The following is a 72,089-nucleotide window of genomic DNA, read 5'->3' as shown; positions in this document are numbered from 1 at the left end:
ATAAAAAGCCCCAAGATTTGAGTGGAGAAAAGGAAAATATATATAGACCTGGGAATTAGACTCAGAGAGGCCAGCGGACAAGATTAAGGGGAACTGACAAGAGGTTGGAGAGGAATGGACAGAAAGGGGCTACAAGGAGGCCAGAAGATTAAGAAGAAAGTTAGAAAAAAGTAGTTGAAAGGACAACTAGGTGGTGCAGTGGACAGAGCACTGGCCCTGGAGTCAGGAGTACCTGAGTTCAAATCCGGCCTCAGACACTTAACACTTACTAGCTGTGTGACCCTGGGCAAGTCACTTAACCCCAATTGCCTCACAAAAAAAGAAGAAGAAGAAGAAGAAGAAGAAGAAGAAGAAGAAGAAGAAGAAGAAGAAGAAGAAGAAGAAGAAGAAGAAGAAGAAGAAGAAGAAGAAGAAGAAGAAGAAGAAGAAGAAGAAGAAGAAGAAGAAGAAAGTAGTTGAGAAGGGAAAGTGGAACATACCCTAAGGCAAGAGGCGGCAACAGCCCTTATTGTATTGAAAAAGTACCAGTGCTTAAAGGTGGGAAGGTTGTATATTTTATTTCCCTGTATTCTTAATTTAAAATTGTATCTCATAAATAAACTCTGCTTTGATTATTTACTTAAGAGGCTTCTTAATCTTTTGCTTATCAATTTGGGAACAGTGTGGTGGAACTTTATAAATGGCCCATATTAAATTAATAGCAGTCAGATAGCCAGTGAATCAACAGTCCTAGATTAAGTACCCCAACAAATTAGGCCCCCCAAATTAGCCCCAGTCATTTAAAATATTTCCACATTTGAATGGTGACCACGGCAGGACTTATGGCCCAATTATAATTTTTCTAAACCTATAATTTTTCATAAACATAATTTTCATAAGTACAATTATGTAATTTTTAGACTAATTTTTCTAGCTAATAATTAATTTTTTACAATATGAAGTTTTCAGATGAAATAATCAAAGCTGTCTATAGTCATATAACAAATTCTGTAACTCACTATTGATTGGAGAATTGTGGATCGAAGCAATTCTGGGATACTATCTCATACCGATTAGATTGGATAATAGGAAAATGACAAATGTTGTAGGGGATTTGGGGAAAATGAGACATTAATGCACTCTTGGTGAAGTTGTAACTGATTCAAACATCCTGTAGTGCAATTTAGAACTATGGTAAAGGGGCTATAAGGCCATCTATACTTTTTGACCTAGTAATGCCACTCGCTAGGGCAGTATCCAAAAAGAGATAAGAAAAAAAGTTGAATTCTAAATTGAGGAGATACCCTTCAATTGGGAAATGGCTGAACAAATTATGGTGTGAGATTATGATGGAACACTATTGTGCTATAAGAAATGATGAGCAGGATGCTATCAGAAAAACCTGGAAAGACTTACATGAGCTAAAGCAAAGTGAAAAGTACTATATAAAAATAACAGCAATATTGTAAGATTATCAGTGGTGAATGACAGTTATTTTCAGCAATACAATGATCCAAGACAATTCTGAAGGACTTATGAAAAATGTGATCCATCTCCAGAGAAAGAACTTATGGTGTCTGAATACAAATTGAAGGATAATGGGTTTTTTTAGTTATTTTTTCTTAAGGCCTTTTTTGTGTGTTTTTTGTTTTTTCACAATCTGACTAATGTGGAATTGTTTTGCATTGCTACACATGTAAAACTTATATTGAATTGCTTATGTTCTTAAGAGGGGGTAGGGAGGGAGGGAGGAAGAGAATTTGGAACACAAAGTTTAAAAAATTGACATTAAAAATTTTTTTTACATGCAATTTGGGAAAAATTCTAAATAAAAGGGGAAAAGTGTTTTGCAGCTATATTTACATAAATCTTTGTTCAACTTGGCAGACTAACTATGACCTTTGATGGTATTTTGAGTGGAATTTCTCTTATTATCTTTTTTTCTATATATTTTTTTCATATAGAAATACTCATGATACTCATAGATTTATTTTACACTCTTCTACCTAGCTAAAGCTATTGCTTTTCTCACTGTTTCTTTGCTGGTACTTAGGTTTTTTCTATTATCTCATCTCTAAACAAACATAGTTTGCTAATATTTATATACTTAATTTTGTTCTTTTGCCTTATTTCTTTAGCTATATTTCTAAAATACTATAAAATAGTGATAGAAATGGAGGTGATCATTGTTTTATCTCTGATTGTGCTTTGAAATATTCTAGTCTTTTTCCATTGGGGGGGAGGGGAAACAAAATGCTACCTCTTGGTTTTAAATATGTTTTGATCACATAAAAAATAGGAATTCCTATGTCTGTGCTTTTTAGTGTTTTTTTTTATCTTTTACATAAATAAGTACTTTCTATCAATATGTTTTCAACATTTATTTAAATAAATATGGGGGGTTGGTTAACTTTAATACTTATGTGATTAATTACAATAAATGTATTTTTCATATTGAACTATCCTGTCATCCCTGGTGTAAATCCAATTTGGTGATAGTGTGTTTTTTGGGGTTTAGTGTTCCCATTTGAATGTTTTTTTAAATGTTTGTATTAATATTCATTAGTGAGATTAGTCTATAGCTATTTTTCTCTGCTTTGTCTTTCCCTCATTCAAATACCAAGATCATATTTGCCTCATAAAAGGAGTTTGGTAGAATGCCTTCTATCTCTGTTTTTGAGAATAATTTTGTAGCATAGGTATTAATTACTCTTTAAATGTTTTATGGAATTCACTCGTAAATGCATCTGGCTTGGTGCCTGTTTTTTTCTCCCTTCTCATACTTTGGCTATTCATTTATTGCTTTCTTAATTCCTTTTCCCATTATTATGTTATCTAAGGTTACATAGCATTGGGTAGTTCATATCATTATAGATTCTCATCAATGTCCATTGATTCTTCAGATTCTGGCAAATAATTGTGATAATCCTAAATGTTCATTATTATTTCCTTCCAATTAGATGTGAATGCTCCTTCATGTTGGAGCAAGGGTGATTTTTTTCAATATGAAGTTTCCAGATGAAATAATCAAAGCTGCCTATAGATTTTTTTCTCTCTCTCTTTTTCATGATGAACAAAATTATTAGTTTATTGATTTGTTGTCTTTTAAAAAACACTTTTTAGTTTTGTTATGTTCTCTTGATTTTTTTCATCTTCTGTATAATTCATCTTTTGTTTCTTTTCCCTTCATTTTCAAGTTTTCTTGCTTTTTAAAAATACGTTTTAGGTCTTCTAATTCCCTTATTTTCTAGTATTTTAATTAAATGTTCATTTTCTTACATTTTTTTGTTTTATGTTTGTTCATGTAAATCTTCCCCTGAGTATTTCTTTAGCTATATCCTCAGATGTTGTTTCATTGTTGTAATTGTCTTTATAATAATTATTTTTTATTCTCTGATTTAGTTATAGTATAGAAGGATATGTCTAACACAACTGCATTTTAACATTTGTTTATAATTTTTTGACCTAGCATATTATCAATTTTTGTAAAAGTACCATGGGATGCTAACAAACATGAATGTTTTTTATATTCCCTTATAGAAGTTTATATGAGTCAAACTGTATTTCATTCAAAAATTTGTTCAGTTCTATAATGCCCTTGTTTATTTTTGTGTTGGATTTACTTTAGTTCTAAAAAAGGAATATTGTTTTCTCTTATTATCTTACTAAAATATCTTTTTGAAGGTTACCTAGCTTTTCATTTAAGAAATTAGTCATTATGTCATTTGATCCACATGTATAATTTATTATTTCTCATTGCCTATGGGGCTTTTAAGAATAATGTAACATTCCTGTTTTTCTATCTTATCATTTTTTATTGCTTTCTATGGGATCATTATCACAACTCTTGCTTTGTTAAAGTCACTTGAAGCAGAATAGATTTTATTTCCACTCCACATTTTCATTATATATGTCTATAAGTCTTAATTGTATTTCTTATATGCAGTAAAATGTATTTTGCTTCCTTACCTATCCATCTATTCTTATTCTTTTCACTGATAAATTTAATCAGATAATATCTAATTTTAAATATTGGCCAAACTACTCATTTTTCCTGTTATTCTGCTAAATAACAAGCACTTTAAATTTACCTTTACTGTCATTTCTTGTCCTTTATTCATTTTACCTTTTCTTTTCCCAACCCGTAATTCTAATTCTTGATGCAGGATAGAGACAGTGGGATAGAATAGGGATTTCCTTAACCTTAGCCCAGGGTTTCTCCAATTTCTGTAGGGTTGTATCACCTTGCATCTAAATCATTTCCATTTTGTTTATTGCTCTCCTCACCCAGTTTTTCCTTTGTGATCTGTGCTGCTGTCAGCTTTCTTTATTTTGCTTTCCTTCTTCTCTCACCATCCCATAAAAGGAAGAAGATATTGAAAAGCTCTCATCCATTTCTCCTCTTGAATCCAAACCAATCTTTACTTTCCACCCCCCACACACTTTCTAATCTTTTCTCTCACCATCTAAAAGTTATACCTCTCTATTTAAAATAATAATTTATCAAGGAATATGATACTTCATCTGAAATATAATACATTTATTATGTCTATTATCCTTTTGATTCTTCCTGATTTAATTTTTTAACTTATTGACATGTTTTTGCCTTTTACTACCTCTCAGGCAACAAATAATCAAGCATTTATTATACTTTTATTTTGTGCCGATCACTATTATAAGCACTAGGGCTAAGCATCGCCTGCTCTCAAGGAGCTCACAACTTAATGGAATGAGACAATATGTAAAAATCAGTACAAAGAGGATATATAAAAGATAAAGTAGAAACAAGTTCAGAGGGAAGACATTAACATTAAGGAGGATTGGGAAAAGCTTCCTTGCAAAGGTCAGACTTTAGCTGATACTTAAAGGTAGTCAGAGAAGACAGGAGGCAGAAGTAAGGAGAACATTCTATGTAGGGGAATAGCCAGGAAAAATATACAAAATATAGAGATATAGGATCTTGTGTTAGGAACAGCAAAGAGGCCTGTATCACAGATATCAAGTACTTAGAAAAGAGGATAAGGACACAGGAAAGGTAAGAAAGGGATAGGTTATGAAGGGCTTTAAAGGTCAAACAGTCCATTTTATATGTGACCATGAAGGCAATTTGAAGCCAGTGAAATTTACTGAATAAGAGAATGACATGATAAAAACCTGTGTTTTAGGTAGATCACTGATAGCTCAACACAAGATGGACTGGAGTGGGTAGATCCGGAGGCCAAAAGGCCAAACAAAAGGCTTTTACAATAGTATAGGTGTGATGTAAGGAGCAACTGCACCAAGGTGGTAGCAAAAGGGGACATATTAGAGAGATTACAAAAAGAGGAATAAAAAAGACTTGGCAGCTGAATGCATATAGGGGAGGAAGAAGAGTGGGGAATTGAAGATTATAGCTAGGTTTTTAGCCTTGGTAACTGAGAACATGGTGGTGTCCTCAACAGTAACAGGTTATTCTCCCTGTTCAATTAAAAGGAGTGGATTTTGAGGGAAAATGATAAGTTTTGTGGAGTTAGTTAACCAATTATCTAAGAGACATCCAGTTTGAGATGGGAAGCTCCTTGAAGGCAAAGACTGCCTTTTGTCTTTTTTTTTTTAAATCTCCAATGCTTAGGTCAGTAATTTCATGCAATTTTCTTTTATTTTTCTTGGAATTTTAGAGTGGGTGTTCATTGCTACCTGCAAAAAAAATGTTCTTTGATGATGTAGGCCTGGAATTGATAACATAATTTCTTATAAAATTAAGCTTGGGGTTTATTTCTGTTGTTATTCTATAGATTTTGTCCCATTTAACTTTGTCCTTGGACTCTAATATTTCTGAGCAATTTTTCTATGTATTTTTTAAAGGTATTCATACTGTCTTACTCATAATGTTCTTTTATCCATGGAAAGCTTGATCCTCAAAATATATTTTTGCATCCTAGGTATAAGTTTTGTATTTTTATTTTGTAGAATTTTCATGAGCTCTTATAAACACAGAGTTTTGAGGATTATAGGGGCTAAAACATTTTTAAAAATAAAATAAAATATTAAATTAATATAAAAGAAATTTTTTTCTTCTTTTTCAATGGAACAATTTCCTGATCATAGTCGAGAAAGGAATCAATTACTTCTTGAGGCTTAGGCAGGAAGTGGACAACTGTGTTCGTGAGGGGTTAAATTAACATTGCCTTGAAATACTGGCTTTTAGAGACTTCATTCTTCCATTAAACAAATGATTATTAAGCACATTCCATGCTCTAGCTCAGTGGTATCACACTTAAATGGAAAAAGAGGGCACTAAATCATACATAAGAATCTCAGAAGGTACACATAACTTGGAAAACCACATATTAGCATTATAACATGTTAATCTGGTTTAGGCTACACTCAGGAGTGTTATGTACTTTGTGATTGATGACTCTGCTTTAGGTCCTATTTTTGGCACCAAGGAGAAAAAAGTGACCAATCAGAAACCAATCAACAAACCTTTATTAAACACTTTCTATATACTAGGCATTATGGTAAGTCCTTGGTATTCTATTACAAATCATGAAATAGTATCTATTCCTTTGAAGTTCTTCTAATAAGAAAGTAAGCATGTATGCATACTAGATACTATATAAAACAAAGTAAATAAATAGAAATATATGCAATGTATGTTATTGAAAAGGGGGTTAAGTGACTTGCCCAGGGTCACACAGCTAGTAAGTGTCAAGTGTCTGAGGCTGGATTTGAACTCAGGTCCTCCTGAATCCAGGGCCACTGCTTTATCCACTGAGCCATCTAGCTGCCCTGAAAAAGTAATTTTTGATTTGAGTCTTGGGGGATTACTAGGAGCTCAATAATTAGAGATGGTAGGAGAATGTAGAGATATAGAAGCAACAAAGTAAAAACTTACTTCATATGTGAGCTAAAATAATAGATTGTGAAGGGAATTTTGAAGGATAAAACCAAAAAACATCATAACTAGAAGGAACTCTAAAATCTTATAATCATAGAATACAAAAGCAATAAAAACCTCAGAATGCCAGAGCTGAAATCTGAGCCACTATGTAATACAAACTTGTCAATTTATGGTTTAGGAAGCTGGGAACCAGAGAGGGCAGATAAACTGCTCAAGAATTAGCAGTCAAGAAGTGGTAAACTCACATATCTTGAATTCTAGTCTTCCTCTCAGTATGATCTAAAATGAGAATTAAAGGTATTAAGTGCTTAAATCTTTCAGAAATTAGAGGCAACAGTCTGAGCTGATAGAGGTCACTGCAGTCCATTATAAAGACCAATCTCTTTTCTTTGAGGTCACTCAAAATATGAATAGTTCTTTCAAAATAGAAGAGAGATAGTTGAATCAATTTGATATAGTTTAGAGATGGCTATACTTAAAGAGATCTCCAAAGCAACTAGACAAATTTTGGGGTTCCATTATATTTTGTCTTGACAGCATCTTGGGCTATTAATATGGAAAAGGCTTTAAGTTATAAAACAATGTTACCTACAAACACTAAAAACACACAACCTTGGGCTGTTGTCAAATAGTAACATACATCCTGATATGTTTTGCTTTTGTGCTTCAGCTAAAATAGCATTCTAGGAATTTCTCTCCATGCCAAGTGGAAACTGATCCTATGGATATCACAATATACAGTAGGAATTAACTTTTTTTATTCAGACATTTTTTTTTACTTTTCTTTACACAGGTCAGGGCCTTTAACCTCTTGTTTATTTCTTTCTACCTTGACCTTTCCCTGAAGCACAAGGCTAATTTTGTGCTCCAGTGACCAAGATTGGAATTTGTCACTTTATTCAAAAAGGAATGAATACAGGTATATGTGATATTCTCAACAGTTCTTAACCAATTCTTTGCTAAAAGTGATAGACACCAGATAATTTCTTATGGACATGACATAACCTCTCTCTGTGTGTACACAATAATAATAGATGACATTTATATAGCACTTTAAGGTTTGCAATGTGCATTATAGTCATTGAATTTGAGCTTCATAACAATCTATGAAGTAGATATTTTGGCTATTGTCCCTATTGTCTAGGGGTGGAAATTTAGTATTTAAAGGTTAGGGGAAATGTCAGGATCACACAAGCAAAATATAATATTTCTGAGACAGTATTTAAACTCAGGTCTTTCTGACTCTGGGTCAAGAACTCTATGAGAGAGAGAAATAGAGAGAGAGAGAGAGAGAGAGAGAGAGAGAGAGAGAGAGAGAGAGAGAGAGAGATTTTATTGTCCATTCCCCTGATTTTACAGAGGAGGAAATGGAAAGCCAGAACAGAGATAAGATGGAATTTGCCAAAAATTAAAAAACAAAAAGATATTACAGAATATCCTCATTAACAGGGCACTTGTAATATCTGAGTAGTAGAACATCAATTGGAAGGGGCCTAATAATATAGGATGTCAGAACTGGACAGCTCCTTGGGATCACAATGCATAGACAATTTGAACTATTAGAGACTTTATTGTGCATAGTGTCCAGGGTTGTTTAAGACTTCAAACTGTCAGAAACTATAAAATATTATTTTATGTGACAAAGAAGAACAACTTCCCCAAGGACCTAAAGTTGATTAGGGGCAAAGATGAGAGGAGAACCTAACCCAGGAGTATACTAGTAAATGTTTAACAGACATCACAGGCATATTCTCATTTCCCAGCCCTGGCATTCACTTTGTATTTCTTTGACTTCTCCATCATGCCTTTGAGTGGTGATACAACTCCTACCCTCTGACTTTCTCAGATTTTTTTGCTGTGTAGTATTTCTTCATTATTTTGTAAGTTCCTTGAGGACAAGGATTATCTTTCTTTTTCATATTTTTATCTTCAGAGCATAGTGCTTGGCACATAGTAGGCACTTAATAAATGTCTATTGATTATTAACAACAAGCTTTCTGTGGAAAATTTATACAAAATATATTTTACACTTTTAAGTTTAAACTACATTATTGACATTTTCCCATCACTCTCTTGTGTTGAGAAAATCAAAACAATAAATCAACCTCTAATCTACAATGTTTGCCAATTCCTACTGTTAGTGCTCACACTGAAAATGTTATGATAGGCTACCATGAACAAGTTTGAACTGGCTCCACCACAGCACTGACCTTACCCTTATTCCTTTTAACCATCTTTCCACCACATCATTAGAGTTTTAGAAAAATGATTCTTTTGAAACTGACTAGTTTAGCTTAGGTATATAAAGTTGATCTACATGAATTTCAGTCCTAAACTATGGATTCATTGAAAATTCTGTTTTTGTAATCCTAAATCAAAGGAACAGAGTAAAACCTATACAATTTCACTTTAATCATATAGTGTCTATGAAATGCTTCATTTCTCTGAGATTTGGTTTCTATAAAATGAATGAGTTGGACTAGATCAGGGTTCTTTACCTGGAATCTAAGACTATATCTCCATATATATTTTTAGATATCTATATCTCTAGATAAATGGAAATATATATATATATACATATGCATATATGTATAAATATGTTACTAACTGTATTTCAATATAATTTATTTCCTTTATAATAATGTGGATGCTATTTTATGCATTTAAAATATTATTCTGCATTTTAAAGTTGTTCATTTAAAAGTTTTAATCGATAGGATTCACCAGAATACAAAAGCGTTCTATAACCCAGAAAAAATGTTAAGAACCCCTGGACTAGATCTCCAAAGTTCCTTCTAGCTCAAAGACCTGTGTGTGTACATGTATGTGTATGACTTCTTTGAATCACCCTAACTTTTCTTACCCCTTATATTCAATCACTTGCCAATTCTTGTTGATTCTACCTCCACAATAATTTCCACATCTACCACCTTCCCTCACTTCACAGGGCCTTGCACTTGGACTATTGCAGGAGCCTCCTAATTCATCTCCCTGCCTCTAGTTCTTCTCCTCTCCAGTGTTTCATACAATTGCCAAACTAACATTCTTCATATTCATATTCTGTCCAGGCAATTTCTTACCTAAGAAGCTCAATTGGCTTCCTCTTGCTTCAAAGATAAAATACAAAGTCCTCTGTTTGGTGTTAAAGCTCATTCTTATCTCATCCCTATCTTTCTTCCCTTATTGCCTTCACATGCTCTACATTCTTGACAAAGGCCTATTTGTTCTTCACCTTATTTAGCATTCGCTCTCAGACCTCCATGACTTCACACAGATTGTCTCCAATGCCTGGGATGCCTTTTTCATTTCAATTTAATGCAACAGATTAATTGAAAAGTATTAAGAACTTACAAAATCGAGATAGTTCCTGTCCTAAGGACATTACATTTTAATAGGGAGTACAACAATACAAATAGGAGAATGGTAGCCAGGGAGGGGTGTTGTGAAGTTCAGCTCAAATGCCTTTAATCAGATCAAATAATCAAATGCTTATCCCAATTCTGCCAGATATTTACTAACTATGTGACCCTAAGGTAGTTGTTTAATCCCTCTCAGTCTTAGTTTCCTCATTCGTAAAATGGGTATAATAATAATAACACCTATGTCACAACATTGTTGTGATCAATTGAGCTAATATATGTAAAGCACTTTGTGAACATTAAAAAGCTATCTAGATGCTTTGTAATGATGTTGTTTTGGTTATCATTATTGTTTGGTTTGAATCAATGATTTGCGTTTTTTAAAACAAATGATTCACAGCATTAGAATTATTTGGCTAGTACTGAGAAAACCATTTAACTATCTTTATATAAAACAATAATCTCAAGCTTGCAGTTTTTATGGTATATCACTTTCTCTAGGACATGCCTCATCTCTCCCATTTCCTTACCGTCTTGATAGATATTTTTCTCTTCTTTTTCTTCAATAAATTATGTTGAAATTTCCAGATTTTGGAAAGGAATCCCCATTTCATTTTATTATTCTCTGCTTTTTCTCTTATGTAGAATCACATAATTTTAAGGATGGAAGTAAACTTAAATTCATAAAACTTAGAATATCAGAACAGAGAATGTCTTTCATTGCTTATTCAATATGGTTTTTCCCCTAGACTCTTTCCTGGGTGGTCTACTCTGTTTTCTCTAAATTAATCAGGCCCCATATATTAAATTTTCATATTCAGGTCAATGACTCACAAATATAAACATTTTGCCCTAATTTCTCCCCTGAGTTCTAATCCTATCTTAGCAACCACATACTAGATGTCTCTACCTGTATATCCCGTAGGAATGGCAAACTCAACATGCTAAAAAATTATTTTAGCACAAAACACAAAAGAGGCAAAAAAAATACTTCCTCCTCTAAAATTCCTGATTTTGTGAAGCATATTACCATTATTCCAGTCACTTAGGTTCACAAGGTCAAAGTCATCTTCCCTCTCCTCCCACCATATTCAATCTGTTTCTAAATCGCATAATGCATTCTAACTCTACATCTCTTATAGCTATACCTTATTAGAGGCAGCTACGTGACTCAGTCAATAGAACAGTGGGCCTGGGGTCAGGGAGGTCTGGGTTCATATCTGGCCTTGGACACTCACTATGGGTGACCATGGGTAAGTTACTTAACCTCTGTTTTTCTCAGTTTCTTCATCTGTAAAATGAGCATAATAATTACATGTACTTTCCAGGATTGTTGTGAAGATCAAGCAAGATAATAATTGTTAAGCACTTACAATAGTGTGTTTCACATAGTAAGAGTTTGTATTCTTATTCTCCTTCCCACTTAAGGAGCCACTATCCAAGTTCAGGCCCTTATTTAGACTATTTCACTGGTAGTTTAGTAAACTAACATCCAGTCTCTTCTCTCACTAATCTGTCCTGCACACAGCTGAATAATTGATAGATACTCCTACTTTGTCCTTTAAAACCCTTTATAATATGGCTCCTTATTTACCTTTGCAATATTATTACATATATATTATTCCACTTTATACATTTTCTATTAGTCAAAGTGATGGAGCGACCACTCTAGGGGGATTCCCACTTGAGGAACTCTTAATTTGTGGTATCCAGTGGGTTAGTTGACTGCTACTCCATAGAGTTTTAGGGGTGAATCTCAGTGTCTGAGTTTCATGATTCTTCTTCATGAACCCCACTAGAATACTTCCTATAGACAACCTTTCAGTTAGACTTACTTTTTAGAAACCATATTTACTAGAAAAGATATAATGGGGGCATCTAGGTGGCGCAGTGGATAGAGCACCGGCCCTGGAGTCAGGAGGACCTGAGTTCAAATCCGGCCTCAGACACTTGACTTACTAGCTGTGTGACCCTGGGCAAGTCACTTAACCCCCATTGCCCAGCAAAAAAAAAAAAGATATAATGAAAATAAGAGTTATAAAAGCATTCTCTCCAAACTAGGGTCATGCTCTCTCATTGCAAAAAAAGGTTCAAGGTTCAAGGAGAGAATAAGAATAAGTTCAAAGCATGAAGATAATAAGGTATATGCAAAATATAACATGTAACAACAGGGTAGTTCACAACCTGGGTTTCTAGAGTCCTCATATATGCCCCTCCCCTTTTTTGAGCTGTGAAACATGATATCTCTGCAAAGTCCATAGCTGGAAACTCTTGTCTAACAGATATCATGAAATATAATCCCTACATAGTCATTGAAACTTTTTTCTTCTCCAGTTGTATTTCTATATCTGTCCACATATGTGAAAACTGTGGCCTAGGAAAGACCCTAGCTTAAAAAGGCCAAGGTGTCCCACTGCATCTTTGGCCATCTCCAGTTGTCCTGATCTGTATCTTGTGACTGAACCCAGATGGTTCTGGAGGATAGTGTGAGACTGGCACCATTTCATAGCCCTTCTTTTCTTCAATCCAACTCACTTGCAAGTCATGATATCACTTTCCTGATGTCATAATCCTTTTCAAGAATGAAGGACAAACAATGAAAGATATATGTTGTCCATGTTTGGTCTTAGTGTGTTTTTCTTCATTCACACAGATTTATTATATGCCACTTCTCCAGTCCCCAAAAAGCATGGTGGGTAGGGAGGTGGGGCAAAGTGCAACAGTCACTCTGGGTGAACTTCCACTCCCAACTTCTCCAACTCTGCTGTCTTTTCATACATATACATCAGTCTGACTCTTCAACATACCCCTGGGACTCAAGTCCTCGAGAGGTTAACTACTAATGAACTGCTGAATTTTCTCCTAGTACAGTATAGCTGGGTCTGGAGTCAAGATGACTCATCTTCTTGAGTTCAAATCTGACCTCATAAACTTACTAGCTTGTGTGACTTTGGGCAAGTCACTTAACCCTCTTTGTTTCCATTTTCTCATCTGTAAAATGAACTGGAGAAGGAAATGGCAAACCATTTTAGTATCTTTGCCAAGATTACCCCCAAAAAAAGGTCACAAAGAGGAGGACAGGACTGACATATTAAACAACAAGAGCAGCAAAAGCAACAGCAACAACAACAAAATTTAAACCCTTCGGATGATAGTTAGCTTATTTGCTTACTCAGTCGTATTATTCCCTTCTTATCCAAATTAAAGTGAAGATTAAAACTGTTAAAGGGATTAAAAGGTATAGCTGGTCTGTATATTTTTAGACTTAATCAAATCTGTTGATTGATTAAATTGGGTGCTTAACCCTCTTTTACATTGCCTAAAAGTGATTTCCCATATTCAGAATTTAACATCTTTGGGCTTTTGCATAGCCTGTTCTCAACTCCTCCGCCCCCATTTCTGGAATATTCCAACCTTACTTAAAGCTCAGCTGAGGAATCAACTCTTATGTAAGGTCTTTCCTGATATTCCTTATTTATTTTTCCTATTCCTCACTCCCTCTTGTATTTATTTGTGTATATTATATTCCCTTCCCCCATCCTTAACTATTACATAAACTCCTTGAGGGCAGGAACTGTTTTTTGTTTGCTTATTTTTGGTCTTCCTATCCCTAGCAGCTAGCTCAGTGCTTGAAACATAAAAGGACACTTAAAATTTAAGTAACTGAATCATAGATTCACAGCATGGAGAAGATGATAGAATCTCAGAAGCATAGAACATTAACACTAGAAAGGGCCTTAGAAATTAACTAATTCAATCCCTAAATTTTATAGAGGAAGTCACGAGATTCAGAAAGAAAGTGATTTGATCGAGGTCACACAGTGATTTAGTAGCAAAGCCAGGACCAGAAAACCTCTCAGAAATATATCTATGGTTGCTCCTGATATGAGAAATGGCCTCCTATGAATACAATTACAAAACACTTTTGACACAAATAAAATCAGATCTATGTAATTGGAAAAATATCAATTGCTCATGGATAGGCCAAGCTAATACAATAAAAATGACAATTTTACCTGAATTAATTTATTTATTCAGTGCCATATCAATCAGACTACCTAAAAATCATTTTATGGTGTTAGAAAAAATAATAACAAAATTCAACTGGAAGAACAAATATTCAAGAATATCAAGGGAATTAATTTTTTAAATGCACAGGAAGGTGGGCCAGCCATACCAAATTTGAAAGTATACCATAAAGAGGCAGTCATCAAAACTATTTGCTACTGGCTAAGAAATAGATTGGTGGATCAATGGAATAAGCTAGGCACAGAAGACACAGTAATAAATGACTATAGTAATCTACTATTTGATAAACCCAAAGACTCCAGCTTCTGGGATAGGAACTCAGTATTTGACAAAAACTGCTGGGAAAACTGGAAGATAATATGGCAGAAACTAGGCATAGACCAACATCTTGCACCTTATAGAAAAATAAGGTCACAATGGGTTCAAGATTTAGACATAAAGGATGATACCATAGATAAATGAGGAGAAGAAGGAATAGTTCACCTCTCAGATCTATGGAGAGGAAAACAATGTAAGTCCAAATAGGAGATAGAGATTATTATGAAATTTAAGATGAAATCCTTTGATTCCATTAAATTAAAAAGGTTTTGTACAAACACAAGCAATGCAGCCACAATTCGAAGGGAGGCAGAAAATTGGGAAACAATTTTTACAGCCAGTATTTCTGATAAAGGTCTCATTTCTAAAATATATAAGGAACTAATTCAAATTTATAAGAATGTAAGTCATTCCCCAATTGAGAAATGGTCAAAGGATATGAACAGGCAGTTTTCTTATAAAGAAATCAAAGCTATCTATTGCCATATGAAAAAAAAAGTTCTCTAAATCACAATTGATCAGAGAAATGCAAATTAAAACAACTCTGAGGTGTCACCTGACACCTATCAGAATGGTTAATATGACAAAAAAGGAAAATTATAAATATTGGAGAAGCTGTGGAAAAATTGGAACACTAATGCATTTTTGATGGAGCTGTGAACTGATCCAACCATTCTAGAGAGCAATTTGGAACTATGCCCAAAAGGCTATGGGACTGTTCATACCCTTTTACCCAGTGGTTGCACTGCTAGATCTGTATCCCAAAGAGATCATAGAAGAGGGAAAAGGACCCACATGTACAAAAATATTTATAACAGTTCTCTTTGTGGTGGCAAAGAATTGGAAATCGAGGGAATGCCCATCAATTGGGGAATAGCTAAAATGTTCTGGTATATGTGTGTAATGTAATACTATTGTGCTGTAAGAAAAGATGAGCAGGAGGAGTTCAGAGAAACCTGGAAGGACTTACATGAACTAATGCTGAGTGAGAGCAGCAGACCCAGGAGAATATTGTACACAGGAACAGCCACATTGTGACAGACTTGGCTCTTCTCAGCAGTGCAATGATCTAAAACAGTTTCAAAGAACTCATGATAGAAAATGTTCTCAACATCCAGAGAAAAAGAACTGTGGATTATGAATGCAGATTGAACCATACTGTTTCTACTTTTGAGCTGTTTTTTTTTTCCTTCTTTTGTTCATGTTTTTCCCTTGTGCTCTGATTTTTCTTTCACAAGATGACTAATGTAGAAAAAAAAAAAGAAATGGCTTCTTCTATGTAGACAAATGAACATCAATTCAAGATCCACTGAATACTTTATCTATTGTTATATTTAAGTCTTTCAACTTTAAATATATTTGAAATTCCTTTAAAGTTGTGGGAGGAACTTCATTGGCCTCAAATAATTTACTTAACTCAATGAAAGGGTCTTCCCACTTGACAGCATGCTGGGATGACTATCTTAACTTCATTATTAGTAGTAGTCATTTTCACATTGGGACCTAGATAAAGAGCTACCCATGATCCTCCATCAGATTTCTCCCTGATTATCTATACATCTCAGCAAATACATAAAAGATAAAAACACAGCCAAGTGGAATAGTACCATTCCTTGCTGAAGCAATAAGCATTTGTTTATATGAGTTTCCTTCTGTTCCCTGTGCATGCTCCCAATTTGATCTCTCTAGATTTTGCCTTCCCTAGAGCTCTTTTTTTCAACTCTAGACTTATTCTAATCATGGAGGATTAATATGGATGTATGGATGTATGGGTATCCTGTTGGTGTTCCAGATGAAACTAGAAGTGAGATAGTAGAATGAGAGTCACTGCTGAGAACACATTTTGTTTATTCCTTTCTACCATCACACCACCTCAAGAACAGTGACTAACAGACAAAATTTGGGGAAAACAGATAAAAATAATTGGGCAATATTGATCAAGTGATATCCCTATCTGAATCATGGTTCCCTTCTATAACATCCCCAACAAGTGGTCCTTCAGCTTCCCTCTCCAATGAAAAGAAGCTCTTTACCTCCCCAATCAATTCTTTACATTGTGGGATAGCTCTAGCTGTTAGCTTGAAATGGTAAACTTATTTAGAAGAGCATACCCTAAGAATCTGGGATTATGTGATCTGTGGCTAACAAATCCTTTGGCAAAAATATGTATCTGTATTCTTCACAGATAACAAGATTTTTCTGACTTCCATCAAATTAACTTAAGGAGCCCTCAAGTGTATTTTTAAAGGAGGTTGGACAGTGTTATATATAGGGATATGTGAAGAATTCAGTATATAGTAAGCAATTAGATAAATTTTGTGTTGATTCAATCAAAGAATGATATATTATACTTCCTTAGATTAAGTATTGAAATCAAGTATTTTTTTTACATGATTGACCTTTTGTCAGTTCCATGTAAGTGGAACTGATGATGAGTCACTGAGCTAGCAAATTAGTTTCAGAGAGTTGTTGACAGGGTCAGTAAGAAATGAAACCCAATTTTCACAAAGATGAGCCATTCTCTTAGGTAAATGACTCACTAGGTGTTTGCAGACTTCAGCCATCATGATGTTCAGAAGCATTTGACAAGAATATAAGGGAATACAGAGGTTTATGCTTTTTATGTTGCTGCTTTTAATACTTTCTTTTTCTTATTTTCATTTATGAACTGTGAGCATTTCAAAGGCCTTTTGCTTTTTAGTGAGTAGATGACCTATCTCTATCTATCTATCTATCTATCTATCTATCTATCTATCTATCTATCTATCTATCTATCTATCTATCATGTCTTTCTTTCTCTTTCTACCTGTCAATCTGTCATCTAGGCAGATATAACAATAGGTTATTTTAATAAAGCTATACTTATAGACAGACAATAGATAGATAGATAATTGTATTTTCACAAAGCCTTGAGATAACACACAGTAGATGGTGAGAGTAGTGCTAACAATAAAACCCTAGATGCACAATGGAAAGCCCACAAATTATGCTATCTTGATGGAAATGCTGCAAGGCAGGGGGGATAGCAGAGGAATTGAGGCAGGAGTGGCAGGAGCAACTGACCAAGAGATAGGACTTCAAAATCTATTAGTAGCCACCACTTTGACTTCTTAGATGATTCCTGGACAAATTTATTATTATGAGGGGACAGATGAAATTCTCGTATGTACCATATATATTCAAGCATTATAGAACCATAGGATCTCAGAGTTGGAAGTAAACCTTGAGGTCACCAAACACTGTTACGAAGTTTTCTGCTTTAATGGGTTGAAACCTGTCTCTCTTTAACCTTGCTGAGCCACCTGGTGGTACAGTGGATAGAGTGCTGGGCCCGGAGTCAGAAAAACCTGGTTTCAAATCCAGCCTTAGACACTTACTAACTAAGTGACTCTGGACAAATCATAATTGCAGTTTCCTCAACTGTAAAATAGGATTAATTGTACCTCTTTTGTACATTGTTTTAAGGATCCAATTAGATAATATTTGCAAAAAATGTTTAGCACAGTTCCTGGCACATAATTTTAAAGATGTCCCTATCCCTGTCCCCGTCCCATGCATCGCTTCTGATCCTATATTTTAGGGGCAAGAAAAATAATTGTAATCCCTCTTTCACAGGGTGGCCCTTGAAACACTGAAATATAGCTATCATGTACTCCTGAAGTCTTCTCTTCCTTAGGCTAAATACGCCCAGTTCCTTCAAATGATCCTTGTATGGCATGATTTCTTTTCCTTCTAGCATCCTCGAAAAACATCAAAGAGGCAGTGTGGCAAAGGGGAAGAAAGCAATGAATACAGAGTTGGAGCACAGTGGTTTAAATCTCAATCTCTCCCTTACAACCTGTGTGACCTTGGGGAAATTATTTAACTTCTTTAGTCCCCAGTTTTCTCATCTATGAAATTAGGAAGTTTAATTAAATGACCTACAAGGTCCCTTCCAGCTCCAAATCTGAAATGTTGTTTAAGATTGTAATGTCTTTCCTAAGATATATCCAGAAGGAAACGATATTCCAAAAGTGTTCTGACCAGTACAGGCAAGACAAAATGTTTATTTATATTTTGTTTCAATAAATTTAAAATGTGTATATAAGCTTAGGTTAAAAAGTGTGAAGTCTTTGTAGGATATGAGAAGTATCTCTTTACCTTTGGAATGGTTTTTCTTATAATGTTGAATATGGAATCATGGAAGGCTTTTATCTCAGAGTGGTTATTTTTACATGGTGATTACACCAGTGGGAAGATGTGTCCAAAGCCTCCAAAAGCATCTTACTTGTTTGGCTAAAAATAAACCTGTGTGGGGTGGCTAGGTGGCGCAGTGGATAAAGCACTGGCTCTGGATTCAGGAGTACCTGAGTTCAAATCCGGCCTCAGACACTTACTAGCTGTGTGACCCTGGGCAAGTCACTTAACCCCCATTGCCCTGCAAAAATAAATAAATAAATAAATAAATAAATAAATAAATAAATAAATAAACCTGTGTTTGCAAAATGAATAAGTTATCCAGAGCACACCCCTCTTCCCATGGTCAATGTAATATCAGCAGTGGAGTTTACAAGGTAAAAATGCACCCTTCTCTTTTGAAGTCAAAGATGAGAAAGAGGAACTGGGTACCTTGGAAGAATTATGGCCAAAAGATGGAAAAGGGGAAATATTAGCAATATGGGATATTTTATGATACTCATGAACCATCCAGTTGGGGTAGAATTATTGTTCCTCATCATGTGAACTTTACTATTGGTGTTTCTATATTGCTTCTTTTCCCTTACAAATAAATAACCTGCATATACCAAAAGGAAATCATTGAAAAAAAATAGGCCCAATATATACTGAAATATTTTCAGCAACACTCTTTGTGGCAGAAAAAAACCTGGAAAGTAAATATCCATCAAATGGAGAATGACTAAACAAATTGGATTACAATAATATAACAGAATAGTACTGTGCTGTGAGAAACTATGAATTTGATGGATGCAGTGAAACATGAAAAGACATTTGAACGGATGCAAATTGAAGCAAGTGGAAGCAAAAAACCAACAATATACACAATTATAACAATGTACAACAAAAACAGAAGCAGCAACAAAAACAACAATTAAGCAAGTAAAACCGAATGCTTTGAAATTAATTATAGTGACCAAGTTTGGTTCCAAAGAACAAATATGTTGTTTCTTTGCAGAGATAGAATATCACAGGAATGAATACTAAATATGTTGTCTACCATATGTTGGTTCATTTTAACTTTTTTTTTCCCCATTTTTATTCTTTATTTTAAGGGATGGCTTTCTGGAGAGTGGGTAGCAGAAAAGATACATTGGGAAAAGAAATGCAGTCAATACAAAGACAAGAGATATCAACAAAACATTTTAAATAAATAAATCTTCTGGAAACAACACACTGAAGTGTCCTGCAGGAGGTTAAGGAGGTCCCCAAGATACCAGAGCAATGGGTACCTTTTACTGGACCAGTGCCAACTATGATGAGGTAAGGCAGGATACTGATCCTTAAATTGGATCACTGACAAGCTAGGGATAGTGGATTTTTATACAAAACAAAAAGTCAAAAAGGCCAAGGCCAAAAGGTCAGGGTTTCCCTGGGGCAGTTCTTAGAAGGAACTGATCCCAGAGAAAAGGAGGATTGAGGGCCCATGACCTTAGGCAGAATCCTTTACAGATAATTCTTCTGCTAGGAGGCCTAGCAATAATTTATTACAAAGTACTCTGGTCCAGTGACTAACTCTCCAGACTGTATTAGTCACTGGGAGCTCAGTTCTTGGAGGTGGAACTACATTTCAGATAAGGACTCTTGCAAATTTATAAGTTCCCTATGGCAAAGTGAGGAAAAACTCTAAGGTAGGGGTTAGATCTTTTTTCAACCCTTTGAATCAACCTTTTGTTTATTCCTCACATTCATATTTAGTAGATGGCAATTAATTAAGCAGACACTGAGCCATGGTCGTTATTGTCAGATAGGTGAAGTATGTGATGTAAATTCTTTGTTGGAAAGACCCCATCTCACCATCATCATTTTACATCAACTTTTACCTTTCCTGCTGGTGTCACTGAATTCTGAGTTATCCTGACCAACACTAGTTCATAGAATCATAGGATTTAAAACTGGAAGGGATTTTTTAAATTATTGTGTTTTGTTTTGTTTTATTTTGTTTTAAATTAGAATCATCAACAAATGAACATTTCCATACACAAAGGAAATTTGCCCTGTACGTGAAGCTATGACTCTACCACATTTAGCTTATTGCTTTTAATAGTCATTTAATTTACTTTTCTGGTACCCACATTGCTTTGCTTGTCCATGTCCAAACTTATCACTACCCTCATCCCCACCCCCACCATCCCCTCCCAACAGAGCCCTTTTTTCTAGAAAAAATATAGACAAGCAAACCTAATTTGTATTCTTGCCTGGAAATGCATGTTTTCTTTTGTACCTAGAATCTATCCCCTCTCTCACAAGAATAGGAGACAGACTTTAAATATTATCTAGGTTACTCAGTGACAAAGCTAACATTTCCATACCCACCAATATCCTGTTTGGCTGAAAAGACATATAACAAGGATAATAGGAGACAACAACTATTTTGTAAAGAACACTGTTCCTCAGATTGCCAGTCAAATATAGAAATTATGTGGGAAGTAAGTTTAATTGATCAAATTGATTGTGAATTACAAGACTCAGTGACTCAATTTCTCAAGTTTTATTACAATGCTGTGAGTGACCACAGGGAGACCACCAGGGAGGTGGCTCAAATAGGGAGATGGAAATGATTATATTTATAGTGAGAAAAAGTAGGTTAAGTCCTTATTATCTTTTTTTGGCAGGGGCAGGGCAATGAGAGTTAAGTGACTTGCCCAGGGTCACACAGCTAGTAAGTGTAAAGTGTCTGATTGAACTCAGGTCCTCCTGACTCCAGGGCTGGTACTCTATCCACTGCACCACCTAGCTGACCCCTACTCTTTATCTTAATCCCCTCCTTGTGGGAGGTTAATGGGAGGTCTTATCCTAAATTGGACTTCCTGGGGTCCTAAGACAACCCACAAGGTGGGTACCTTTTTCCCTGGAAGTGTATTTTTAGGGTTTACACATTATAAGGTGAACCTAAGGATACATTTGGTCTTTTCTGCACATAATCATAAAAACATGCTTAAACTTTTCAGACCCAGAGGGTCTCTGTTTATGATATCTCTTTACTTAAGACCTGGTTTCTAGGTGTCCTGTCATCTAGAAATATTAATGCCTATTAATGGTTAATGGTCCCTGGTTGCTGTCTGTTGATGGTGGGGGTTGATAGGGACAAACCATCTCGGTTACTGTAAGAACACAAACCTTAGTTTCTTTGTTAAACCTTTTAGGTACTATTGATCTTATGTTATCTGTTAACCCCTTTTAGCTACACCATAAGAACCAGAGAGAAATCTGGGACCTTGTAAGGGAAAGGCAGTCATAGTGAGATCACAAATATATGTAATCCATTCTTCTAGACTTGGAGTCAGAGAAACTGGTTTCAATTTTTGGCTCTACCAATGAATTATCTAAGGCAAATCACTTCCCCTCTATTAGCCTCGGTTTCCTTCTATGTAAAATGGCAGAGATTGTTAGATGATCTCTAATGTCCATTGCCACTCTAAATTTTGAGATTCTAGAAACTGGCTGGTCCCCTCCTACCCTTAATGAGCAGGAAATAAAAGGGTAACTATGGCTGGGGTTAAGTACTGGGAAGCTGAGCTGACCCTTGCTCACTCTTGAGGCAGGGAGCTGGGATGGGGAATATTATTGTTGAAAAAGACATAGTGGACCACAGAATTTCTTGATGACTTAGAGACTCAGAGAGCAACATGCCCATGGCATTAGGAGACTGGTTTCCTTATGCAATTGTTGGAATGAATCAGCATTGTCTCTACAGTTCCTGCCCTGGTAAAGTTGAAATCCTGAGGTTTAGAATCATGTCTTAGCATTTCCTATGGATTTCAGAGCTATTAAATAAAGACTAAATTTATTTACTTTCTGTGCATCAACAGAAGGAGTACAGAAGCTGTCTTCAGTCACAAGAATGGAAGAAGGAATTTCCAGGAATTAGATTGTTTGTTCCTTCCCAGGTACCTCCTTTAAGTGTCTATTATGAGACTAGTAAAATTTTTGAAGAGATGATAAGAAGGGAGTGGAGAGAGCAATGAATTTATAGTCAGGTGACTTGAATTCAGATACACTTACCAGATGTGTGACCTTAGGCAATTTCTCTGGGCCTGAATTTCCTCTTCTGTAATATGAGGCTACTAGATAAGACCTAAGGGCCCTTCCCACTCTCATATATTTTGATCCTAATTTCCACTTTTAAGTTTATGATGTCCTTTAAACCATGCTTTTTCTATGCTCCTGCAGTTAGACAGTGCAGGGGTTGTTATTCTTATAATAAATTGAAGTTCAGGCAAGTAAAATTACTCACTGATGTTTACTCAGCCCTTAAGTGACACACCAGGAGAATTCTACCCAGGACTTCTGTGACTTTAAGCATAGAGCTCTCTGAGCAACTCTACCATTACACTCTGTTGATGACCATTTTGTTTCTTTGGTGATATGTTGTCCAACTTGGCATTTCCTTCTAGTATTTGGCTCTTGTATTTGATTCATGTTCACCCATCTGTTATTTGTCCTTCTGGTGATGTTTTCTGACCATTTTTCTTTGTTCTTTTTGGCTAATTTTTTCTCCTCCTACCCCCACCACCCCCACTGTCAAGTAATCCCAAAATTTTACATTGAAACACTGAAGTCATCCCTCAACTCTGAGGACCCTAGAACCCCAGAATCTAATCAGTGGAAGGAAATTCAGAAGTCATCCAGTCTAAATCCCATCTGATCAAAAAATCACCTGATTTGTTGTCAAATGGTCATCTTGGCCTCTGCTTAAAGATTTGCAATGAAATACACTATCTCAGGAGGAAAATCATTCTACTTTTGGACAGCTTTTATTGTTAGGAAGTTTTGTCTTTACTTTGGATTAAAATCTCTGCCTCTGCAATGTGTACCCTTTTCTCCAAATAGGTTTTAGGGTCCAAGGTAAGTATAGTTTGTGTTTTGTATGGTAATTCTTCAAATACTTGACAAGATTGAAAGAATTATTTCAGGGAAGAATTTGATAAACTAGAGAGAATCCAAAATCGTAAAGGCTTTTTAGCTGGTTCTGAGAAAAGATTGCCATATAATCAGAACTCTAGCTGGCTAAAACTGCCTCTACATTATTATTGACAAATCATACCTCAGCTTCTGTTCAAAGATGTACAGTAAAGGGGAAGCCACTCCCTCCTAAAGCATGCTATTTCAATTTAGATTATTCTATTTATTTATTTATTTATTTTTAGTGAGGCAATTGGGGTTAAGTGACTTGCCCAGGGTCACACAGCTAGTAAGTATTAAGTTGATGTTCACTTCTCTGCCCTTCCCTTCCCTTCCCTTCCCTTCCCTTCCCTTCCCTTCCCTTCCCTTCTCTTCTCTTCTGTATGAGTGAGTGATGATTTGTATTCTATGAGCTAAGTGAAGGTGAATACAGTTTTGTCCTTGTCCTTTAAAATACTGGGAAGGACTAGCAGACATGTTTTAGGGAACAACTTCATAAACTGGAGAGGATCCAGAAGAGAACAATAAGAATGGTGAAACTCCTCTAGGTCAAGTTGAACAAGGATTAGTTAAAGGACCAGAGAGATGTTTAATCTGGAAACTTAGTATGCCTAGTTCTAGAGAAAATTTGCAGAGAAGTGAACATCAACTCAACATGAGGAAACACTTCCTAACAATTAGAATAATCTAAAGCGGGGACAGCTAGGTGGTGCAAGGGGCAGCTAGGTGGCGCAGTGAATAGAGCACCAGCCCTGGATTCAGGAGGACCGGAGTTCAAATCCGGCCTCAGACACTTAATACTTACTAGCTGTGTGACCCTGGCAAGTCACTTAACCCCAATTGCCTCACTAAAAATAAATAAATAAATAAATAGAAGAGAAGAGAAGAGAAGAGAAGGGAAGGGAAGGGAAGGGAAGGGAAGGGAAGGGAAGGGAAGGGAAGGGAAGGGAAGGGAAGGGAAGGGAAGGGAAGGGAAGGGAAGGGAAGGGAAGGGAAGGGAAGGGAAGGGAAGGGAAGGGAAGGGAAGGGAAGGGAAGGGAAGGGAAGGGAAGGGAAGAGAAGAGAAGAGAAGAGAAGAGAAGAGAAGAGAAGAGAAGAGAAGAGAAGAGAAGAGAAGAGAAGAGAAGAGAAGAGAAGAGAAGAGAAGAGAAGAGAAGAGAAGAGAAGAGAAGAGAAGAGAAGAGAAGAGAGAAGAGAACAGATATGTGCTGCATATCCATCCTAGGTCCCACCTTTCTTCTAACTCTGGGAAATAAAGTCATTCACAACTGCAACTCAAGCAATCTGCTCTATCTAAACAATAAACAGATTTCATGACTGCTTTAATTCTAGTTTCAAAAACCTACTAGTTGTGAGACCCAGTCCAGGTCACTTAACCTCTATATGCCTCACTTTCCTCAACTATAAAATGATTTGCCTCCCAGGGTTGTTATGACGATCAAATGAGATAATATTTGTGAAATGCACAGTACCTGGCACATAGTAGGTGCTTAAGAAGTGCTTGTTCTGTCTTTATCTGCTTCCCACCATACCCCCTGCTTCCAATAAATAATAGGGGTTTAATAGTGGGTAAAGAAAAAGAGCTATATTTTTTTCTCTTTAAACAAGTGCATCTATCTTCAATAAGTCATAAGACATTCAAGAGTATATCAGATAAGGTTAATCACAAGGTTTGGTAGGGGTGTATGTGTGTGTGTGTGTGTGTGTGTCTACGTGTGATGGACTTCACTTAATAGATTCATTAATTACTTTGTTGTTTTTATATTTCTTTCCCTTCCCTGCTTATTTTTTTGGAGGTCTAAAACAGGCCTCTATTACTCGGATTCCTAGAATTGAATATAGTATTCTATGATTAGACTAGAATACACAGAACTCTCACCTCCTTTATTCTGAAAATTGCCCCTCTCAAGAAATGTAACACAAATGCCAAAAACCAGACACGGAACTTTCTTTTTATTGGTGAAGATCAATGTCCTGCCTGTGTGTGAAACAAGATGGAGTTGGTGAATGAGAATAGCACTTCAGTCTCTTCAGTCATTTTATGCCTTACAGTCATGTCAGGTGCTTTTGATTTCCAACTATAAGAGAGAAGAGAGATGAAGCCAACTCCATTTTGGGTTGCTGAAGGGAAAATAAGTCTCTGGAAAGAAGCTGACCTTGAGAGGATCCAGAAGGCTCTACTATGCCCCTATCCCCACCTTGCTTCCCTAGAGACTTCAGGGAATTTTCCCTAGGGTCGGATATGGGCTTGTCGCTTCCTCAGCTGAGTCCAGTTACCTCACTCTCAATGGGAGAGCTCCTTCATTTGTATTGTCCAGTATATATTTTCCTATATATTTTCTTTGGTGTTTTGCTGTTGACTTAAATAAATACATTTCTTTGCTATTTCCTGTTTTATCATTATAGAACTAGTATTTCTTGGGGTCAAGACTTGGAAATAAAACTTGGGTCCTCTTTTCCCCTTTAATGAGTAGCTATTATTAGATTAATAATCTCTAGATTAATAATATTTAAGGGAGCAAATAGATTCTAGCCCAGTATGTCCTCTCTCTCAGAAAAGCAGAATGGCCAGCCTCTGCCCAGTAGCTCCTGTTTCTCCTCCTAGTAGAAGTCAAAGTCTCCCTTGGGAAAGGAAGGAGAAGCAAAAGAGTAGAAATGTCTATTCTGCCTCCTTTTGAGTCACACAATAGCATCTCATGCTACATGTGGAGCATTCTTGCTACATAAGATTTCATATTAGCTTTTCTGACTGAAATATAATAGTGTTGACTTTCATTGAGTTTTTAGTACACCAAAGTGCCAGTTCTCCACAGTAACTGTTACATAGTTATGTCTTTTTGTGAAGTTTGTATTTTTAATCCAAGTCAAGATCTTTGGACCTGATTGCCTCATTAAGCATATTAGCTGTTTGTTCTTCACAGATTTGTGTCAAGTACAATTTGTTAAGCATGTTAGCTTTCTTTTTACTGATTCTTTGGTAACTGTAATATGTCACAAGGCCAAGTAGAGATCTCTGGTCACTCTACTCCTTTCTCCAACTTGACATTGATCCATTGATGATGATTATTTAGATCTGGCTATTTAACTAGTTCTGAGTTCTCCTATCTCTACCTATTATCTGGTCAGTATCTTCAATCTTGTTTATAAGTATAAAATTAATCTTTGTTAAATGCTTTGTTAAAATCTTAGATAAACTATATCTAGTATTAACATAATCTACTAGGCTACTAATCTGCCAAAACAAAAAAAATGAAATTAGTCTGGCACAATTTATTCTTATTATGTTTGTTTGTTGTTTCGGTGGGGCAATGAAGGTTAAGTGACTTGCCAGGGTCACACAGCTAGTAAATGTCAAGTGTCTGAGACTGGATTTGAACTCAGGTCCTCCTGAATCCTGGACTGGTTCACTGCACCACCTAGCTGCCCTCTGACATAAGGTATTTTTGATGAAGTATTGCCTATTTCAACATGATCACTGTTTCACTTTCTATATGATCACAGACTATCTCTTTAGTAATGTCTTCAAGAATGTTGCCATGATAAAAATCAAATTCACTGGCCTATACTTTATAGACTCTACCCTCTACGTTTTTTTTTTAAAAGTAGAACATTTGCCCTTCTTCAGTCCTGAAACACATCTCCCATTCTTTAGGATCTTTCAAAAATCTATAATAATGGCTCATTAATCACATGTACAATGTTTAGTTTTGTTTTACTAAAGTAGAATGTACTTTATTTAGGCACTGAGGAGAGCCAGATGCTACCTTATTAAGTCTTCACTTAAACACTTTTAACTATTTTTGCTTTGTTGTTCTCAATCCAAAGATCACCTCTTCACAGAGAATACTCACTCATATGAATATATGACTTTATTGACTTGGATTTTTTCCCCACCAATCTAAGTTGTAGCCTATTCACACATCTCTGTATTATTATTGTGAGAAAATAATTATCAATGATGAATTTCTGGAGAAGACCAAGAGATCAGTTTTATTGCTCTCTCCCTCACCCCAGAAAATTCAACTTTTCTCTGGGATGAGCCCTAGGGAACAAAGGAAATGGAGACTGATTCTTTTGTTTAGCTAAGTTGAAGAAGCATACCTAAACACTGGAATTCACCCTTTTGCATACTCTCTAGACTACCCTCAAGTCATGTCAATCAATGGAACTGAGTAATGCTATAACCAATTGGCTTAGATCAATGGGTAGTGACTCACCTCTATCTAAGGAGGATAAAACTGTTGGCCACACCAGGGTCAGCCTCTCATTTTGCCCTCTCCTGCCCCTTTCTCTGGCCTCACTCCAGCTTGGTGACCACTCTTCCTTTTTACCCTATAGATATCAGAGGCCTGAGACTAGTGAGGAATTTAGGGAGACACGTGGTCAATTCTTTACTTATATATGTAATATTAATTCATAATAATTTCTTATTGCCAAAATGGTTGCAAAAGCCATTAAAATATAAATAACAATTAATTTATAAAGTACAGTAGTCACAATAATTAAAAAAAAAACACATTATTGGGGGCAGCTAGGTGGCACAGTGGATAAAGCACCGGCCCTGGATTCAAAAGGACCTGAGGTCAAATCCGGCTTCAGACACTTGACACTTACTAGCTATGTGACCCTAGGCAAGTCACTTAATTCCCATTGCCCCGAAAAAACAAAACAAAACAAAAAAACCCAACACATTATCTTTAGACTTCCACAAGTATTCCACAAGTGCTCACTCAACATGCTGAGGGTCTTTCTTATTTACTGCTGACATCACAGTGATATCAGTATTGTACATTCACTATCTATACTCACTGGCAGCTAAGTGGTACAGAAGATAAAATGCTTGTCATAGAGTCAAGAATACCTGAGTTTAAATCTGACCTCAATCGACAGCCCTGTCACTCTGGGCAAATTACTTAACCTCTGTCTACCTCAGTTTACTCAACTATTAAATGAGGATAATAGTAACACCTACCTCACAGGGGACGATCAAATAAGATATTTGTGACTCACTTAGCAAAGTTTCTGTCACATAGTAGGTAATTTATGAATGTTTCTTTCCTCCCACATATTATCCCTTATTCTTGCCATGTGAGCATCCCAAATCCTTTTGTTTGGCTTTTGCATGCTTGGATGATATCCTTTACTCCAGTTGAAGTTTCTTAATTTTCCATATTGTCGTCCTCCAAATCCACCTCTGCATTGCCTTCTGTATGATACTCTTTTGCAAACTTTCAGAGATTGTAGTGTTTCATGATTCATTGCCATAAAACAACCCTAGTAGAATATTATTATTTAAAAAGCTAGGTCTTTATTTTGGGGAGAAGTTTGGGGTCATTAAAAAAAAACAACTCTGCACCTTCCTAAAGGGAATTGAACGTACTTTCTTCATCTAATTTGCCTTTGGTTCCAACTCACTGTCCATTTGTCCATTTATAGTATTCTTCTATTTATATATATACACACACATATATATATACATATATATGTGTGTGTGTGTATAAATACACATGTCCATATGTATGTGTGTATGCACAGACACATGTATACATATACATATAAACATGTGTTATGCATATATGTATGTCATTGATAAGTATACAGATGAGATAGAAATGGTACTAAGAACAAAGATGGGAAAATTAGCTCAATTAAATCAAATCTACGTGGGAGAGATCTAAAAGGAGGTAATAAGGTAATATATATCAAGGATCAGTTCACCTAAGAACTTTCCCTTTTTGAAGGAAGAAGAGATGCTGATGTCATAGAAAATGTTAAACATTATTAATACTGAAAAAAGTGACCAAGAAAACACCAACAATATCAAAAGAATCTTATAGTGGCTAAGAAATTGATTGGTGGATCAACAGAAGAGAATAGGTACACAATATGTTATAGTATATGATAAACCCAAAATATCCACACTTTAGGGAAAAGAACTCACCATTTGACAAAAAATGTTTGGAAAATTGGAAAGCAGTTTAGCAAAAACTATGCATAGACCAATAACTCACAACTTATATCAAGGTAAGGTCAAAATAGGTTCATCATTTAGACATAAAGGGTGGTATCATAAATGATTTAAGGGAAAATAGAAAAATTTAACTGTCAGAACTATTCATAGGAGGTTTTGTGACTAAACAAGAGATAGAAAGGTGACAGGAAGAAATATTGATAATTTTGATTACATGAAACTTTTTTGTTGCACAAACAAAATCAGTGAAGTCAAAATTAGAAGGAAAGCAGAAAACTAGGGGCAAGGAAGGGAATTACAGCAAATTCTCTATTAAAGGCCACATTTATCAAATATATATATGAAACTGAGCTAAATTTATAAAAACAAGAGCCCTTCTCTAGTTTATCAATGATTAAATGATATGAACAGGCAATTTTCAGAAGAAAAAAAAGGAAAAAATGTAAAGAATTAATTGTTATTTGAAGTTTTTATGACCCTATCTTTTGGCTAAAATTTAAAAAACCCCAGCGCATGCAATGGCCTGGAGCTCAAGCGCAGCGGCTCCGTAAACAGCATGGTGCTCCACCCACTGGTTTTAGCCACCACTATGGTGCTGGCACCTCACATTGTCACCATTCACCTATGCCTACATGAGCCTGGCAAAATTATAATGACTGGAAGCCCAGCGAGGGCAGTCATGTGATTGTCAGTCAAGGCTGCCAGCCAATTGGCTTGGAGCTGTGTGTGGTCAGCCTGGGGTCTGCTGGGAAGAAGAAGGAGGAGATTCGTTATTCTAGCCTGAATCTGGAAGGTGACAGGATGCAGCAGTGCGTTCTCAGATGCTTCATTGCTGGTGGTGTTATTCAGGTTATATCATATCCCTTCCCCTATTTTATTTCCTTTCCCTTAATTATACTGATCTTGCTTGTGTTTTTAAGTTTGTTCTTGTTAATAAATCCTGTTCTGTTTTTTGAGGGAGGCTGTCGGTCTCCTTCCTTTCCCCAATATTGGGGTGAGCCGCATAGCTAACACTTCCCAATTAAAAATTAGTCCCTACAAAAGGAAAACTATCAATAATGGGGGGGGTGCTCTAAATCACTATTGATTAAAGAAATGCAAATTTAAAAAAAAACCTCTGAGATATCACCCCATACCTATCATTATAGCTAACATGACAGAAAAAGAAAATGTTAAATGCTAAAGGGGATGTGGAAAGAAATAGATATAATAAAGCCCTATTGGTAGAGTTATGAACTGGTCCAATAAACAATTCTACAGAACACTTTGGAGCTATGCCTAGAGGGTTATAAAACTGCTTACCCTTTGTCTCAGTAATTTCACTCTTAAGTTTGTATCCCAAAAAGACCAAAGCAAAAGAAAAATATTTATAACAGCTCTTTTTATGGTGGCAAAGAATTGAGCCCATCAATTAAGGAATGGCTGAACAAGTTGTGGTCCATTATTGTAATGGAATGCTATTGTGCTATAAGAAATGATATGGGTCGTGGTTTGAGAAAAACCTGGGAAGGCTTATGTGGAAATTTATTTTGATTTGGGGACCCTACCTTTAGGCTGATATTAGAAAGCCTTAGGCCTTCAGGGTCTCTTCTGTGTGGGAGGTGCTAGTGCCCCCTCCCCCTCTGCTTCAGCTGAGCCAAAAAGCCCCATGGGCTATACAAGATGCCAGGTCAGACAGCTGGGGGGAGGGATCCCCAGCTCCCTCCACCCTGAGCAGAGCTATCCCAGAGATCCCAGGCTCATCCAGGCCAGGGCTCTGGTGTAGCCTGTGCTGAGTCACGGGATGCTCAAGCATCCCCCCAGCCCCAGCCACAGCCCTGACTGGCAGATTAACTTGGTGTGTGGGTGCAAAAAGCCCAGAGATTTGAGTGGAGAAAAGAAAGATATATATAGACCTGGGGGTTAGACTCAGGAGATGGGGCGGACAAGAGGACTGGGGGCTGGCAGACGAGAAGGAATGGGAACAGAGAAAAGAGAGGCTGAAGGACAAGACTGACGGAGCAGACAGACAGAACAGGAGGCAGCGGAGAGCGCAGAAGCGGTCAGCACAGGGTAAAGTGAAGATTAAGAGAACAGTAAGGAGAAGAAAGTTAGAAGCAGGGAGATTTACAAAGTGAAAGGGGCTCAGAGTTAGAAAGAAAGGACCTGAGTAGTGAAAGTGGAACATACCCTCAGGCAAGAGGTGGCTAAGGCCCTTATTGTGTTAAAAAAAAGTTCCAGGCCCAGCAGGTGGAAAGAGACACAGTGGAAAGTGACTCACTGCAATGTGGTCAGGTTGTACATTTTATATCCCTGTATTCTTAATTTTAAATAGTATCTCATAAATAAACTCTGCTTTGATTATTTAGTTAATAGGCTTCTTAATCTTTTGCTTATCAATTTTGGGAGTAGAGCAGTGTGGTGGAACTTTATAAACAGCCCATGCTAAGTTAATAGCAGTCAGATAACCAGTGAGTCAAAAGTCCCCAGATTAGTCCTCCAGTCAGTTTTAGCCCCCAAATTAGGCTAGTCAGTAAAAAATATTCCACATTTGAATGGTGACCCAGATGAGATTTATGGCCCAATTATAATTTTTCTAAACTTATCATTTTTCATATAATCATAATTTTTCATAAATCCAAGTATATAATTTTTCCAGATTAGCTAAATAGCTAATAATTAAATTTTTTACACTTATGTGGACTGATGCAATGCGAAGTGAGCAGAAGCAGGAGATCATTGAACATGGTAAAAACAACATTTTAATAATGATGAACTGGGGGGCAGCTAGGTGGCGCAGTGGATAAAAGCACTGGCCTTGGATTCAGGAGGACCTGAGTTCAAATCCAGCCTCAGACACTTGACAGTAGCTGTGTGACCCTGGGCAAGTCACTTAACCCTCATTGCCCCACAAAACAAAAAACAAAAAACAAACAAACAAAAAAAAATAATGATGAACTGTGAAAGACTTACCAAATCTGATCAATACAATGTTCCAAGACAATTCCAAAGAACTCATGATGAAAAATGCTATCCTGTTCTAAAAAGAGAACTAACTGATAAACCCCTGCTGCATATTGAAACATATTTTTTTCACTTTATTTTTCTTGCTTCTTTTGCCTTTTGAGGCTAGTATGGAAAATGTCTTGCATGACTTCATATGCATTATTATTATCATATTACTTACCTTCTCCATAGGTGGCAGAGGGGCTAGAAGGAGGTGGTGAATATGGAAATTGACATTTAAAAAATCAGTGTTAAAACAAATGAATAAATAATGAAAAATTTTAAAGAAATAATAAAAAAGAAAATCAACAACTAAGTTATAGATTTCATATCAATCACTATATAAATATCAATGTCATTCTTTTTTTTTTCATGGCAATGAGGGGTAAGTGACTTGCCCTGGGTCACACAGCTAGTAAGTGTCAAGCTTCTGAGGCCGGATTTGAACTCAGGTCCTCCTGAATCCAGGGCCAGTGCTTTATCCACTGCGCCACCTAACTGCCCCTCAATGTCATTCTTTTTTTCTTTTTTTTTGTGGGGCAATGGGGGTTAAGTGACTTGCCCAGGGTCACACAGCTAGTAAGTGTCAAGTGTCTGAGGCTGGCTTTGAACTCAGGTCCTTCTGAATCCAGGACCAGTGCTTTATCCACTGTTCCACCTAGCTGCCCCCTCAATGTCATTCTTTATGAGGGAATCACTAAGAAAGAGGCAAGATTTTGCCAATGATATTCTTTAATAGACCACATCTTTACCATCACACAATTGACTCAAGGAAGAAGAAAATTTAAAAATCCTGCTTAAGGATTTTTTTCTACTTCAGCAATGGGGTAGCTAGCTGGCATAGCGGATAGAGCATTGGCCCTGAAGTTTGGAGGACTTAAGTTCAAAGCTCACCTCAAACACTGGGCATGTCACTTAACCCCAATTGCCTTAAACTTCCAGGACCATCTCCAGTGGTATCCTGATGTATATTTTGTCACTGAACCCAGATGGCTCTGGAGGAGAGAGTGAGATTGCACATCCCTCCCTCACTTAAATCCCATTCTCTTCAAGTCATCACATCACCTCCCAATGTCATGGCCATCTTCGAAAATGAAGAACCAGGGGTACCTAGGTTGTGCATAGGATAGAGAACTGGCCCTGGAGTCAGGAGGACCTGAGTTCATATCTGGACTCAAATATTAGTTTGCATAACACTGGCCAAGTCACTTAACCCCAATTGTCTCTGAAAAAAAAAAAGTGAGATTAATGGGGGCAGCTAGGTGGTACAGTGGATAAAGCACTGGCCCTGGATTCAGGAGGACCTGAGTTCAAATCTTGCCTCAGACACTTGACAATTACTAGCTGTGTGACCCTGGGAAAGTCACTTAACCCTCATTGCCCCGAAGGAAAAAAAACAAAAAGGAAGGACAAACAACAACTTCAGCACCTACCTCCCCATTGTTAGTAGTGGTCAGGTTCTGAAAAGCAGATTTCTTTGTCCTTTCCTCTATGATTTTTTTAATGAAGTTAGCCATAATAAAGATGGTCCTGGGACTTACCATGGCAAGTCTTTTTTTTTTTTTGAAAACATGGTTCTTATTCAATGTACTAAGCGTGGTTTACATATCCATAAATGCTTCCTGTCTCTGCCATTTTGGCAATAATTTCCAGTAGTAGGTAAGGTTTTACTTTCTCAGTGCCTCCGATGTTTTGTTTTAGTAAGACAAAAAGGACACTTTTTGTTATGGGGAAAAAAGTGCACACTGAATGCAGCTGGGAAAGGAGTAAGATTCATTGTGTTTTCACTCTACTATGGCATAGCTGTAAGCCATTGAGCATCATTATGCCTTTACAAGTTGTGTCCAAGGATCAAAGGCAGATTTCAGTTCAAACTCCTAATAAGTAAAGCCATCCAGGAACAGAATGAGTGAACTTGCTTTGGGTATGGGGTATAGGTTATATTGCCTTTGAGGTCCCTTTCAATTGTAACATTAGGGATGTTCCATAGTCTATAGCTATTTTCTAAAAGACCATTTAACAACCAGAGGATCATAGAGTTTCAACAGTAGTCAGCATTACTAAAAAGGTTTCATCCAGACTCTACTCAAGGGGGCGGCTAGGTGGCGCAGTGGATAAAGCACCGGCCCTGGAGTCAGGAGTACCTGAGTTCAAATCCAGCCTCAGACACTTTACATTTACTAGCTGTGTAACCCTGGGCAAGTCACTTAACCACCATTGCCCCGCAAAAAAAAAAAAAAAAATCAGACTCTACTCAAAGTCTTCTAGTAATGGGGACATCTCTTGAGGCAGATCATTTCACATTTTGACAGAGACCATCATTGTTTAAAAGTTTTGCTAATTCAAAATCTGTAAAATGCAGGAAATGGTTCCTTTGCCTAATTTGCAGGCATATAATAAAGGGGGAAATGGCATGACATATGTGAAAGTATGGAAGTGAACTATTATTCACTTTTATATAATTATAAGTTACTGTTGTTCTTTGGTTTCATCTGTGATTCCATTGATGTAGGGCTATTCCAAATGAGCAAACTCCCTAATTCCCTCCATCAAAGAAGATAGACAACTGCTCTGCGACTTGTCATCTTAGAGGATTATGTGGGCCACTAAGAGTTTAGGTTGATTGCCCTAAGTCACATAGCCAGTATCAGAGGCAGGATTTGATCTCAGATCATCCTTACCCTGAGGCTAGAAAACAGCATAACTCCTATTATCATTTTTAGCAGCAATATCAATATTAGTGTGAATATTCTTTGATATTGCATACTGGTGTTAAAACTATGAGACTTTATTCTTTGGAAAGGCCTTTTTGGTTCTGAAAAACATCTTTAGTGAAAGTCTTAATTAAATCAAGATCATAGTCCATTATTAGAACTAGAACTGCTTTGCCAAACTAATCCCTTCTATAACATCCTATTGAGATGCCTTCTGAGAGAGGGGGAAAAACCCTAAATTCTAACAGCTGTTGAACCTGCTATATAATCATACATTACTCCTTCAAACATTTAGGCCTTGGTCATATAGCATTGGGAAACCCAATAGGCAATGGATAAAGCCTAAAATTTGGAGTCAGAAAGATTCATCTTCTTGAGTTTAAATCTGGCCTCAGATACTTACTGGCTGTGTGTCCTTGTGCAAGTCACTTAATCCTGTTTGCCTCAGTTTCCTCATCTGTAAAATGAGCTGGAGAAGGAAATGGCAAAGCACTCAAATATTTTTGCCAAGAAAACCCCAAATGATGTCATGAAGAATCAGATACAACTGAAATGACTGAACAACAAGATGTAACAAAACTGCAATATTGAACTCTACAAAATAATAAAGTGATTTGGCTCAAGAAAAAAGAGAATTTAGTGGCAACTATTAAGGTTTAGGTTATAAAGGTCTCAGCTAAGTACATGTAAAAGAGAGAGAGGGGGAAGGAAGCACAGGTAGAAGAAAAAGGGCAGATAGGATGGAGGCAGAAAGAGTTAATGATTATTCTGGTATTTAGGAATAGAGTTTTGTCCACTGTACCCATGTAGAAATTAAGGAAGGACCATCTAGGCTCCCCTATTTTTCTAACCATTGGTTAAAGGAGAACCCAAAAGCAAGAGAGGCAGTTCAGGCTTGTGATATTTCTGCCAATCAACTGCCTAGAAAGTGAGAGAGGAAGCACAGTAAGTTAAGTATGCACTTTAAAGGACCTGCCTAAAGCCCTTCTTACAATATAACTAGGGTCTTACTCCCCTCCCCACCACACACACACTTTTAAGGTAAAGGGCTATAATGTTGTACTAAAACAAAACACAAAAATAAAATAAAAATAAAAACCTTGCAGCAACAGGAAAGGAAATGGAAGAAAGCTGTTGGCAACAATCTCCTTTGAGAAGGAAAATAGGGGGAGCCCATGCAATAACAGAGCACAGTCCTATCATAATGGCAACTTGCATATCAAATCCTTGACTGGAAGATATTCTGCCTTTGGTCCTCTTTAGGGCTAGGAAAAGTGTGCCCCCAAAGAGAATACCTATTCTAGAGTTCCACTGGGGATCCCTTAGAGCCAGGGGCTTGGAGGAGGAAGGTAGGTGTGTTCACACTTCCACTGTACCAGATACAATTTGGAAACAGTCCCTCCAGCACAAGACTTAGCCTTCTATGGAATGTGGTAGAAATATGAACCAGTTGTAGATGTCCATTGAATGGTCTGGGTTTCCAAGTAGAAACTTATAATTTTGAGTATCTGATAGAGCCACAAAAATGAGCCAAACCATAAGATATAGGATAACAGCAGGACCAGGAAAAATACCATGGCTGAAGTCAATCAGATAGAAGTTAAAGGTTTTTTTGGGAACCTCTAAGTTAATTGTTGTTAGATACATGAAAGGAAGAAATAAGAGAGGGCAAAGGGACCTGAGACATATTCCTTGATATAGTAGAGAAATAGGATGGAAAAACTTCATAAATAGAGCATGAAGCAAGTTATTCCAGATGGTTGGGTGGCTTTAGCCTGTGCATTGGCTATGGAGGGTGCCCTGTATACAGAAGGCAGCTTCTGGACTAGCCAGGAAGGTGATAAAGAGAAGGTGAGCTTGGCCATACCTAAGGGTCTTAATGATGCAGACTAATGATTTCAAATCTTCCTTTAAACCATATATTTATGACAGGGAATTAATTTAAATTCACATACTATATGTAAGATCCTATATTAAGTGCTGAAGACACAAAGCCAATTAGAAAAAAATTAAAACCCAACAATTCTCAATAATTCAAGGCATTCATATGGGAGATCTAGCATGCACACATGTAAGTCAATGCAAGATAATCTAAGATGGAATCATGAACATTTTCCTATAGGAGTCTTTGCCTGAACTGAGCTTTGAAGGAAGATAGCAATTCTAAGTGAATTCCACACATAGAGAACAATAATTATGAAGGCATAGAGGCAGAGGATGAAATAGTAAGTTCAGGCAGCAAGCTGGTAGGCTAATTGGAATAGAATGTAATAATTATGAAGTAGAATAATGTCAAATAAGTCTAAAATTTATGTTGAAGCTGGATTAAGTGACAAGTGTAGAAGTTTGTATTTTTCAGAGGGAAAAGAGAGTACCAAAGATTTGGTGGCATACCATGATGAGATTAGTTGAAAGAATATTAATTAAGAAGCTTTGTAGAGAATGAGTTCGGGGGAGGAGGTAATCAGGGCTACCAATTAGGTTTTGTTGTTCAGTTCCATCTGACTCTTTATGACCCCTTTTAGAATATTCTTGGTGAAAACACTGGAGTGGTTTGTCTTTCTCCAGCTCATTTTACAGATGAGGAAACTGAGGCAAATAAGATTAAGTGACTTGCCTAGGATCAAACAGCTAGTAAGTGTCTGAGGAAAGTGAATCTTCCTGACTTTAGGCCTGGCTCTCTATCCACTGCATCACCTAGCTATCCATATCAATCAGAAGGATACTATAGTAGTATAGGTTTACAAAACTGTGGCCATGTAGAGAAGGGAAGAGATATTAAAGATGTAAAATTAACAAGATTTGACAACTGATTGGCTATTGTATATGAAAGTTATTGTGGTCATTGAAGTCCTGAGAGCTCATGATTAGAAAAGCAATCTGTAGCACTTTTTAGACATTAGTTCACTAAATCCACACAAGCAACCTGTGAGGTAAGTAGTGTTAATTCTTTTTCTCTTCATTTACAGACAAAAAAAACCAGGGAATTCTAGAAAGTGAAATGATCTGACTAAGGTCACAAAAATAGTAGTCGATAGAGCTAGCATTTCTGATTCCAATTCAAGTATTCTATCCATCATTCCTCAATAACTGCAGGATAGCATCCTAGGCCTCCATTATTTAATTCCTGTAGCCATTCTGAGAGACAACATAATGTAGTGAAACCCATAGTGGGCCTGGAATCAAGAGACGTTGGATCAAATTGCAGCTCAGATAAGTGAGTCACTCATGAGTCAGTCATGCTTAATACAGTGACTGGCACATAGTAGGCACTTAACATATGCTGATTGATTTATCTCCAAAAGTCTCATTTTTCTCCTCTGTCAAAGGAGACTGATAATTGTCTTGCCTACCTCACAGGATTGTTGTGAGGAAAGGACTTTGCAAAGCTATATGAAGGTGTGTTATTATTAACTCCAATTGGATAAGTATGACATTTTGCCAACCCAATTTGATAGAAAAAAGCACATATTCTGAAAGGCCCAGTCAAGCATCTTTTATCAGGGCCAAGATTAGATCTCGAAGACCTCAGTTAAGTCACAACTCCTATTTATTTCCTTCTCTGTAAAATGAAGATAACATTAGCACCTACCTTCCAGGGTTGTTGAGATGATTAAATTAAATAATATTTGCAAAACACTTTTCAAATGATAAAGTGTTATGTAAATACTACTGATTATTATTATTATTATTATTATTATTATTATTATTATATTTACCTATATAAAAATGGAAAGGTTCCATTTCTATCCAACTTATCTGAATCTATTAATTTGAAGTCAAGAAGTCACAGTCCTTGTACAAAGCTACTTAACAATGATTCAAGTTCTCTCTGACTGAATTTTAGAGTAGAATGAGTACTGGACTTGGTTTTAGAAAGCTTCAATATAAAGTCTAGCTTTCCTACTTAGTTCTTATGTGACCTTGTTATTTGATGTCTCTGTTCCCCTCTGTGAAATGAGGGGTTGGATGAAATAATTTCTAGGGCCCTTCTTTTTTCACTTTCTAGCTTATGATCCTATGAAAAATAGGTCAGGGACATGCCTGAGCCTGACACCTGCTTTTACTTCCTCTGACCTTGCTGCACAGCAGTTAAGACAGATCAAAGTGTCCAAATATTTGCCTCCTAAAGCATTTGAGAGAACACAAAAGAGGGTAATGGAAGCAGTAAGGTTTTGTTTTGTTTTGGGGTTGGGGAGTGGAGGGCTGTAGGGGGAAAGAGGTATTAAAGTTGCCTTTTGCTTGGTGGCACTGAATGTAAATCTTCATCCCTGGGAGGTATCCTGCCATGGTATGTTAGCATTCACTCATTACAGCCAGCTTTATGTAAGCTTTCCTTTTAGAGGCCAGCACAGAGTGCTGATTCTTCTTTGAGAAAGATAGAAACATTAAAACAAGTAAAGAAAACTCATTTCAGAAAGTGAAAAAGAAACAAGAAATATGAAAAAAGTTAATAAATGTATAGTTAATTCCTATTTAAAGATCAATAATAAAATACTTATTAGCAGCTGAATTAATGTAGTAAATTCTAAATCAAAGACCCTGTATAATCAGATAAAGATTGAACATTGGCTGGAATCCCATTGTAGATAACTAAATCAGGTCTCCTTCTCCTCTTTATGATGCATCCTGCCTCTGAATTGACATCACACTGAAGGATGTCTGCATAGCAGGGTATTAATCAGCTGATACTTGCAAACATCATTATTATATACACCACACGTGCACTGGGGAACACCACATTGTCTTTGGGGGAAAAAAAAGACTTCACCTCAGACTGTGGAGCCAATTTTTAATTTATATTTTCCTGCTTACATCACAGCAATGATACTCGAGTCATTACAAAATAAAATTCAAATAATGAGACAAAGACAAGTTGTAAATGTCACCAGGTCTCTAAGTGGAAAAATGAAGTTCCCTAAGTGTTGTCACAAATTGGGTCAATCTATGTGGAAAGAGAGCTTGCAAGCAGAATTGAAAGGCAGGATTTAACTTTTGTTAAAGCATTGCTTTTGCTTAAGAGAAGGTATGGGGTGATATTCCTGTAAAGGGGGGAAAAAAGGAAGAAGAAAAAGAAAAAAAAATTGGCAGTCAAAAGAGAGAATGATTATCCAGCAGGTTTCTGCATAGCACTTCTCTTTTTATTCCTGAGAGGTACAATTAAAGGATGCAAGTCATAAAACAGTGTATTTTCTCTCGGCTGTGATGCATTGTTTTTAATCTCACTGCCTTGTATTATATCACATTCCTATAATTCTTCCGACAGGAAAAGGCTTGTTTCATAAAAATATAGTCCCCGGCACTTGAAATATAAGTTCACATGCAAGCAACATATATATCACCAAACCAGCAAACTAACTCACTTACTTAATACACTAAACTTCAGGTTCTTCCTATATTATGTGAAATGGTTTGAAACAGGAGGCAGCTGCCAGGAACCATCACCGCTTCCTTGCTCAAGAGAGACAGGGGAAGGAAGAATGAAGGGGGGAAAAAAATTCCCCCGATGGATGCCACAATAACATGTCTTTCATTATTGCCCTGTGTCAAGGCACTCTGTAGCATTCATTGTGCATGCATAGTAAATGACTATTTACCTGGCATTGCCTTTGATAAGTCAGTCTTTTCTCCCTCTTTTCCTCGGCACCACATGGAATAGCAGTGCTCCTTTGCCTATAATGCTTATTAAGGTGATACCTTCTCTGAATAAGAAAGCACACACTTCCATAGGAGGCATTCTCTGGGGTTTTTAAGGGCCATTGTTTTTATTGTTTTCTTTTTATTTCTCCCACCCTGCTGCGTTTTAATGCTATAGTGACTTCTGTGTATACAACTCTCATATTGAAATGTCGGCTGCAGATAGATGCAATATTAAAGAGTGCTTATGAATTTTTGACATCTAATTAGTCGCTACCCAGTTAACATGTCAGGACTCAGAGGGATTAGGGAGTCAGCCCTTTCTGAATAAGTTAAAGCTGTGCTATGTCCTTTTCATGTATTATGCTTTAATGTAGGTGCTGATTATTTTGCCGTGATTAATTGATGAAGCCTATTGGTCTGGCAAGTGTTACAGAATTCACCATCTCTCACTTTATTTCTCTCAACTGGGCTTTCCCACTCATTTGAAGGGACTCACTTGCCTTTCTCTCTGCCTAGTATCTGTATTGATATGGCTCTCCCTTAATGTTGAATCTCCATCGTTTGGCATCCTTAGGGAAAAGGGGAACCTGGCACTTCATTTTGCCAACCACAGGTGAGGTACATGAAAAGAAACTGGCCCTCATTTAATAAAAAAAAAAAAACAACAGGCCTTTGCCTATACATGGACATTTTTTCTTTTTTCTTTTTTCCCTGAATGTGCTCAGCAAAATCTTAAGTACCTGTAAAAACTAAATGGTACATATTTTAAAACAATAAAATGATCCTTCATTCATTTAGAACTATGCCAAAGACTAGTGGTACTTTGTGGCACACTGGGAAGGAATACACTGTTGACTATATATCTGTAGGTACTTCCCAATGAAACAACATATATTGTGATTTTTAAACTAAAAGAAATCATTTGCTAACTTCTTTCCATTTGTAAGTGATATGAGGTGTTATATAAAGAACAATAAGGAACCTATATTTAACAGGTAATGGCTGTCCCCCTTTGCCTTCACAGGAACCCACTGGTATAAACTCATTGCTTTGCAGCAGTGATTTGAGATGTCTAAAGTAGGAAAGGAGGCCTATAAAACCAAGTTTGATTTCATTCTCTCTAAAATGATGTAAGGCGGCAGCATCCCTGTGGGATGCATTGTTTCTCTATGTCTCTGGATATGGGTGGCTCATGATTGTGGAGACCATCTTTCTTGGGCCTTTTAAAAGTTGGTTCTAATTGCCCAGTGTTGGTGTGGCAGAAACAAGCAGAGGAATTTCAGGATCACAGTCAGCAAGAGCAGCTCGCAAGCAGGATGACATGCACAGGTTTCTTCCTGCATTGGAGCGACTGAGAAGTTTCTTCACTATTCCCCCACTTTCTTCTCCATTGCTGGCCAAACAAAAGGCTGTTGCCATCTGAGTTCATTACTGCAGCCTCCTGGCTTTATGGACAAATAATTACTTTTCACATGGCAGAATCAATCCTATTATAAGCCTACACCATTCAAATCTGTAATTGGGGCAATAACAGCGCTGGAGCCGATTTATCTTTTTCAATGCACAAAACTCATGCTAACCATCCTAAAAATGTATAATTATAAATAAACCTTCACCTACGTCAATAGGCTGAGTTTTTAATTACCGTGCTGCATGTCAATCAAGGCCAGTACTGTTTATGCATGCGAGGGGGCTATTTCAGAGAAATTTCGGTGGTAGCTCCACTCCATTATCTGTATTTAGAGGGGGAGGAAGGGAGGGAGAAAGGGGGGAGAGAGAGAGAGAGAGAGAGAGAAAGAGAGAGAGAGAGAGAGAGAGAGAGAGAGAGAGAGAGAGAGAGAGAGAGAGAGAGAGAGAGAGAGAGAGAGAGAGAGAGAGAGAGATCCAGGAAATAAAATCATGTGTGGAAAGCAGTTTTGCTAAGCCTGGGACTGTAGCCATGGTGGCACTAGGTGAGGCGGGGCTGAAGTGGAGGGATCTGGCTGGAAGCGTAGGGTGTGACAAAGGGCAAGAGTAGTCACTACCTCCCCCCCATCTCCACAGGACAGCAATGTCATGATGCCATCAGCCCTTTCACACAAAGGAAAGGGGGGCCGTTATGGGGGTAGAGGGAAGGAAATGGGGGGAAAGGCAAGCAGAAGAGGATGGAGGGTATATGGAGAAGGGGGTGGGGGGAGTGCAGGCAAGAGCAAAGGAGGCTTAAAAGAAAATCAATCAATTGAAGTATATTCACTTTCTCTCACATAGTGGATTCTCTCTGAAGGAAACACTGAACTTTGTAGTGTTAGCAGCAGCTGAAATTTAGAATTATTGTTTCCTTCTAACAGAAGACTCATTTTCCACGGCCGCATTTGCAGCATAATAAGGGTTTTGTTATTTTTTCAATTAGAGTCAATTGACCTAACAAAATGGTTGGCAATTAAGTGATTTTTGTAATGGTCCGGGGGTAATTTAGTCGGGCTTGTCAGCTGTGTTTCATGAAGCCGAGATGTCTTTTTTTTCCCCCACTGCCTCTCTCTCCCTCTCTCTCTCTCTCTCTTGAGCATAATGGCTCATAATTTCGAAATCTTTTCCTTCTGTTTCCCTCACAATAATTCGCAATTACAGGAAGTTGTTGGAGGTGATTTTTTTTTCTACCTTGCCTTTTGAGTCAGTAATTTTAAATAAAATGTACATACTTGTAAAAAGGCGGCTATTACTGAAATCACTTTTTGTGTAAACTCAATTATTTTATGAATAGTGACACCAGCCGAAGCTGGGTCCCACTCTGAAAGACTGAGGTATTATTATTTTCAGGGGAAAAGGTTTTGAACGTTCTGCACACTTTCTCAAATCAAACCAGCATTCAAAAAGGTAAACAAAAACTTAAATGGATCAGGAAGCAGCTAGTAACCTCCCTCCTACTCCTTCCCTCCCCAACCCCCTCCCCAGATAAGATATGTTTCCTAGCCCCTTTCTACAACCCCTCCTCCACTACCGGACTTTTGCTTCTCTTGCTCTAATTTATGAAGGGATTCCTCATTTGACTAATTGATTCATTTTCTTAAGACGACATCTGGAGTTGCAGTTCCTTTTAAAAGGCTGCAGTTAGAGCTGATGACTAGATCAGATGTTCTTTCATTGTATTGCTGTTTATACCTACATAAAAATGCAATATTCACCATATATATGCATATACACATATATAGGAATATCCATATAGATTCACAATATGTTCCTCTTATATAAGTAAATCACCAGAACCACTCTATCTCTCTCTCTATTTATCTATCATCTATCTATCTATCTATCTTGTCTATGTATGCTATCTGTGCACACACATGCATCTTACACACAGTAGGGTAGATATATAAATTCCCAAACTTCTACTTGATTTTAAATTGGCCATGCACTCCATTTTCTCCTGACAGGAAAAATAAAAGATGATAACATCTATATAGGCCCCTCTTAGCTCCAAAAATATTTGACTCCCATTCAAATTGAACAGATTAAGGGAATATTGGCCAGTAGGGGGCAGTGTAAGAGCAATGCAGTCAAACACACTTTCAGACCTTCCTAAGTTGACTTGTTCTGTACCTGGGGGGCACTTTTCTCCTATTGATTTAAGGTTGTGACTATGCCCAGAAAATCCACCAGTAACCCAAGTGTCCTGGTACCTTATGTGTTTTCTTACCCTATCTTGGTCATATCAAAATTCTCCTGTCCTGCCTTTTAATTCTTCATTTCTCTCATTACCATCTCCAGGAAGCTATTAATGTTGCCAAGTTGTGAAACTAATACAATTCTCTTGCAGTGTTTTCTTGGAAGACTCAAGAAATAAGCTTCTGCCAAGGTCATAGTGACTCTCAGTATGCAATAAAATCAGATGGTCAGTGGCCTGAGAGGCAAGAAACTCAGTTCTTGCCCTGACTCCACCATTGACTCATTGTGTGTTCTATAAATCATTTCACCCCTCTTTAGAACTCAGTTTTTTTTTTTCATTTTTAAATGAGGGAAATAACAGAAATACATTACTTCAAAAGGTCTCTTCCAGCTCCCAGTGGGATCTTGGTCTTTGCTCAAATATACACAAATGTACATGTATATGTTTATACATGCCCACACTATACAAACACACACATATGTATTTATGTGTATACACATATATACATGAATACTTAATATATATGCATATGCTCAAATATGTAAACATTGATATAGCCACTAGGCCAATACATTTTTAAAAAAATTTCAGCTCGATAGGACCTAATAGTCAGCTTCCTTTGGCCTAGTCTTGAAGACCCATAGCCAATTCCATGCCACATTAGGCCATTGAAGTTGCATCTTAATTGTGGAAGTCATATAATATACATGTATAATATATGCATAATATATTATACATATATGTGTTGTATTATGTGCACTTACATTTTTCTATGTAAAACATATATGCATGTATTTATGCATGTGTGTGTATATATCTATGTACACATACATATAAACACACATATATACACATTTTAATATGGGGATTTGGTTCTATTCCAGGTGACTTCTTTCCCCTCCTTTTATCATGAGTCCTCAATGAAGATAAGAGGAGATTTAATGCCCCATCATTGCCAAGTAGTACAAGATTTGTGAATTTTCTATGGCAAATATTACCTACAGCTTGAAATCTCTACTCATTTCCCTTATGCTCATTGTCAGCCTTCTGCTTGGCTTAGATTATGTCACTTTAGTCTGGACTGGGCTCAAATTAGGTCCAACCTCTTAGGGTTTTGATTAATCCACTGCACCTCTCATTTCTCTGACTATAAAAGGAAAAGTTATGACTCTGAATAAGCATCTTGCAGAAGAACGAAGGGAAAGCAGAAAGTATTAAACTTTCATCCAGCACCATAGGAGAGATGTAGTTATTAAATTTCAGCTGCTTATCAAACTGATATGAAAGTCATTTTGCATGATTGCCTTGCATCCTCAAATCTTCTGCTTTTATTTGCAATGCATCTCTGTGCTTTCTTATTAGAAAAAATACTCAAAGGATAAAAAGCTGATAATATTATTCAGTTTTGACAATTAGGTAGGAAAAACAGTTGAAGAAGTGCTTTTTTATTGCATCTGGTAATAATATTGGTGGTCCTCTTGATAGCAGTCAGTGCTGATGCTACCCAAGGTGATGCCAGCTGTGTCTTATAATTCTGAAAGCACTGGTTATACTGGTAAAGCTTTCAAAGGATTAGGACCAAGAATGTAATTTCCATTATCAAAACTGGTATCAATGACTATCATGAATTCTAGCTTCAAGTTACATCCACTGAGTCCACCCACCTTGGGAATGCTTCTTCATAGTAACAAATAATTGGGAGGGATCTCATTCCCTTCCACCTGCTAAAATTATTTTGAATTCCTCTGTTCTACCCTTTTTGGTTATCAAAACAAGAGGAATATTTTATATCTTATTTTATGCTTTAGAATTTGCTGAACACTTTCACATATATTATAGCTTTTAATTCTTATAACTCCTTTGTGACATCAGGAAGTTGGGCAGGCATTACTATTATTCCCATTTTACAGATGAAGTTAAATGACTTGCCCAAGGTCATTTGTCTAATACTGGTAAGGGGCAGAATAGGAGCAGAACCATAATCTTCTAACAAATCCAGTGTTCTTTCTACCATACTGTCTCTCCTATCTCCTATGTTCACATACATGCCTTGATCACCTTTATGCTTATGATGGTACATACCGGAGCTAGCTATCCCTTCTAGTTCCTATGCTATCTTTTATCCCCCAGACACAATAATACCCCGCATCATGATGTCATTTCCTTTAAATTTTTGAAGGACCCATTTAAATTCTCACAGGACTCTGTTGATTTTTGTCATTAGATGGTTATTTAGTTAAGAAATAATGTGGGGGCAGCTAGGTAGCACAGTGGATAGAGCACTAGTCTTACAGTCCGGAGGACCTGAGTTCAAATCTAGCATCCAATACCTGACACTTACTAGCTGTGTGACCTTGGACAAGTCACTTAACCCTAATTGCCAGAAAGAAAGAAAGAAAGAAAGAAAGAAAGAAAGAAAGAAAGAAAGAAAGAAAGAAAGAAAGAAAGAAAGAAAGAAAGAAAGAAAGAAAGAAAGAAAGAAAGAAAGAAAGGAAGGAAGGAAGGAAGGAAGGAAGAAAGAAAGAAAGAAAGAAAGTGTTGTGTATATATGTGCATTACCTGAGCACAATTGGAAAGGTCAAACAGAACAGAAAACAAAGGAGATGGGATGACTAGAAAATTAGCCTAAGAGACAATAGCCCTGGGTTCTAGTCCTACCAATACCTTAAAAAGATGACTTAAACTTTCTGGTCCTTTGTTTTCCCATCTATTAAATTTGCGAGGAGGAATAAATGATTGCTATGGTTGTTTCTGTATCACACATTCTGTTTCCTATGATTCTAAATTCTCTTACAAATGACATTCTACAATCCTATTAAAAGGAAACCAGGATAAAGAAGTCTGGGGATGGAAGCTGGAAGCAAAGTCAGAAGAGAAAAGGAAGAATTGGTGAAATGTTAACCTTACAAAAATATGAGATGATAAACAGGAAGTTAGGAAAAGTCAGATGCCCAGTAGTGGTTAGGAAAATGTGAGCTCAATTAGTTAAAATGATTAAGAGAGTGAGAACTTTTGTCATTTCTAAAAAGATATTTTCATATATAGAAACAAGTTTCTGATTTTTACAGAGCTGGTAACCCTGTGAGGACCCTTTTTTAGCATGTGGAAAATAATTGTTTGACCTGGTATTCAATTGTTAAGTATCTAACACTGTGCTAGGTAAGTGTTGAAGAAATATAGAGCTTAAGTTAGGTACACAGACATCTTTACTCCCCTCCCGCATATGATAATGTATAATAAAAAACTCAAAAATTCCCCTCCCTTCCCCTAAAATGGAAATAGTGATAAGTATTTATGTAATGGTTATCAGATTAACTGGGTCAAGGTTGGTGGTTTGATATTAATAGAGGAAATTTCTATTATAATTCCCTATTTTAATGAAATCATTGGTCCAAATAACAACAAAAGATAGAATCCCATTAACCAAATTCAGTTGTCCTTGCAGCCTCAGTTGTCAATACAGTCATTGCAGCATTCCCATATGGGAATCAAGGTTAGTTTGAATGTAAGAAAGTACATGTGTGAATGTATAATGTGTCATTTCCAAGTTCATGGAACTTGGAAATAAAGCAAAATCCTCTTCTCCTGTCTTATCAGGTAGATAAGATATAAAGATATAAAGACAAGAAAGATAAGATTCAGTAATTCTTATCTATTACACACATTCACATACATCCATACACATATGTAATATGTATATATAAAATTATACATAATCTAAAGGTACTTACATATTCACACAGTGATATAACCATACATATATATATGTTACATATATATTACATATATAAATTAACCTGAGTTACTCTAATCGAATTCTTCAGCATATATACATATATACATACACATATACATATATGTGCATATTCACATGATATATTTGTGTGTGTGTGTAGACACTTTCTGTGTTACTGTAGTTGAACTCTTCAAGATGCATCTAGTAGAGAGAATATTGATTGATCTTAGAGTCAGAAGACATACTGAAGTACTGTAAAGTCCTACCCTTTACTTCCTTCAGTCTCATTTTCTTCATCAAAGGATATAATAATACTTATATTAATGATCTCACATAAGAGAAATTATGGCTTAATGTAGAGACAATGGACCTCAGAGCCAGGCACACCTGGGTTCAAGTCTCGCCTTCCATACATCCTCATTGTGTAATTCTGAGAAATCATTTAACTTCTCAAGCATTCTAAGGCAACTCTCTAAGACTATAAGTGGAAAGGAAAATGCTGACTTGTATTGATAGAGGGAGTTTCTATACATGAGTATTAATGAAATTACAGGTCCAATTTTTTTTAATTGCTTCAGGATTATTGAGGAAAGTACTTTGTATAGCTTAAAGCATGAAAATGTGAATCATTTTAAAACAGAGTTTTGAAAATGGCTGGGTTTTTTCCTACTAATAACAAGCTGATTAAAGACCTATTGATTTTTTAAAAAATTTATTGGGGGGGCATATATTCAGACCTATGATTTCATCAATATATGGTGAGGAAACTCCCTCTTCTCAAGCAGATCTACAACTGTTTTACAACTTATAATGAAAGTTATTTGGTTCACTGAAAGATTAATTAACTTAGCCAAGCCATATAGCTAGGATGTGTAAGAGATACAACTTACATCTCATTTTCCCAACTCTTCAACCAGGTTTTTATCCACTTCGCCAGGGTGCCTATTTTGTTCTTTTATGGTCATTAATGATGAAACAATAGGGACCAACCTGATTAAACTACTAATAATAAATTGTAATAATACAGTTCATTAAGATTTAAAAGTAAAAAAAAGATTTAAAAGTATAATTCTTAGCAACAGCCCTATGAGGTAAATAGTTTAAGTATTATGTGCTATATCCTCCAAATGAGGAATCTAAGACAGAGAGAGGCAAAATAACTTGCTTAAAGTCAGATTGTTACCAAGTGTTGGAGCTGGGACTTGAAGTAATAGTTCTTCTTGATTTCTACATGAAAATGTGAACTCCTTTAGGATAGGGTTTATGTTTTATTTGGGGAGGGGAGGCTTTATCTTTAACCTTAATGCTTAGCATAACACCTGGCACATAAGGCCTTACACCATTAATAAATGTTGATTGATGATTGATTGATGGCTTCTCAACTGCAAGTCACAAGCTCCAGAGGTCTATTACAACATGATGATGATATGCTCCCCTTGGATTCTGGGAAATTAGTGAAATAAGAGTATTAATAAAGGGGAAAGGAGAAAAGTGATAAGCTAGAGGGTAATTGAAGACACATATCTACTTCAGTTTTCTAAGAGCTAGCCCCATCCCTCTGGGACAACTTGGTTTTTGGGGCTTTTTTTTTTGTTTTTCTTAGGTCCATCATTATAAATATGAGTGGGGCTCATCAGAATAGGCTTCTGTTAGTTTACAATCTAGTGTGGAAGTATAAAGCATGAACACTAATAACTGTAATATGCACTTTAATGATAGCCTTAGGTCTATAGTAAAACCTCATGAACTTGAACTAATGAGGTGAAGACTAAGAACAATCTTGAATATACATATGTGCATATATAGGTGCATAAAGGATTAAATTTAGTTGAATTATTTTCAAGTACATTAATCCTAAATGGCTTGTGTGTGCATGTGAGAGAGAGATTATCAGGTTAAAAAAAAGATTGTTTTTAACACTATATCTTTCTAACTACTGTCATGTCACTATTACCTCACTAAACCTCAGTTTCTCCATCTGTGAAAACAATGAGGATTAAAATAAGGCAGTTCTAATCTCACAAGGTTATGATGAAGAGAATGTTTTGTAAATCTTAGCGCATTATAGACATGTGGGTTATTATTATTATTAACTCTTGTTTTTATGCAAATAGTTCCCCCTAAAGTGCTTGAAAATAATTGGTTCTCCTAAGTAGTTTAATGACTCATACTGTCAACCCTTCATTCTAGCATATTATTTAAAAATTGATAGGGTAAATGACAAGGGGATAATATTCCTGGATACAAGCTATAAAATCAAGCCTCTGTCTCAACTAATGGTGATTATACTTACTGACTAACACCTGTATTGCATTCATGTGTTAAGACCAGGTTACTCAGTATTAATAAGAATGCCAATGGGGTAATATTTCTAAGCTTACACACCATTTCAAGCAACCCTCAACTATCAGTTCATAAAAGAACTAATTTTTAGAGGAAAGAAGCAGGGCATCACAGAAATAACCTTGGATATAGAGTCAGAAAAACAGTTTAAATAGCAGATTTACTAGTTACTGTGTGATTTTGGAAAACTCACTTTACCACTTTATTCCTAAGCTGCTCTATATTTGGAATGAGGTTATTTGGGCAAAATTGATTGATAAGGTTACTTTCATCTCTAAGAGGGAGAGGGAGAGAGAGAAAGATAGAGAAAGTGAGACAGAGACAGAGACAAAGAAAGAGGCAGAGAGAGAGAGAGAGAGAGAGAGAGAGAGAGAGAGAGAGAGAGAGAGAGAGAGAGAGAGAGAGAGAGAGAAAGAGAGAGTGAGGGAGAGAGAGAGAGAGAGGCATAAGGAAAGAAAGTTAGAGAAACAAAGATTAACAAAGAGACAGAAACAAAGGGAAAGAAAGAGACAGTGCCAGAGACAGAAAAACAGAGACAGGGGGACAGATATTGAATCTCTATGTATCCAGATAATCTTGTATTCCCTTACAGATCAGTACTCTTATTTATTTTTATATACCCTAAACTAACGAGTATAATGTTCTGCATACATTGGTGATCAGTAAATATTTGTTGAGTGAATGAATAAATCTCCGTAGCTCTCCAAGTTTCTGTCATTCTAATTCATGAAATAGGTGGCTATATATCGCCATACTCCAAGTCGCCTACCTGTGACTAACACTGAGAGGAAAGTAGGATGTTGAATGATAAACTTATACACACACACACTCACCTATGCACATTTTCAAAGAGAAGGTTGGACTAGATGATTTTTAAGCTTTCTTCCAAAACATATATTTTTCTATGATTCTCTGAAGGAAGAAATATTGCCTTTACTGAAGGTTTCTTGCTCTTTGAAGATTTAGTTCAATTTTACAAGTATTTATTTTATGTATCTGTTGATTCAATTCAGCAAACATTTTTTAAGCACCTGCTGCAAGCTTATCATTTTATGATTCTCAGAATACTTTTGTGGTGGTCCAGAACGATCTCTGGATTTTAGGCCTAGCATCTTTGCTGACACCATCCATCTGCTTTAGACAGGGCCCATAATCCTTCCATGCACCTTATCGGGGAAACTAAACAGACAAATTTGAGTGAGACCCTCCCTTCTACCTACAAGGCCTTATCCTCTTCCAAACTGTTGGCAACCTTGTTTATTCTGACTGAGCCTAGCACATTGGGTTCAGAACTATAGTTAAGGGAAACAAATACCAGTAACTTTGACATCAGATTTTCAGGCTCTTATGTGAACCTCAATCCTCTTCCTTCTCCGCAATAATATCTCACCCAAGACCCAGAAAAAGGGAATTTTTGTGTCTCCCTTTCTCATGGCCTACTAGGGAATTAAGTATCTTCCCTTTTGTAAGGTAAAGTACACACATAATAAAGTCTATTGTTTTTAGCATTACTAGATGACTTTATTCTTCACTGAAAATTTATTAATTCTCCCCTAAGTAGCTGCAATTAGATTAGGAAGATTCATGCTTTATCCTATTTAAATTTCTAAAGAACCCTATGAAATAAGATAATAGTATTGAGAGCTAGAAGGGGTCTTACTAATAAGTTAATCTGTCCTATCTCATTCCATATATGAGGAAACTGAGATCCTAAAGAGATAGTAGGTAGTAAATTGCAGAACCAGGACCCAAATCCACATACTATTTCCTGTTGTTGTTGTTTGTTGGGATTGGGGGGGGGTGCAGGGCAATGAGGGTTAAGTGACTTGCCCAGGGTCACACAGCTAGTGAGTGTCTGAGGCCAGATTTGAACTCAGATCCTCTAGAATCCAGGGGTCACACAGCTAGTAAGTGTTAAGTGTCTGAGGCTGGATTTGAACTCAGGTCCTCCTGACTCCAGGGCCGGTGCTCTATCCACTGTGCAACCTAGCTGCCCCCACATACTATTTTCTAATCTAGTACACTTTCAAACTATTCCATGTTTCCTCTTTCAAGGAGTTACAAGCAATATTAACTTTATTTTATAGATAAGAAAGTTCAGGCTCAGAGTCAAAGCCACAAACCTAGTAAACTAAGCTAAAAGTCCTGGTATTCTAATTTTTTCTTTTTTCAGGGCAGAGGGTTAAGTGACTTTCCCAGGGTGACACAGCTAGTGTCAAGTGTCTAAGGCTGGATTTGAACTCGGGTCCTCCTGAATCCAGTGCCAATGCTTTATCCACTGAGCCACACAGCTGCCCCCTGGTATTCTAATTAAGCCCACATTACTCTTTACACTATAACAATGTGTTTATTGAGTAAGTATATGCCTAGTATGGTCCTAAATAATAAAGAGGAAATGAAATATGACCCAGGCCTCACCCTCAAGGAGTTTACAATCTTTTTAGAATTACTTGGTTATTATTTAGAAGATTACCTTGTGTCACTTTACAAATTGAATAGATTAATTAGAAAATGTGACTCGTCCAAACATTGAAAACTTTAAGCCACCTCTTGGCCTTCTTCTATTCCTTTGGAGATACTACACAGAAATAGAAATGTTCTAAAAGAGAAATGGATCAAACTGGGTTGTCATTAAACCAGCAAATTTTACTGATATAATATCAAAGGATATATGGGGGCCAGTTTGGGCCAGTTCTCACAGAGCCAATTCTTTTTCTTTTTCTTTTTCTTTTTTTTTTTTTTTTTGTGGGGCAATGAGGATTAAGTGACTTGCCCAGGGTCACATAATACAACTAGTAAATGTCAAGTGTCTGAGACTGGATTTGAACTCAGGTCTTCCTGAATCCAGGGCCAGTGCTTTATTCACTGCACCACCTAGCTGCCCCCTGACAGAGCCAATTCTTAAATTTTCAGTGTGAGCATTTATATCTCAGAAATCAGAAAATGCTACCAATCACGGTTTGATTCATCTGTTGATTGTCTTGACATAAGAAAATGATGGAGAAAATGTTAATAATGTAAATTAAATTTAAGAGTGTGGCCTGCATACTTTTTTTTTTAGAGCAAATTGTTAAACCTTTACTAGCACAATTCTGGAAGACAATTAAAAGAAATTTCCTACCCAACATAATCTCAAGTTCATTAGAACAGAAAATGTCTGAATCTTAAACTTATAGTATCAAAGTTGAAAATCCTGGCTATTGTTTTAATATTAACATGAAGCAATATCTCTCAGCTCAATTCCCATCTTCTACAAGAAGACTTTTCCCCCAGTCCTTTACCCACTTCTACCCACCCTCCAGCTCCCCACATATTCCCCCCATTGCCTTTCTTCTGTGATTACTTCCAACCTAGTCTCTATATCTTGTATGTATATGATTATTTGTATGTTACCATTGGAATGTGAGCTCCTTGATGGCAGAGTCTGTATTTGCCTTTCTTGTATGTGTATATCCCCAGCATTAAACCCAGTTCCTGGCATACAGTAAAAACTTAATAAATACTTTTTGACTTGACTTATTGACCCAGTTTATAAGTACATATTACTCTCCCAGAGGGTATGCAACACATAAATAAATATTTTTACATACATCCTAATAATAATGTAGCTCTTTATGATCATAAAGCACTTTTAAAATTCATCATCTCAAGTCTCCCTACTCCCAAAAAGTCTATGGAGAAACCCAAGTGATTTTATAAAGTTTTTGTATCTTTATCATATATTATAAACCACTTACCCTCCCACATCACAACCTGAACTCTACTACACACTTCCAGGGACAGAGACCAGTGTGACCTTGACCCTATTGGCCAACCATGTTGTTGAGTTCACCAATCTCTCTATGGCATGTTTCAAGTAACTCAAAGGATTTCTAGCCTGCCAAACCAGAGATTGGGTTCTCCCTCCTATATGTAGTCATTTTCTCCAGTGAATGAACCAAAAGCTCTTGATGTCTCAAACTCCATGAGTTTGGCCCAAGCTGAAGACTTTTCTAGGCCAGCATACATCTGCTATGTGTAGTCATGTGTGTAGGCAGGGCACTTGAGACTTGAGTTATGCAGGAGTCCCTTAAGCATCTAACTCATTAGAAATCCCAGAGAAAGAGGCAGGGTAAAGGGAGAGAATTTAAAGTTTATGGTCTCAGAAGTTGAAATGATGCTATCTCTCCCCTTAAATCACCTAACTCATAATACCTGGTCTTTTTTATATGTCATGAACCCCAAAAGAAGTCTGGTGCCTTCTCAGAATAAGTTGTTAAATGTATAAGCACTCACACACACACACATACACACACATACACATATATTTATACATAAAACACATGTATATAACACATATATACACATATTACCTATTCATTACATACATGAGAAACTGATTATATTGAAATACAGTAATCAAAACATTTTTATGTTCAGTAATATCAAAATAATAACCCCAACTTCAAATTGAGGCATGCTTCCCCCACCCCCAGCCCTGATGCTGTTTGTCCCTATATACAAGTCTAGAAAGGTCTCTGGGCTCCTGGGGAGGACCTAACAAAATCTCGCCAATTGCATTTCTGAGCACCCCAGACCAAAGCATCCCAACAAAGTTCACATGCTATAACTCCTAATGGCTTTCCTAATGTCACACAAAAAGTTCCATGCAGTTACTTTAGTATAGCTCTTCTATTTCAAAATTATTATGTATGGAGAGCAGGGGAGCTCAAGTCTACTAGCTAGTTGTTCTGAAGACCACTGTGATCCCTCCTAAATACAAGAAGTCATGCTAATCCAACAAAAGAAAACTATGTTCAGGGTACAGTTCTTAAAGTCACAGTATTTTCACATATATCTTTAGTTGCTGAATGGTCAGAAACAGTTTACTCTCTAGGCTTTCAATGGCAATAGAGGACTCCTCACCATTAGTGACCACCATCACCAAAGCGATCACCAGAAGTACCACCAGAAGTGTAAAAGCCTATGTCCAATTTCAAGCACATCATTTTGAACCAATTCTGTGGACTATGACAAATGTTTCAGGTCCCTTGTTAATTTAGGTTCAAAATTAGAACAAAATGAGATAGATGATCATAATCAATCTAAAAGTTAACTATATATGTTTTTGTGATTATATATATTTGGTTATAGTTATATTTTTCTCCTCCTTCTTTCCCCAGACCTAGCCATGGCCCACCATTATGTATATGTGTGTGTATGTATATATGTGTACATATATGAATATATGTATATATGTGTACATGTATGCATATATGTATATGTATATATACATATTTGTACGTAATGCCTGGCAGGGAGGAGAAAAGAAGAAAGTTACATGAAAAGCTTTATATATATGTATATGTATACATACACACATATATATATATACCCATACTTATATACATACCCATACCCATATACATATACACATGTGTATACATATAGGAATAGCAAGTTTTCCATAATGGATTTGTATTTTCATGTGCGAATCATTTTTTTATTCTACTATGTTACAGAAATGCTTGTTTTATTTCTTAAGTTCAGAATAAAATATTTTCTTTACAAGTTAACAAAAGCTTTACTTAGGCGTAGTAAGGGAAAGATATTAATTGAAGATATACCATTGATTCAGATGAACACAGATGCCCTCACTCTAAGTTGCCAATAATGACCCACTGTTCAAGTATCAGTAATCAGAGCTCCTTGTGACTTCTTGTACTCAGGTAACCAGGAAGTGATGTCAATGGTTTAAACATTTAGTACCCTAAGCCTATACATTATGGTCCCTTGATTATTTTTTTAATTATTAATAAACATGAACTGGAAAACCACATAATCATTTGTTACAACTGTGTGTTAAATAGGAATTACTATCCTCTGAGCAATGATCTAAGAAACTCCAGAGGAATGTTCATGGATTTTTTTATGGCTATTCCTTTACCCACAGTCAATTTTATATCCATTATACTGAAGATTCCAAACTACAAAAGAAATGAGGGCCACTAAGCCATACATAAAAATCACTGTTGGGGCAGCTAGATGGTGCAGTGGATAAAGCACCAGCCCTGGATTCAGAAGGACCTGAATTAAAATCTGGCCTCAGACACTTGACACTTACTAGCTCTGTGACCCTGGGCAAGTCACTTAACCCTCATGGCCCTTCACAAAAAATCACTGTGGGCTTCATATTACCTTGGTTTAAAAATGTAGTATCTTATTGTATTTTAATTTTATTAACTATCTCTCACTGTAGGATACATGTTTATTTTGTTATGAAAAATAATTGTTTTACTTTTAAAATTTTATTTATTTATTAATATTGAATAGAATTTTATTTTCCAAAATATATGTAAAAACAGATTTTAACATCAATTTTTTAAAAACTTTGTGTTCCAACTTCTCTTTCTCCTCCATTCCTACAACCCACCCACTAGAATTCAAGCATTTCAAAATTAAGTTATACATAAGTAGTCATGGAAAACATTCCCACATTAGCTAGGTTGTAAGAGAAAACAGTCAAAAAACACCAAAATTTCAGATTGAGAAATTGTCAAAGAGGAGAAAAAAAATGGAAAAAAATGTGTTTCCATCTGTTTTCAGATACTATCAGTTCTTTCTCTGTAGATGGGTTGCCGTTTTCTTAAGTCCTTCAGGATTATATTGGATCATTGCCTTGCTGGAAATAACCACATGCTTCCCAGCAGATCATCTTACACTATTGCTGTTATTCTGTATACAGTACATTTCACTCTGCTTCAGTTCATGTAGGTCTTTCCAGGTTTTTCTGATACTATCCTGTTCATCATAACCTGTATATAGTACCTTAAACTTGACAGAGAATTTTCTTCATATTATCTCAGCAAGGTAGGTACCATACATTTTGTCATTATAATCAATCATCATAACTATTTCCCTCCATCCTATTCCCTTCCCAGGATATTTACTCTATTTTCTATCTTCTTTTAACCTATTCCTCCTCAAAAGTGTTTTATTTCTAACTGTCCCCTCCCCCGCTCTGCATTCCCTTTTTTCAACCATCCTTCCTTATCCTCTTCCCCTCATACCTTCCTATAGAGTTAAATAGATAACTCCTCCCAATTAGGTGTGAATGTTATTTCCTCCATGAGCCCACTCTAATGAGATTAAGGTCTTTGAGCTAATTCTGTGTTCTAAATTTTCTTCCTCCCTCCCTCCCTCCTCAATTCTCCCTATGAAATCAAGCAATTCAATATGTCATAATTGTGCAGTAATGCAGAACATCTTCACCTTCCTTGAAAGAGTTTTGCTTTTTACTGCTCTCTCCCCCAAACTGCCCTTCCCTCCTCCCCCCCCCACCTTATCTCCTTTCCTTTCCTTCAGGGCAAAAGTATATTACTATAACTAATTGAGTATATATGTTAGTCCTTCTTTGAGCCAATTCTGATGATATTAAGGTTCACCCACTCCCCAATTCCTTCCCCCTCTTCCCCTCCCCTCCATAAGCTTTTTTCTTGTTTCCTTCATGTGAACTACCTCTCCCCAGATCATCTCTCCTCTTCTCCCTCCCCCAGTCTATTCCTCCTACACCTCAACCCTATTTTAAAGATGTCATCATGGGTTAGTTAGGTGGCACAGTGGACAATGCACCAGCCCTGGACCCAGGAGGCCCCAAGCCCAAATCTGGCCCCAGACATGACACCCCACCCTGTCTGCCCCACAAAGAACAAAACATAAATGCTTTACAGATATCATCCCTTCATATTCAGTTCAGGCCTGTGTCCTCTGTGAATTCCTTACTGAGATAGTTCTTATGAGTTTAAAGTATTACCTTCCCATGTAGGAATATAAACAGTTTGATCTTTTAATATCCCTCATGAAGTCTTTTTTCCTGTTTACCTTTTTATGCTTCTCCAGGGTCTTGTATTTGAAAGTTAAATTTTCTATTCAGTTCAGGTCTTTTCATAGCAAATGCCTGAAAGTCCTCTTTCTCATTGAAATTCCATTTTTGCCTCTGAAAGATTGTGCTTAGTTTTGCTGGGTATATGATTTTTGGCTATAGTCCCAGTTCTTTTGACTTCTGGAATATCATTTTCCATGCCCTCTGGTCCTTTAATATAGAGCCAAAATGGCAGAGGAGAGGCTGTTACTCCCACAAGCTTCGGATTAACCATCCACTCACACCCAAATAATGCAGTAAAAAAAACAAAACCCAGAACAGCCTACTGCAGGTAAGAACAGAGTGAGACTATTTCTCTGCAAAAGAGGGCAATTCTGATCACCTACTGATCAGGCTGAATAGTTCAGCATGCAGTCCAGACCCAGCCAGGGACAGTGCTTCCAGCACCTATCAGAGTCTTCAGCACCAGCAGTTTCTGAGGCTTTGATCACAGACCGGTGAGGGGGTTCGGCAGTAGGCCGGGATGAAGTGGAGACAGTATCTACTGGAGTTGGAGCAAAGCGCCCTGGGTCTGAACCAGTGGGCTGAATCGAATGGTGGTGGCCCAGTGGAGGAGGGGCAAAAGGACACCAAGCTTCCAACCATAGAGAATCAGAGTTCAATCAGACTTCTGTTTCAGGGTCAAAGAGAAAGCAGCCATGATTACTCACAGGCCAGGCAGGATGAGGAGAAGCCCAATCACCCCCTGGGCTGGGCTGTAGCATGAACAATGTGTCCTGGAAGCAGTGCTACATTTTAAGAAGGAGCTAAAAGCCAAGAAAGAGTAAGCCAGGATGAGTAGGCAGAGAAAGCAGAAGAACATTGAAAACTTCTTTGGGGGAAAGGTAGACCACAATACAACCTCAGAAGAATTTTAATAACAGGGTCAAAGCTCCAACATCCAAAGCTTCCAAGAAAAATATGAACTGGTCTCAGGCCATGGAAGCTCTCAAAAGGGACTTTGAAGAGAAAGTAGGAGAGATAGAAAGAAGATGTAGAGAAATAGCGGAAAGAATGGAAAGAGAAATGAGAGCGATGCAGCAGAGTCATGAGAAAAAAGTCAACAGTTTGAAAAGCCAAATAGAAAAGGAGATTAAAAACTGTCTGATTAAAATAATTGCCTAAGAATTAGGATTGAACAAATGGAAGCTAGTGACCTTATGAGAGACCAAGACACAGTAAAACAAATCCAATTGAATGAAAAAATAGAGGGCAATGTGAAATATCTCCTTGGAAAAACAGCTGACCTGGAAAATAAATCTAGGAGAGATAATTTGAAAATCATTGGACTACCTGAAAACCATGACCAAAACAAGATCTTAGACACCAACCTCCAAGAGATTGTGAGGGAAAATTGTCCTGATATTCTAGAAGCAGAAGCTAAAATAGAAATTGAAAGAATCCACTGATCACCTCCTGAAAGAGATCCCAAAAGGAAAACCTCCAGGAATATTATAGCCAAATTCAAGAGCTCCAAGGTCAAGGAGAAAATTTTGAAAGCAGCTAGAAAAAGGGAATTCAAATACTGTGGACGTCCAATAAGGATTGTTATACTGTTTAAATCCAACCCTGTGTGACTAAATGTTGTTCACACCCAGGATGTCACCTGACTCCAGTTATTCTCTAGAATGCTGCTAATGACTATAAGGTATTTTGGGCTCTTCAAGGTGTTAGATCCACCCCCAATTATTCTTGTTTTGGATTATCACTCCAAGGACTTGTCATGATCCACACAAACTTTTGTTTTGGGTTTCCTTGTGATTTGATCAGGTTCACCTTCTGGCAAAATTGCTTTTGTGTGAACCAGATACCCTTAGCTAAATCCTAAATAATGTAAAACTTCCAGAAACTGGCCAAAAGGGAGCCTCATCTCTTTTTTGGCTTTCATTCCTCTATCAAATAACTTAAGAAATAGATTTCTGAAACTTTCTGATTTTTGGATCTGTTCTCACAAACAATATAGTTTACATTTGAATCTGGTCCTGACCATATTTAGGAGTGTTGTGGGCCATATACAACCCATGGGCCACGTGATTGACACCTCTATGCTACATTTCAAAATCCCCCAGAGTTAATTAGGGCATTATATAAACTAGCTAAAATTTTCATTTGTAGAAAACATAACAAAGAACCAAAGTTCCCATTTCAAATATTAAGATTTCTAATCATTCTCATTAAGGTATAGCTAGGTATTTAAACTACATTTTCAATGTTCTCATGATCCAATGTGGATTATTTTGTACTTGCTCCTGGATTTAGGCTTTCATATATATGAGATACCTGAGGGGGGAAAACATGTACATAGAGCAGTTAATATTTGTAGTATTTATAGTCATTTGAAATAAGGAACTCTTGCTCTGCAATATTGTAAATCGGGAACTTTATGAAGAGAAGTCATTGTGCTTTTTAAAGTAATGATGTCCTTGAAAGATTCATTTGAAGCCATCATCAATTTCAGTGAGTATGGACATGGTAAGTGGAATGGGTAAAAATGTCCAGTCCTGCTAGGTCTCTATGATATTCCAGCTGTTAGACAGCTGGGGGATGGAAGGGAGGGGTGTAGAAGGGACATTCCATTAGATCAAGGATATTAAGAAGACTATGTGAATTGGGGTAGGAGAGGCAAAAAATTGGGCCATAGGCCAAGATAGCCTTTGTAATTCTATTCAAAGGGGTCTTTTGCATTTCTATTAACCCTGGAGATTTACAAGTTCAGAAGTTGGTAAGTCAGTTAAAGAATTTACTGTGACATAAGATATATCAGAACTAAAAACAACATTTTAAAACAATTATCCAATCCCCCACAAAAAGTTGGTATTTTTAAAAATTGCAAGAAAATAAATAGAAACCAACTTGGAGTGGGGGGGCAGGGGGAGGGGGGAGGTTGTTCATTCTGTCCTATACTAAAAATGTTTTGTTTCACTTTAAAAATCAGATTTAGCAGAGATGGTTGCTCTATTTTGGAAAAAACATAATTAAGAACAGCCAGGGTATTGAGGTTGAAAAGAGTACAATGAACTATAACTTCTCTTTTTCCCAAAAAGATCATTCTTTATAGATTTTTCTTCTGTGTTAAAGAAAGCATTTTCAGAGAATCTCTCCAGCCTCTGTTTTTAGGCATGTAAAATTGGGTACACATCTAATTGTCCCTGCAATTGTCCACTTGCACCTTCAAATTATGGGACAAGTGGCCAATTGTGCCTGCAATTGACTAATTGCATCAACAATTAGCCAATTGTGGGCACAATTAGCTACATGTAGAATTAATCATATGCACAAGGTGGGTGGCCACTCTTTGAAAAACTGGACCCAAATATGTTCTAGATGCACATCTGCATGATGACTTAAAAGGCACATGGCACTCGGATCCTAGTGAATCATTTTAGAGAGAATCACTTACGTAAATCTGGTGCTTATTAAAATTTATCCCACAAACCACAAGGTTGTCTTTTTATTTTTAATAGGAAGAAGCATGGATCCATAGTCTGAGGCATAGCAGACTCCTTATGTAACAAAGACCTTCTACAGCAGGGGTTCTTAATCTTTGTTGCATCATGGAATCCTTTGGCAGTCTGATGAAGCCTATGCATTCCTTCTGTTTTTAAATGCATTACATAAAATATGTAGGATTACAAAGAATACCAAAAGTTAATGAAAATAAAGAAGTTTTTTTTTTGTTTGTTTTGGGTTTTTTTTTTTTCTCTCATCAAAGTTCACAGACTCCTGAACATATATCCACGGACTCCTTAGAAGTCCTCGTGGGCCTCCTGGTTAACAAGCCCTGTTCTACAAGGAGAAACTTGCACGCTTTGTTGCTAGTTTCCTTCTATCCTTTGTCTTAGAATCATAAACTCACAAAAGTTGTCAGAGACCTTTGAGATTATCTAATCACTGAACCATGGAATATCAAAAATGAAAGAGATCTCAGAGGTCACTTAATCCAAACTATAACCGAAGCAGGAATCTCATCACTCTATAGATCAACAAGCATTTATTAAGTTCCCACTCTATGCAAAGCACTATTCTAGGCATGGATATACAAAGAAAAAGAACAAAACAATGTCTAGTCTCCATTGAGGTAACATGACTACCAAACCGTAAAAACTATATATCATTGTTTTCATTATGATTAATTATCATTCTCAAGAAAATAATAATGATCAAATTTCCATTTATGGGCATCCACTGATGGAGAATTACTATCTTTTTTATTCCACTTCTGAAAAGTTTAATGTTTTTTTTTTTTTTTGGTGAGGCAATTGGGGTTAAGTGACTTGCCTAGGGTCACACAGCTGGTAAGTGTTAAGTGTCTGAGGCCTGATTTGAACTCAGTTCCTCCTGAATCCAGGGCTTGTGCTCTATCCACTGCACCACCTAGCTGCTCCAAAAAGTCTAAATTTTACAGAAAATTTTCTATTAAAATTTCTCTTAAAACTTGCCTCAAAATGGCCACCTCTTGCTCTAACTTCTGTCCTTTGGGGCCAAGCAGAACTAGTCTAATCAGCAAAAGATGATTACTTTTTATAGACATATAGTTAACTATATATCTCAATAAACATGAATATATAGGTTTCAAATGTATAAAATGCACTATGCATTTTTGTGTGTGCTTTATATATGACTACATGATATTAATAGAGGAAACAAGCTCTTCAATAAAGATTTTAGAAATGACATCATGAGGAATAGATTTGAAAGGTACTCAGAAGTGGAAGAGAGCAAAAGGGAAATGGAAGAGGGAGGTAGGAAAGAGATGACAGGAGAGGGAAGAGGAGGGTGAAGAGGAGAGAGGGAGAGAGGGACAGGGAGGGAGAAAAGAGAGACTGTCAGGAAGAAGTTGAGCTAAAAAGAACTAAAGAAAAGCAAGTCACAAACACCTTGAACTCTAAAATTGAGGTAATAATGGTTGTATTACATACCTTGCAGTTCTGTGATGAGGAAAGATTTAAAATTTTGAATCATATGAATGCAAGTTATTATTATGATCTTGTTATTCAACTCGGACTAGGAAATAATGAAATTCTCATCTGTTTGGCACTTGGCTCTCTATAACTTCAAGGAATATGGGAACACTCGGTGGCAGCTGGGTGGGAGGACCTCTATTTAAAGAGAAGGAGAAAAAGGACAAAAAATATAAAGACAAAAAATGAAAGTCTTTGACCTCCAGAAACTTATGATCTATTGGGGAAAACAAGATATATACTATACTCACACACACATATATGTATATATGTATATGTGTATGTATATATATGTATATGCATATGTATCTGTACGTATATTAAAACAACAACAACACTACAAGGGTGGAGTCAATATGGCAGCAGAAAGACAGTGACTTTTCAGAGCACTCCCCTAAAACCCTCCAGATATCTTCAAATGATGCCATAAGAAAATTCCTGGAGCAGCAGAACCCACAAAAGGAAAGGGTGAGATCATTTTTCTGCCAAAGAAGGTTTAGATGGTTGGCAGGAAAGGTCTGTTTTACCAGGGTGAAAGTGGAACACAGGCAGCCATGCCAGCATGAATCCATCCTTAGGCAGGCCACAACACGTCACCCCAGGCCTCTGGAGCATTTGAATCAGCTTCAGTGGTGGCTGCTGCTGGAATTCAGCTCACAGACTGGTGAGAGGGTTGAGCAGTTGGCCAGGGGGAGATTACAGTGGTCTCTAAAGGCACTGAGGTGGGATTTTGTTGTTTTGCCCATTCTCAGACCTGGGAAGCAGTCAGGTAGTGGCCCAGAGAGGGGAGGGACATGGTATGCCATAGGTTGCAGGCATAGTGAAATGGTGTTCTGTTCCTGGGTTAAAGGGAAAGTGGGCTTGTTGTTGCTTGCAGACCAGCGCCCTGGCCAGAGGGAGTAGGGAATGAGCTACTCCTTAAATTGTGCCAACGTGGACACATTGAAGTTGGGACAGTTCATTCTGGAAGCAGTTCCCCACTTTAAGAAGAAGTTAATAGTCAATAAATAGACTAGGAAAATGAGCAGACAGAAAAAAAATATGGACCCTAGAAAGTTTCTTTGGTGACAAGGATGATCAAAAGGCACCCTCAGAAGAAGAAAACAAAGCTAAAGCTCTAATGGCCAAAGCTTCCAAGAAAAAATATGAATTGGCCACAGGCCATAGATGTGCTCAAAAAGGACTTTGAAAATAAAGTAAGAGAAGTAGAGAAGGGGCAGCTAGGTGGCACAGTGGATAGAGCACCGGCCCTGGAGTCAGGAGTACCTGAGTTCAAATACGGCCTCAGACACTTAACACTTACTAGCTGTGTGACCCTGGGCAAGTCATTTAACCCCAATTGCCTCACTAAACAAAAAAAGATAAGTAGAGAAAAAGATGGAAAGAGAAATGAGAGAGATACAGGATAGTCATAAAAAACGTCAAGAGCTTTAAAAACCAAATGGAGGGGCGGCTAGGTGGCACAGTGGATAAAGCACCAGCCCTGGATTCAGGAGTACCTGAGTTCAAATCCTGCCTCAGACACTTGAGACTTACTAGCTGTGTAACCCTGGGCAAGTCACTTAACCCCCATTGGCCTGCAATCAATCAATCAATCAATCAATCAATCAATTAATTTTAAAAAACCAAATGGAAAAAGAGATAAAAAAGATCTCTGAAGAAAATAATTGCTTAAAAATTAAGATTAAGCAAATGGAAACTAGTGACTTTATAAAAAATCAAGACACAATAAAGCAAATCCAAATGAATGAAAAAATAGAGGGCAATGTTAAATATCTCCTTGAAAAAAAATGAGTGACTTGGAAAATTGTTCCAGTAGAGAATTATTAGACTACCTGAAAGCAATGATCAAAAAGAGCTTAGACACCATTTTCCAAGAAATTGTCAGGGAAAATTGCCCTAATATTCTAGAAGCAGAAGGTAAAATAGAAATGGAAAGAATCACCTCCTGAAAGAGATCCCAAAATGAAAACTTCCAGAAATATTATAGTCAAATTCCAGAGCTCCCAGGTCAAGAGAAAATATTACAAGCAGGCAGAAAGAAACAATTCAAGTACTGTGGAGTCACAGTCAGGATAACACAAGATCTGGCAGTTTCTACATTAAAGGGTCAGAGGGCATGGAATATGATATTTCAGAGGGCAAAGGAACTGGGATTACAACCAAGAATCACTTACCCAGCAAAAATTAGTATAATCTTTCAGGGCAAAAATGGGAATTCAATGAAAGAGAGGACTTTCAGGTATTTGCGATGAAAAGACCTGAGCTGAATAGAAAATTTGACTTTCAAATACAAGACCCTAGAAAAGCATAAAAAAGTAAACAGGAAAATGAAATCATAAGGGATTTGAAATGGTTAAACTTTTTACATTCCTACATGGGGAGATGATACTTCTAACTCATAAGAACTTTCTAATTAATAGAGTAGCTGAATGAAGTATATTTAGACAGAGGGCACAGGTCTAAGTTGAATATGAAGGGATATCTTTAAAGAAATAATAATATTATTAATAATAATAATTATTATTATTACTATTACTACTACTACTACTACTACTACTACTACTACTACTACTACTACTACTACTACTATTTTGCATGTGGGGTGGTCCCGGTTGGTTGTCTTGCCCAGGGTCATGCAGCTGGTGTGTTGGTAGTCTGACACCAGATTTGGGCTTGAGTCCTCCTGGGCTTGGGCTGGTGGTTGGTCTGTTCTACCATGTAACTGCCCCATGATGACATCTTTTAAAAAAAATGAGGGATGAGAGGAATACACTGGGAAAAAAGGAAAGGGGGAGGTGGAATAGGGTAAAGTGTCTGACATAAAAGAAGTAAGAAAAAGTTTATGGAGTGGAGGGGAAGATGGGGGAGGTGCTGGGGAGTGAGTGAGCCTTACTCTTATCAGAATTGGCTCAAAGAGGGAATAACATACACACTCAATTGGATAAAGTAATATAGCTTGCCCTGTGGGAAAGTGGGAGGGGAAGGGGATAAAGGGGGAAGGGTGAAGGAAGGGAGGGCAGATTGGGGGAGGGAGCAGTCAGAAGCAAAACACTTTTGAGGAGGGATAAGTTGAAAGAACATAGAAAATAGAGTAAATGTCAAAGGGAGGGGATAGGATGGAGGGAAATACAGTTTGCAATAGTAACCCTGAAAAAAAATTGAAGCAGAGATTAGGATGGAACACTATTGTGCTGTAAGAAATGAAGAACAGGACGCTATCCGAAGGACTTATGAACAATGCAATCCATCTACAGAGAAAGAACTGATGGTATCTGAATACAGATTGAAGTTTAATTTTTTATTATAAAATAAAACTTAAACCCCCACTACATATAGAGAGAATAAATGCAATAATTTTGAGGGGGTGGGGAAGAAGGCACAAGCAGCTAAGGAGATCAAGAAAAGCTTCATGTAGAAGCTGACCCTTGATACGAGCCTTAAAGGAAGTTAGGAAGTCTAAAAGGCAGAAGTAGGGTATGGGATAGGGAGAAGTTCTTTGAAGACTTTGAGACATAGCCTAGGCAAAAGCATGGCAGTAAGAGATGGTGTGTAATATAAGAAGAACAACAATAAGGCCAGTTTGGCTAGGGGAGCGATGTGTAATAAGTGTAGAAAGGTAGATTGGAGATAGGTTATAATGGGAGGGTCAAACAGAAGAGCTTACTTTTCATCCTAGAGACAATTGGGAGTAGGTGGAGCTTATCGAACAGATGGATGGCATGGTTGGACTTAAACTTTAGGAATATTAATTTATTAGTTGAGCAGAATATAGAGTAGAAAGGAGACACTTGAGGCAGATTAATTAGGAGACAAGCAGTGCTGAAGGCCTACACTAGGTGGTGGCCATGTAAAGACAGAAAATGAGATGGATTTAGTGATGCTGTAGAGGTGAAATTAATAAGATTTGCCAACTGATTGGATGTATGGAGCAAAGGAGAGTGAGTAGTAGAGGATGATTGATGCTTGGAAAACACTGATCTATGTGATTATACCTAAACTATGCTTTGGACATTGACAAACCAGAAAAAGCACTTGTCTTTTATCAGCTTCCCTAGGAGAGAGGTAATCACCACTTTTGTAACATCACTCCCATAACTCAACAGCCTGCCCTGACTTGCCATTGATTGCAGGATAAAATTCTAAGCTCCATAAAGGGACCTCCATAAAGTGACCTGAGCTTCCCCTTGTGCCTCTATTTTCCCCAACTGCCTTTACCAAACTGACATTCCAGCAGACAGATCTCCTGAACTTCCTCTGTTCATTCTCATCTCTCAGCCTTATTTGGGCAAATCCAGCTGGAATGTACTTCCCACCCTCTGTCTTCTAGGCTAATTCCTTCTCTTCTTTTCTTACCTGTTTCAAGTCCTCCCCATGTAACAACAGACCGCATTGTTCTGTCCCTCTTCTGAAATCCTAATTTATTTAGAATTTTATTTGTTGATTCTTCTTTACATTTATTTGATTCAGATCCTTCAAAAGCTGGAAAGTAGATTCTCTGAATAATAATTACTCAATATACAATACACTTAAAAAAGAACTTTCTGACAGAAATCCTATGAGATAAGTATGATGAACATTGTTGTCCTCCTTTTACAGGTGAGGAAACTGAGGCTCAAATAGGTTACTCTACAAAGCTAGTAAATGTTAAAAGTGGAATTCAAACCTAAGTATTCTGATTTCAAGTCTACTTGTTCTATCTACCCCACTGATTTTCATAAATATTCCCTTACTTTCATGCAGTCCAGTATTTAACACCATAACAAATATATCACTGAATAAAATCATATTAAGGTACCCCAACAATTTGATTAAAAGATCACCTTGTTTTTTCTCATAACACTCTTGTCATATATCAAAACTGAGATTAGACAATTATGTCTCCACCTAGGCCAGTGGAGAAAATGAACACTGAGCTCAATTCTGCAATGGTAGAGTCAAGATTTTCATTGTCAAAGAACAGTTCAAATATGTAACCAACTTTTTTTCCACTCTGAGACATAATTTTCAGTGATGGAAGAGCAGACCAATATATAGAGAACCAGTTAAATAACTTATATTATTAAGCAAGTTAGACTTGGTATCAAGGCTAAAATTTACTCTAGTATATTTTCATGGCTTAAAATTCCCACTCCTATATAAGAAGAAATGTGCCCAGTCTTTTCCATCCTACTTTTCTCTAGATCTCAAAGTCCTTTTTTGGTATCAGTGTGTTAATACTTCAAAAAAACAAAGTAGGATAGACAGGTAGTGCATATTATATAATAGAGGGACATCTTTATTGTCATACTCAACTACCTAAAACATATGTGAAAAACAATTTAGCACAAACAAATAAAACTAACCTAAAAAAAAGTATCTGGGCAGTCAAAATACCTTATCCACTTTACTCAAAAGACTATACACTTTGATTCAGCACTTATTTACTCCTATTTTACACAACTTCCTTCGTTCCTTCATTCCTTTATTTCTTCCTTCCTTCCATCCATCCTTTCCTTCTCTCCTGTCTTTTCTCCATTCTGTCTTCATTTTTTCTTTTCTTCCTCTTTTCCTTCCTTCATGCTTATTTTATTCCTTCCTTCCTTTTTTTTTTCTTTTCTTAAATGGATGTCTCTAGCTTGCCCATTCAGAAAGTACAGTGAACCTGATCCACTACCGATAATCAGAGGAGCTTTGACCAGCTCTGTTTCTTACCTGGGTTTCTCCCTTTTTAGATGACCTAATCCCCTCTATCCAGCCAAATTTAGTGCAAACATTCAATCAGCATGGTCCACTTCAACTTAGAACTCCCATGCTCAAGGGATCTGTCATCCTTAGCTCAACTTCATCCTCCTAAGTAGCTGGGGTTATAGGCTTGTGCTACCACACTCAACTCAAATTTCTAATCAGCATGTATGTTTGGGTTCTCAGTTGATAGTATATTAAACAGTAAATTAAAATCAGGGTGGAGAGAGAGGGAGCGTGAAAGAGGCACTACACTGACAGCAGTAAGAAATGATAACTGATAGATTGATAGCAAGGGAGGAGATGGGGGGGGGGAACTACTAAAGAAAAGAAACCTGAGAATCAGAAAAATCCCAGCAGTTAATGGTCATTAAATATCCCTGAAAAAATCCTAAATGCCTTAATATGAAGTGTGATTATCGCTGCACAACACTATTGTCTTGGTCAAGTTACTTCCCCTCTATGGATTTGTGCTTATTCATCTACAAAATGAGAGGGTTTGATTAACAACTTCTAAAATCCCTTCCAGCTCTGAAATCTCTTACTTTTCCATTTCAGGAATAGTATAGAAATAGAGGCTTAACAATGATTGCCCTGAAGTCTGGGATGAGCTCTATCCATTAACAAAGGTAGTGCACACACACACACACACACACACACACACACACACACACACAATAACATCTCAAAAATCCATATATGTGAAGCAGCTCCTTTCTTAAAGATGCCAGGTAATAATAAAGTTTGCATCTATTTAAGATAGGAAATACAGTATAGTGGAGAAAGATCTGCAATCAAAGGCATGAAGACCTAGGCTAAAATCCTGTCCTGACACATACAGGCTATGTGATCCTGGGCAAGTCAGTTAACATTTCAGTACTCTAGGCCAGGGTTTCTTAAACTTTTTCTACTCATGTCCCCTTTTCACTGAAGAAATTTTTATGTGCACCCAGATATATAGGTATATAAAATAGGTATATTTTATGATGACAAATTTTTTATGATTACCACATTCAGTTATGTGACCTCATATGGACTAGCAACCCACAGTTTAAGAAGCTAGGATGTAGGCAAATCTCTGAAATTTTAAAGAGTTAATAGAGCTGTGTGACCCTGGGCAAGTCACTTAATCCCAATTGCCTCACTAAAATAAATAAATAAATAAATAAATAAACAAACAAACAAACAAACAAACAAACAAACAAACAAATAAATAAATAAATGGATGGATGAATGAATGAATGAATAAATAAATAAATAAAATTTTAAAAAGTTAATAGAGAAGGTTTCTTCACTTGAAAGCTCCTTATGCACTAAAATCACAGGTACAGGCTCTCTCCCATATCTATACAATATTTTTACATAAATTGTATCATTTGATTGTCACAATAATCTTGTAAAGTGGTTATTATTATTTTCTTTTTAGAGATTATGAAACTGAGGCTGAGAAAAGAAAACTAACACCAAGTGACAAACGAATAGTAATAAGCAAAGAGAGGGACTATATTCAAGTCTTATGATTCCAAGCTCAGATTTCTCCAAGTTCTTTTCATTATAACATACTTTGTCACTAAGAAGATATGACATTATATTTGCCATTTTGTGTGTTGAATTCTTCAGGAACTAAAGTTTTGTATCAGACTAGAGTTCAATAAAGTCTAACTTCAAGTCAATCATTATTTACTGATGGTATGTGCAATGTATAGATAGAAAGATATAGACATCTATATATCTAGGTAATATAATAGGTATCATGTGTATATATTATATAAATATATACACATTTATATACTTACATGTTATATCATGTATGCAAACACATATAACACACATATACCTACATATACTAAACATGTATGTGCATGTCACCCAAAGCCAGTGGGAAGGGGTTAAACTTTACACAAAAGGCTTTCTTTTCTGGAATCACATAGACATGGAATCTGACTTCCTAAAAAAAGTATAAATATGGGGGCATGGGGTGGCAGGGAAATTCAGGCTTTTTCTTGTACTGTCAAGTTCATTGTTCAAGCTTCATCCCACACTCCCAGGGAAAATCTCTTTCAGAAAGCTAGACTGTGGTTCATGCTTTGGATATCCCTAAAAGGGATTAACAGGGTCCCTTCCATAAAAGTTATTAAATATATAAAGGAGTAGATATCAGTTTCATAGGAGAGTTATTATCTCCTCTACTACAAAAGAAATAGGGAAAACATCAAGGACTCATGAACTTGAATTAACACATGTTTAAAATATAACCTATATTCATTGCTTTTATTATATTCTCCTGAAAGGTAATAGATGCTTTTGGAACTATTGAATATTTTTCACTTTCACCTTGGATTTGTATTCTCTAAACAACTCAAGCTCATATCTCCAGTCAGTCAGACACGGGTGGCTTATTGTCCTGATGGCATCTTGTCCTCTAAATAGGGTATAATTGCAGAAAGCATGCCTTCTTGGGCAAATAACACTGATGCAGTGACTTCCAAATTTTCAATCTCATGAAGCTGGATATGTATATTTCTAACTAATATGGTCAAATGACCAAGAAAAGCAGAAGACATAATCAGTTAAGATTTAGTCCCAAATTTACCTTGGCCTAGCTTCCCTGATGTTCTTCCTGTCATGAGCATTTTGGTGTTCAACCTTCATTTTCAAATAAGACCAATTACATCATGGGGTGATGGGTTGACTCTTGTGAATTGGATTTAAGTGAGTCAGAGTGGCACAAAGTCATCAGCCTCACTCTCTCTTCCAGATTCATTGAAGTCCAGTGGCAAGACA

This window comes from Dromiciops gliroides, chromosome 2 (genome assembly GCF_019393635.1).
Source record: "Dromiciops gliroides isolate mDroGli1 chromosome 2, mDroGli1.pri, whole genome shotgun sequence".
Taxonomy (NCBI): domain Eukaryota; kingdom Metazoa; phylum Chordata; class Mammalia; order Microbiotheria; family Microbiotheriidae; genus Dromiciops; species Dromiciops gliroides.
This window is presented reverse-complemented; position numbering follows the sequence as displayed.